Source organism: Hylobates moloch, unplaced genomic scaffold, assembly GCF_009828535.3.
Source record: "Hylobates moloch isolate HMO894 unplaced genomic scaffold, HMol_V3 SCAFFOLD_9, whole genome shotgun sequence".
Classification (NCBI taxonomy): Eukaryota; Metazoa; Chordata; class Mammalia; order Primates; family Hylobatidae; genus Hylobates; species Hylobates moloch.
Window position 1 is genome coordinate 14,976,636 of NW_026652284.1, and position 69,885 is coordinate 15,046,520.

The following is a 69,885-nucleotide window of genomic DNA, read 5'->3' on the forward strand; positions in this document are numbered from 1 at the left end:
CTTGCCCTAGCCCTGCCTAGATGGGGGCTCTGTACTGGCCTCCCCTCCACTGCAGCTCCTTTTGAAGTGCCCCCAGGGCTCCCACCCCGACTCACTCCGAGCCTGGGGGGCCGTCCAGGGGCCACCCCTGGGCCCCACTGAGCCTTTGCTCCCTAGGTAGGCCCCCCTGGGATGCAGGTATCAGGGTCTCCAGAAACTGCCCTTAACCTGAAATAAAAATAACCATAAAGGGTCCTCCCTCCATCCCCCACTCAGGGTAGGGGAGTCGGGAAGCCCCTTAGACTGAATAGCTGCCCTCCCCTCTGGGGGCCCATCTTCCCTCTTCTCAGCTCTCTGGGTCTCTGGGTCCCTCTTTCTCAAACTTTTTATTTTTTGAGACAGGGTCTCATTCTGAATCACAGTTCACTGCAGCCTCGAACCCCCAGGCTCAAGCAATCTTCCCACCTCAGCCTCCAGAGTAGCTGAGCCTACAGGCACGTAATCTTTAAAATTATTTTTGGTAGAGACAGGGTCTTACTCTGTTGCCCAGGCTGGTCTCAAACTCCTGTGCTCCAGCGATCCTCCCGCCTTAGCCTCCCAAAGTGCTGGGATTACAGGCATGAGCCACCGTGTCTGGCGCCCCCTCTCTCAAACATGCTCTCTCTAGGCCTCTCTTGGGCCTCTCCTTGTCTCCCACCTTATCTGCCCCCTTATCCTCCATCATCCTGTCTGTCTGTCTGTCTGTCTGTCTGTCTGCTTCACCCCTACCTCGTCCCCTGCCCGGTCCTTGGCTGCATCTGTCCTCTCTGCCTTGATCTCTTTCCCGCCGTCAGCCTCAGTCTTGGTCTTTCCAGCCCCATCACCCACTGCCCCCCTTCCTGAGTCTGTCTCTCTCCCTCAGTGGCTCCAGTGGTTTGGACAAGCTCAGCTCCCTTCTGCCCAGATGACCTCATTCCCCACCACGTGCACACACACACACACACACACACACACTCACTGTCACACACAAATCCACACAAAAGCATGCACTCCCACAAAGACACAGTGACACATACACTCTATACATGGAAACACACTTACAGGCACACACGCCCAAGGACACCAACACACACTCTCATATGCTCAGACTCGTGCACAGGGGTCCCTGGCTGGGTTTCTCTCTGAATCTGACTTCGCCCTGCCCACGGTTGGCCTCCGTGCAGGCTTGGCCCATCTAGTGAGGTCCCAGGGAGGAGTGAGCAGAGCCACAGCAGGGAGCCCAGGCAGGGCTTGCCGAAATCAAGCTCTCTGCTCAGATACACTCGGCCCGCTCCCTCTTGCCAGCCTCCCTCCCATCTCCCCCTGGGGCTGGGGGTTACGCATGGCTCAGGGTCCCCTCACCCCGCCCCATGTGGACGGGCCATCTCCTCTGCCCCCACAAGCTAGTCTGCCTTCTGCAAAGGCAGCCAACCCTGACCAGAGACCCAGAGACCCAGGTCCAGCCAGCTCAGCCACCATCACTCTGGGAGACCTTGGGCACGTGCCTCAGTTTCTTCCTCTGTCAACAGGAACCTTTACGTCAGTTCTGCAGAATTGCTGGCACAAAGTGGGCACTGGACAGTGACAGGTATGAAGATTCTGTGGACAGCCTCCCACCCTCCTCTAGGCTCTCGGGCCTCCGTAGTCACCCTCTGAGGTTGGCTCCTGCTGGCAGCCTGTCTCCAGGAGAACTTCCCGGCAGACTTGGAGGGTCAGAGGGAAGGGGGAGCCGACCTCCTGCCTTCTAATTTAGATTCCTGGGTTTATGGCAGGAAGCGCAGCAAGGCTAACGCTGTAATTAAGGCGATTCCTGAGGCTGCGGGAGGAGGCAGGGAGAGGAGCCCGCCACAGGGCTGGGCCCCCACTTCTTTCCTCTCTCTGCCAGAAGCCCCAACCTCAGAGCTTCAACACGCTCCTCTGCCTTAGAGCCCAGGCTCTGGAACTCCACTTTGCATCCCAGGAAACCAGAGATGGGCAGCTACATCCCAAGAGTCACACAGCACACGATGGCACGTGCCTGAGCCACCCCTGGGGGCCTCCCTCTGCCATCTGTGGTCCAGCTAGGGGTGCAGAGAGAGCCCAGATACACGGCTTCTTTGTTCCGTCCACCCCGGATCCCAGGTCCCTCTTCCCTGAGTCCCCCTCCCCCTGCATTCCTGAGGTGTCTGGGCAGAGTCCGGCAGGGCTGTGGCAGAAGGGGCAGCTCCGCCACTCAGGGGTCAAGGCCAGGGCAGCAGCCGGGCCTGAGCACCGAGCAGTCTCCAGCCGAGGCCTGGGGCTGTGCTGGGTCTGTAGTGCCCAGGGGGAGACTTGGGGGCTCACTGTCCCCCTCCCCATCCATGGACTAGAGCTTTAATTCTCACTCTGCTCCTCTGGGTGACCCTGGGCCTCTCTTCTTGGAGTCTCAGTGTTCTCATCTACACAAAGGGTGCCACCATCACCGAGGAGGCCAGATCTCCTTCCTGCCCTGGGCTGAGCTGGGGGTGCGGCCCCACCAGAGCACTTGGGTGGCCTTCTCCAGCCTTCCCCGATTCTGGTCTGCACCCAGTCAGGCTCTGTGGCCTTGGGCAATCCCTGCTCTCTGGGCCTCCACACCTTCCTTAGTAAAAATGAGGGGCTTGGACAGAGTCAGGGTCTCCCACTCGAATTTCTCGAGCCAATACTGATCCAAAAAATCAGGGACAGGCTGGGCGCAGTGGCACACACCTGTAATCCCAGCACTTTGGGAGGCCAAGGTGGGCAGATCACTTGAGGTCAGGAGTTCCAGACCAGCCTCGCCAACATGGTGAAACCCCATCTCTACTACAAGTACAAAAATTAGCCAGGCGTGATGGTGCATGTCTGTAATCCCAGCTACTGGGGAGGCTGAGGCAGGAGAATTGCTTGAGGTGGAGGTTGCAGTGAGCTGAGATCACGCCACTGCACTCCAGCCTCGGTAATAGAGCGAGACTCATCTCAAAAAAAAAAAAAAAAAAAGATCTGGCCTAGGCCAGGTGCATTTTCTCATGCCTATAATCCCAGCACTTTGGGAGGCCCGGGCAGGTGGATCACTTGAGGCCAGGAGTTTGAGACCAGCCTGGCCAACATGGTGAAACCCCATCTCTACTAAAAATACAAAAATTAACTGGATGTGGTGGTGCACGCCTATAGTCCCAGCTACTCTGGAGGCTGAGGCATGAGAATCACCTGAATCCAGGAGGTGAAGGTTGCAATGAGCCAAGGTGACAGAGTGAGATTCCATCTCAAGAAAAACAAAAAAAATAGGGCCGGGCGCGGTGGCTCACGCATGTAATCCCAGCACTTTGGGAGGCCAAGGCGGGTGGATCATGAGGTCAAGAGATCGAGACCATCCTGGCCAACTTGGTGAAACCCCGTCTCTACGAAAAATACAAAAATTAGCCAGGCGTCGTGGCAGGTGCCTGTAATCCCAGCTACTCAGCAGGCTGAGGCAGGAGAATCACTGGAATCCGGGAGGTGGAGGTTGCAGTGAGCCAAGATCATGCCACTGTACTCCAGCCTGGCGAAAGAGTGAGACTCTGTCTCAAAAATAATAGTAAAATAATAATAATAATAACCAGGGACAGGCGTAGGTGGGCACTGCCCACATGGTTCTCCATGGGCCCCTCTCAGTTCCCAGCCAGCTGGGGACACCTTTGCCCTAGACTGCTTTGATTGTGAGCAGAGCTTGGGGCTCCAACCCAAGGGCCGGGCTGTTTGGGGGGCCAGGGCTGCATGCCTCCGCATGTGCGTGTATGTAGTGGGGCATGTGAAGGTGGGGGGAACAGTGCTGAGGAGGGTGGTGGTGCTCCCACCCCATAAAGGGCCATGGCTGCCTCTCGGGCTCCGCCTGGGCTCCTCAGAGTGAACACAGGGGTCTGGGTCCTGGTAGCAGATATGGAACAAGGCAGGGGCGGGAGGGGTGCCAGGCATTCCTCCAGTTGGGGAGAAAGGGGGCTTTGTTGCCCGAAACTGAGCCGCCCCCGGTCTCCTTGCATGCCCAGGCACTCAGCCAAAGATAGAGAAGCTCATACCGTACAGGCGGCGGTGCCGAGGCCTCTCCTGAAACTTCAGCCTGCCCCGGCCCGGGCACCCCTGGTCAGTCGCTCCCTCCTCCCAGCCTAGGGCCCAGACAGGTCCATTAAAGGGTGCCGATGCCAGCCTGGGAGGGGGTTTGGCTGGGGACTGGAGTCCAAGGAGAGGCAGAGGTTGGAGTGGTGGTGTCAGGATTAGGGAAATACCTGCACCCCAGCTGAGGGAGGGGTGAGGTGTGAGTAGCATTCTGGGCACTCACACACTCTCAACCGGTCTCCCCCACACCCTGTAAGGGAGGTACTGTCAGGCCCATTTTACAGCTGAGTAAGCAGAGGTTCAGCAAAGGGAGGGCCTGCAAATCAGTCCTCTGACCTCAAAGCTCCAACCTTGGAGACTCAGGGACACCTGGGAGAAGGAGGGGGCTGCCAAGTTGTCCCCAAGCTGTCCCCATGAGAACCTTCCCTCTCTAAGTGCCTGTACAGAGCAGCCAGGCCTGGGGCTGGTGCCAGCCATTACCTTCCAGGGTTGTGAGATTAAACGACCCCCTCACAGACCAGTGTAGCTCTCAGTAGATGTTTAATAAGTGCTCATTGGTGCCCTGGGTGACAAGTCCCTGTCTTTCTCTAGGCCTCTGTCCCCCACCTGTGCCCTGAGGTTGCTTCCCCCAGGCCTGTCTTTCAGGGATTGGGGTCTTCTTATCTTCCAGCAGACTCGTGGCCTCCTTCTCCTGGCCCCCTTCTCCTCCCACTGGGAGGCCCCCCAGGGCTGTCTTCCTCACCCCACAGATTCTGCTTGCAGCCTCCTCTACCTGGGATCTGGCCCTAGATTTGACAGTGGCGCAGGCAGGAGGCAGGGGGCCTGGAGCTCCTTTATCTCTGCGGTCTCCCTTGAGGGGGGTTGGGGGGCAGGAGGGCTGGGGTATGGAGACAGCCACAGGGGTGGCAGCAGGGTCTCCAGTCTGACCTGGAGGCCCAGCTGGTGGGGGTGGGGGGAGGGGGCTCTGGAATGCACAACCTCTTGCCGTCCCCTCCCTCAGACATGGGTAAAACACAAAGCGCCTTCCTTTGTCCCCAGCCCGTGCTTAATAGGATTGGAGGCTGGGGGTGGGGAGCAGGCCTCTGGTGCGGGACACCCTCCTGCGCAGCCACAATGGGGCCCTGTGACATCATGCTGCCCCCTGCTGTGATGTCAGAGGCCGCCACAATGGACCTTCCCAGCCGCCCAGACTGGGGGTGGGACAGATGGCTGGGGCAGGGGTCGTGGGGGGCTGGGCCAGGACACCTGCGTCCTCCTCAGTGGCTCAGCCCGGGCCGGCCGTGGTTCTGAAGAGCAGGCCGGCAGGGCCAGGCAGCACTGGCTGCAATGCCACTAAGGACAGGCAAATCCTTAGTGGCATTGCACTCCAGCCTGGCGAAACAGTGAGACTCTGTCTCAAAAATAATAATAATAACAATAATAATAATAATAATAATAATAAGCAGGGACAGGCGTAGGTGGGCACTGCCCACGTGGCTCTCCATGGGCCCCTCTCGGTTCCCAGCCAGCTGGGGACACCTTTGCCTTAGACTGCTTTGATTGTGAGCACAGTCAAAAGTCATAAGTCGACCAAAAAAGTCATAAATCGACTTTTCTTTGGTGTGAGTCAACACTTAGACCATTTTTTTAAAAGAGGACAGAGCCGTTTTGAAAAAAGTAAAAGTTGAGATATTCTTGCCTTTTATCCTGGCTCACCACCACCACCTGTCAGTTAAGGGGAATTGAGCGGCTTCCTGGTGCCCACCCTTAGGATAAAGTAAAATCCTCAGCACAGCAACAAGGCTCAGACCCTGCCCACCCCTTCAGCCTTGTCCCTACCTGCCACCCGGCCCCCTGCCCTCTGCCTTCAGCCACACTGGCCTTCCTTCAGCTTCTGAGCCTAACAATTGCTGTTCCTTAGCCTTGGAATACCCTTCATTCTTCCCTACCGTTTCTTCCTTCAAATCTCAGCTTAGACACCGCCTCCTCCAGGAAGCCTTTCTGACTCTCCACAGGCTGAGCATGTTGTTCAATTCCTGGGTCCCACAACCCCCATGCCTGTCATATCACAACATTTAGCTTTTGAATATTCTCTCTGGCAGACTAGGAGTTCTGTGACGGTGCAGCCTGGGCTCTCCCAGCCCTTGTTCTCTCCCCAGCACGGAGCAGCATTCATTGAGTCCATTGATTCCTTCATCAAATATGTGGGGGCACCCACCGGGTGGCAGGTCTGGGGATCTAAGGGAAAAACAGGCATGTCCCCATCCTCATGGAGCTGGCCACTGAATGGGAGGCAGGGGTCAGTGATAGAAAAGTATCTCACCACGTGGGGCCACAGAAGCAAGGTCAAAAGCGGCACAGATGAAACATGCCTCTATGTGGTAGAGGTTGGATGCACCTTTAAGATGGGTGATGGGAGGCGGGATGCAGTGGCTCAAGCCTGTAATCCCAGCACTTTGGGAGGCCCAGGCAGGCGGATCACGAGGTCAGGAGTTCGAGACCAGCCCAACCAACATGGTGAAACACCGTCTCTACTAAAAAATACAAAAATTAGCTGGGCGTGGCGGCGCACGCCTGTAATCCCTACTCAGGAGGCTGAGGCAGGAGAATCACTTGAACCCAGGAGGCAGAAGTTGCAGTGAGCCGAGATCGCGCCACTGCACTCTAGCCTGGCGGTAGAGTGAGACTCCCTCGCAAAACAAACAAAAAAATGGGTGATGGGGGCACCCTCTTCCAGGGTGTTACTCATGAGCCGGTAAGATCGTGCTGAGGATGTGGGGAAGAGCCCCAGGCAGCGGATGGCATTTAGCAGATTTCAAGAATCTTGTGTGGAGACTGAGTCAGATGTGATAAAATGGAAAAAATAAAAAACAACAAAAAAAGAAAGAATCTTGTAAAATAAACGGAGGGTCTAGAGAAAAGCATAAGGAGACCGAGGCTCACTCACTGGGAAATTCACTGATAGCTTAGAGCAAAGCCCTGCGGCAAGGGGCTGGGCTCGAATCCTGGCCCTGCCACTTGCTGGCTGTGGAGCTCTGGGCAAACCCTTCACTTCTCTGCGCTTCATGGTAGGGTGACTGGATCAATTATTGTCCAATTAAAGACAGAGGGCAAAAGGGGGAGCTATTACAACCAATTATACCAGGATGACAGGCCAAAGCCAGGACCGTCCTGGACAGACGAGAAATATGGCCCCCAGCCCATGGGGCAGTAGTAGGACTAAGTCACAGAGTTTTTGGGAGGATTAAATGAGTTAATCCTTGGGAAACACTTTGAACAGTGGCAGCACATGCAATGCGCTTAATAATTATTAGCTATTAGCATTTTATTACATACACGCACACACACACACACACACACACACACACACAAGCTCAGAGGAGAGGGCCAGACAGACACACCTGAGTGCCATTCAAGCCCTCTGTGATCCACAGCCGACCACGATAGGAGCCTGGGGGAGGCAGGGTTGATGTGTCCCCATTGCCTGGCAGCAGAATGGGCTCTGCAAAGGTCTCTCTCTCTTTTTTTTTTTTGAAATGGAGTCTCGCTCTTGTCACCCAGGCTGGAGTGCAGTGACATGATCTTGGCTCACTGCAACCTCCACCTCCTGGGTTCAAGTGATTCTCGTACCTCGTACCCCAGCCTCCTGAGTAGCTACAATTACAGGCATGCGCCACCACGCCCAGCTAACTTTTGTATTTTTAGTAGAGGCAGTGTTTCGCCATGTTGGCCACGCTGGTCTCGAACTCCTCACCTCAGGAGATCCACCCACCTCAGCCTCCCAAAGTGCTGGGATTATAGACGTGAGCCACCACACCCGGCCTGCAAAGGTCTCTTGGAAAACGGGTGATTTGATTTGAGCCTGGAAGGGTGGGTGTATTTTCCACAGACAGAAGTAGGGAGGGACGTGTGCGGGAGTGGGCGAGGGCTCATGGGGAACCGCGGGCAGGTCTGGGAGTCTGGACCACATTAGAGTACAGGGGAGGGGTGCAGAGTCTGGGGAAGTGTGTCCTGTGCCCAGATGCTGGGATTGGTTGGCCAGGCCCATGAGGCCTGGTCCTGGGGGAAAGGCCCCTCCGCCCAGCAGGAGACCTGATCATGCAGCCGCCTGCTCTGCCAGCCCAGTGTGGAAACTGCATCCGTCCATCCATCAGGCTGCTGAGACCGTGGGGAATGTGATGAGGCTGCGGAAATGGGGCCCGGGCCCAGCAGGAGAAAGGGGGCCCCCACCCCGGGCAGGGGTGGGATGTGGCTGCAGCTTCCCAGAAACTGGGTCTGGTTCTGCCGACAGAGACTGGCTGACGGTTTGGACTGGAAAGCCAGACCCAGAGGGCTGCAGTGGGGCCTGCTGGCCGGGCTACCCGGGGCTGCCAGGGGCTGCCTGGGGAGGGGGTGCCAGGAGTGGGGAGGAGGCAACTCTGTGGTGGAGGCAGGGGCCCCTCATCTCAGCCAGGACAGACTTCCTGGAGCCGTCCTCACTACAGACGGACAAACTGAGCCCCCATGACACCAAGGGATATGCCCAGGAGTCCACAGCCAAGTCAATAGGAGGCGCCCAACAGAACCTCTGTCTTCCCTTCCCAGTCCAAGGGTCTTCCTGCCGTTTCCTAAAAAGAACCCAAGGTCCCCAAATGTCACTGAGCAGCAGGCAGTGGGATGAGCTGACTCTTGTCTCCTATGCCACTTTGTCACCTCCTAGCTGTGGGAACTTGGTCTGATTACTGTAACCTCGCTGAGCCCCAGGGTCCCCGAAACGGGGATAAATGTATGCCTCTCAGGGTCATGTGACCCTTGCATAAGACAGTGTGGGTCTTGGGCTGGGCATGATCACTGGCATGGCACACTCACTGGCACTGTGGCAAGTTAAAACCGTGTCACCAGGCACCAGCCTTAGATTTCCTAATTAATTAGCAACTCCTCTAGGAACAGGCAATGCTAGAGGAACACCCACCACCTACAATGGTAGGTGTTCAGAAACACTCAACTGCTTCTCTTTACCAGCTTTTGTGGTCCCTCCCGGCCAGCCAGAGGGAGCCCAGGACCATTGCACAGCACTTACCACGTTCCCAAAACCCATATCCGGCTCCACAGGGCCCTTGGATCTCAAAAACCCAGCCCTTGTCCCCCGCAGTTCATTTGTTTGTTGAACAAATGTTTATTGAGGGCCTACTGGGTACCAGACATAGTTCCGGGGAGGGGCGATGCAGGCACGATGCACAGAATGGGCGAAGGCACAGAGGGCCTGAGCTAAGGACTCAAGCACTTCCCGCACACATTCATCTGCCGCCTGTTCTAGCAGCATCTTTGGTGCCCCAGGCCCCATCCCAGGCCCCCTGGGCTGCAGCTGGAGCTGAGGGGGTGTGAATGGGGAGGCGAGCAGAGAGCTTGCCAGTCCCTCCAGAATTTGCTAATTAATTAGGAAATCTCGGGCTGGTGCCTGGCGACACGGTTTTAACTTGCCATGCAGACTGGGAGCGGCAGAGAAAGCAGGCACCTCCCTGCCCAATGCCTCCGTCACCACTGCCTTCACCTCCTTTGGGGCTTTGCTGGATGCATCAAAGGCTCACCAAGGTCCCTACGGCTCAGAACCCAGAAAGGGCTGCAGGCCCACTTCTCAGCAGAGAAGACTAAAATCAGAGATGAAGGTTCTGCTCGGGGTGGGAATGAGGGCAGGGCTGCTGTCCTACGGCTGCTCCTGACACAACAGCCAGGGGTTAGGGTGGCATAGCAGGTGGAGGAAGCTTGTCTTGGTCAAATGGGGCCCAGATGTTGGAGGGGAGACTCAAGCCCCACCCACAGAGGTCTGGAGTCAGAGCCAGGCACTTCTGGGACACTTCTTCCCCTGCCTGGTGGACTCTCACTTGACCTCCACCTCAGCTTGGATGGCTCCTCCTCCAGGCAGCCTGCCTGGACTTTCTAGGCTGGGTCAGGTGCCCCTCCCCCGTCCCCGCCCCAACCTCTGGCTCCTGTAACACCCAGCTCTGCCCCTTCTTAGCCTGAGTCCTACTCTATTACCGTTGCTGCCCCCACTAGACTAACAGTCCCATGAGGGCAGACAGGACCCTTATCCATCTTTGTGGACCTTGTGCCCAGCCTGGCATAGAGCAGGAAATGGCCACTGAGAGAAAGGACAGAGCGGCAAACCATCTGGATACCTGGGCTGTGGGATGTGGTGGCATTTGGAGACCATGGGCAGGTTATGGTGCCTCAGTTTCCCCAGAACCAGTGCTTCTGAGACCTTATCTAGGGAAGTGTCCATGATGGCAGAGAGGGGAGAGGGCGGCTCTGGCCAGTTATGTGACCTCCCTCCCCTCGGTGTTCAAATCTGTAAAATGGGATATTAATAGCATCTACCTTGAAGGACCGTTGGAAGAATGAAATAAGCAAACACAGGCTAAGTGCTTAGAACAGTGGGTAGAAAAAAGCCTTGTGTAAGTGTTTGCTGATACCTGATCTTCAATTCAAGCTCAATGTTGGTTGGTTTGTTTTTTCTCTGATGATATTAACTTTGATCACTTGGTTACGGTGGTGTTTGCCAGGTTTCTCCACTGTAAAGTTACTTTTTGTTTTCTTTCTTATTTGTTTTAACCCTTTCTGTACCTCCCTAGTGTCTTTCTTTGGAAGGGCATCCAGTCCGCAGTCCAGGCAGTGGGGAAGTAAGCTTTACCCACTAGGGGGAAAAGAATCCACCCCTTTGAAATTCATCTGTAAGGAAGATTTGTCTAGTCTCCCTCCACTTCTTTATTTATTCAAGCTTTTTTTTTTTTTAATTTTTTGAGATGAGGTCTCACTCTGTCACCCAGGCTGAAGTGCAATGGCACAATCTCGGCTCACTGCAAACTCTACCTCCCAGGCTCAGGCGATCCTCCCGTTTCAGCCTCCTGAGTAGCTGGGACCATAGGCGCGTGCCACCATGCCTGGTAAATTTTTTGTATTTTTGATAGAGACAGGGTTTCGCCATCTTGGCCAGGCTGATCTCAAACTCCTGAGCTCAAGCGATCCACCCACCTCGGCCTCTCAAAGTTCTGGGATTACAGGTGTGAGCCACTGCACCCAGCCTTTAATCATTTATTTATGTCAGTATGGACTTGTGAATATTTATTTTTGACTTCAGATTTAATCTAATACCTCATCGTTTTGTTGCTCAGATTGTTCTAGGTTTAGCCCTTGGGAGTTCCTTAGGGCTGGCTCCTGTGTCTCTCTGGCACAGCCCCACCTGTTTATTTTTGAGCACTTCTTTACTCTCTGATGCTCCAAGACGCTTCCAGCTCATCTTGTATTTTCTCTGCTTCAGCCCCAGAATCAGCCATTTCTCTAAGAAGCCCTGGTCCCTTTCATTGGAGAATGGTTTTTAGGAAGCAAGATCTGCGAGCTGGGTGTTCTTATTGCTACGGGGGTCTTCCTGCATCTAGGCCCTCTAGGAGACAGATCTGGATTTGCTTTAATTTAAAAATAAAGTTTCCCCTCCTGCCAATTGCAGGGTCCATTGGAGACTGCAGACAGCTGCTCACTGGGTTTTGAGCATCGGACCTGTCTGTGGCCCACAGGTTCATGCGTTCTCACATGCCCTTGGAAGGGTCTTATGTCCAGGACTTCAAGGGAGAGAGCACACGAGGCCACCTCCCCCCATACTGAGCCACTTCCTGCGTTCATTCCTGCTCATCAGCAGGGCCATGGCTGAGTTGCTTTGGGAATGGGACTCGGGCCTGGTCTTGACGTGCCCTCATAGCCCAGATTGCTGTGGGTTTGCAAGCTGCAGGCTTATTCCCTGTGGGCCAACAGCTTTGTCAGTGGTAGCGACAGTAGCCATAGCCCAGCCACAGAGCTAAAGTGGCCACCTGGGTCAGGCCAGGCCAGGGTCAGGCACCAGGAAGGCCTGACTCAGCCGTCATACCTAGCACACTCAGGTGGCCCAACACTAATGGGAGGAAGGCCCAGCCAGGTGCTCCCTGCACTCCCATAGCTCACCCAACCCCAGCCGCACCTGACACAGGTAGTCAGGTGTCTCATGGATGCCCAGTGGGCCAGGACCCAGAGGGAGGCAGCTCTCCTGCAGCAGCAGGGGTCAGGGCAGAGCGTGCCAGTTTTGAGACCCCAGGGCAGGCCGAACACCCTCCCGACTTTGCCAGCGCCTCTCCTGTATCTCCCCAAAGCTCCAGGCTGAGTCAGGAGCTCTGGGTTCCAGACCTGCCTCTACCAGTGACAACAATCATGCCACTCCCTGCTTGAAACCTTCAATGACTCCTTATTGCCCTCAACTTGAAATCCCCACTCCTGGGTCTGCTTTACAAGGCCCTAGAGACCTCTCCAGCACCTCACGTCATGCCTTAATAACACCAAATTGCTTGTGGTTCCCTTGCACAACCATGTGGTTTCACGCTCCCGCGCCTCACTCTGTATCTCCCTCCCTTGGCTTCGCTGGTTAACTCCTAGTAGTCCCTGAGGTCTCAGCTCTGGGACCACCTCCTCCAGGAAGTCTTCCTCCTGGGCCTCAGATCATCTCTGCTCCCTGGTTACGTTCCTGGTGACCTGTGTTTGACACCTTCCTAACCCCCACTATGAACGACCTCTGACATGCAGGGCAGCAACCTGGTAGAGTGGAGAAGGCTCAGGTTTGAAATTAGAACTCTGGTGCTGGGCGCGGTGGCTCATGCCTGTAATCCCAGCACTTTGGTAGGCAGAGGTGGGCAGATCACAAGGTCAAGAGATCGAGACCATCTTGGCCAACATGGTGAAACCCCATCTCTACTAAAAATACAAAAATTAGCTGGGTGTGATGGTGTGCGCCTATAGTCCCAGCTACTCGGGAGGCTGAGACAGGAGAATCGCTTGAACCCGGGAGGCAGAGGTTGCAGTGAGCCAAGATCGCGCCACTGCACTCCAGCCTGGCGACAGAGTGAGACTCCGTCTCAAAAAAAAGAAAAAAAGAAATTAGAACTCTGGCTTTTCTTGAGACTGCTGTGTGACTTTGGGCAAGTCGCTGCATGTCTCTGAGCCTCCATCTCCTCATCTATGAGAAAAGCATCCCACTGAGATTTCTGACCTTGCTTTCAATTCTGGCCTCTGCCCCTAACTTGCTGTGTGGCCTTGAGCAAACCCAGTTGCTCGGCTCCAGCTTGGTTTTCCTTCTCTGTAAAATGGGGCCGCCCACAAAACTCATAACAAAGTGTTGAGGTTCCGACAAGCTGAAACCTGTGAAAAGCTTGTGTAAACCTCAGAGCCCTACATGGATGGTTGAAGGATCCATTTCGACAGCTCCGGGGAGCCGTGGGAGGGAAGCTGACGGCGGCTCTTGCTGTTCTCCTACCTCCCAGCCCTCCAGAAGGCTCTGAGCAGCCTGGAGATCAAAGATGATTGGGGCCTGCTGGCATGGAGGCCGGGCTTGGCAGAACCTGCTTGCCGGCCCCCTGCCCACCTCCCACCCACCCCTGCTCCCAGGGTTAAGTGACGTGTCTGCCTTGTACGCGAATCTCTGTTTAAACACTTGGGGTTTGGGAGGAACCCTCAGCCCCTCAACTCCCACCCAGGAAGCTCTGGGACCCCACTGCTTTTCCCAAGACTGAAAGCCAAGATCGGTTTGAATCATCTGCAACTTTATTCCAGAGCAGAAATAAGTCATTTTCTAACAATAAATATAAAAAAAATAAATTAAGATTCAAAAAAAATTTCCAACAAAACAAAATCCTTAACACTGACAGAACAGAAACTGCTGTCCAAAGCGATGAGAGATGGGGCCGACTGGGGCATGGGCAGGACACTCCTGCAGCACCGGCCCCTGGGTCCCCAGCTCAGGAATGTTTGACACCCTCTGTCCCCAGCCCTGGCGGGGACCCCTGCCACACACACACATTCTCTCCACAAAGTACAAAATATATATTTAAAAACCTCAACACAACCAAGCATCTTGCAAAGGCCCAGGAAAGCAAGGGTTTGGCCAGTCAGGGATGAGGACGGGGCCCGAGGGTCTAAAGAAGGCACTAGAGGGACGAGGACCACTTTGGGTCTCGCCCAGTCAAGTTCACAGTCTGCCCTCTTAGTGTGAGGAAATGGGGCTTGAGGTACCCTGTTCACTTGGCGCTGGGCCAAGCCCCCCATCTCCTGAGATGGCCTCATGTGGGAGAAGACGAAGGGGAGGTCGGCTTGGGAATATCCTATATGTCTGTCCGAAGGCCGTGGCGGGGCTCCTGCTCCAGGGATGCTGGGACATGGCGGTGCCTGCTAAGTGCTCGGCTGTGTGTGTCTCGCAGGGAAAGAGGGCCCGGCCCAGCATCCGTGGTCATCTCCTCAGTTCAGGCCAGGGTGTCATCCGAGACCCCTCAGCAGAAGTTGCAGGAGGAGGAAAGAACTAGGAATAAATAAGGTCCCCAGTGGCCCAGCATGGCACAGCAGGGAGGCCATTCTGTTTCTTCAAGTATTCTTGGCCGATGGGGCTCCAGGCCCTGTCGAGGCTCAGATGGGGATCCCCACAGTGTTCACCTGGTCCTTGAGTCCCAGCAGGCTGTAGGCGATGCGCTTCTGGTGTCCGGGCAGCCGCACCCCAATCCTCTTGATGTCACTGTGGGCCCAGAGGGAGAGAGGGAGAGTTAGGGGCTGGAGCAGGGGAGGGGGCCGGGCTGGGCGGGGACAGGACTCGGTGGGCGGCTGGGGAGGGGAGTGGAAGGAGGCAGAGGAGGAGGGTGGAGAGGGTGCCTTGGGGACCTGTAGGGCAAGAGAGCTCTGGTTAGGTAGGCCTGGGAGAAGGAGCCACAGCCTAGAAGCTTGCCAAGGTGGCCCACCATCAACAAAGTTAGGAAAAGGACAGAAGCCTCAACTCTGTACGATGCTTTAAAAAAATAAAAATAAATCAAATCTTCTGAATTATCTGTGAGGCAGGTGCTCTTTTTCATCCCCATTTTGCAGATTAGAGAACTGAGGTCAGAGAGGTGAAGTGTCTTGCCCGAGGTCACACAGCTAGGAGGTGGAAGAGCTGGGAATCAAACCAGCTATTAACAAATGCCTCCCCTCCCCTCACCCCTAGTCTGTCCCCAGTGCCCCCAGCTCAGGCCTCCTTCCCAGGAACTCTCTAGGGATGTCGCTCAAAGCCTCTCTGCCCAAGGTCTCTTCCCATCTGCTGCCTCATTTCTCCCTCACTCCTTCCAAGTTCCCACTGCTGATCATGAAGGAAGGACTCGGGAAATACTTGAAGGGTTAAACTCTGCCAGTCTTCAAGGGTGAGGCTTGCAGGTCACCAGATCCAGTGACTAGGAAGATGTCTTCCCTTGGGGAAACCTCAGTTTCCTCCCGTGTAAAATGGGAGCTACTGTCCATCTGGAGGGCGAGAGACCTCAAAACCAGCAGTCGCCGGGGAAGGCAGCATCAGTACCAGATGGACAGATGTGCCCAGGAGCCCATAGCCCTGCTTTCCCACCCCCACAGGGTACACACTCTCCTGGGGCCCCCTTCCATGTCCCTCCGTCCCCTCATGAAATCACTTATGCTCCCAGGAACCTGTGAGGAGGGCATTTATTACTCACTTTGGGAGTTTTCTCCTCCACTGTCCTCACCCACTTGCCCAAACCCATGAAAACACCCAAGTTTTTACGGGCTATCTTTTGGCTGTAAAGGGAGCTAATTATATGATGCAAGATCCTAGTTGCAGTTCTGCAGACACGACTTTCCCACAGGCTCCGGGAGCCCCGGCACAGGCGCAGAGCAGGGAAGGGCAGACCCAGGTGAGTGGGGGGGACTCCAGGACCTCCCGCAGAGGCTGGTGCTCCCGCAGCAGCAGGAAGGCTGGGACATTTGGGACATTTGGGAGAACTTCCTATGCTACCCGCACAGGACGTTTCTAACCTATACAGTTGGAGGTGCTGAAAAAACAGCAGTTTCCCACACACTTGAAGTTCTCGAATTGTGGTCCCTGGAAAAGCGCTCAGAACACGGGGAAGAAGACAGGACTCCTGGCCTGACACCCGATTCACTCGCCTTGCAGTTCCGCAGGTGGGGCAAGGAGTCTGCATTTGGTTGAATCCCAGAAGAAACCTGACATCCGGTTTAAGAAGCAGTGGGTTGTAAGCTCCAGGAGGACAAGTGCTGAGACCTCGCCATCTGGGCCCATCACCCCCACAGCCCCTGCTCCCGCCCCCACCCCTGCCCAGGGTCCAGGATAGGCCTGGCACATAGTAGGTCCCTAGGGAGTGTCTGCTGCATGAATGAATGAGCGAATAAGTGCTTTAGCGGAGACTGGGCCGTTGCTGGGCCACCTCTGGTCCCTCTTGCAAATGGCAGTGGTTAATCTCACAGGATGGGAGCACAGTTTGCTTGTGAGGCCCTGCGTAGAAAACTCCAAGGCCATATACTCGGTGAGCTCCTACTGTGTTCTGGCCCTGGGTGCAGGGAGACGGGAGTAAGAAATGGCTCCTGGAACCTCACGTATCAGATCATTCATTCATTCAGCAAGCATTCCTTCAGTGCCAAGCCTATGCCAAGGGCACTGGAGACCCTAAGATCTACAGCCTGTGCCCTCGATCCCCACACAGGATGCAAATGCTGTAGTCCCAGCTCTGGACAGTGCCTGGGGTTGGGCTATTTTTCTCGGGTGCAACATCCACCCCTTTCATCAGCTGCTCACAAAACATCTGGGACCACTAGTCTAGCTAGAAACCCAACTGACTCCAAAATAGCACAAATGGAGAAGAGACAGTGGCTGTGGGACCCCAGGGGAACAGGCAGGTGGTCCCCTGGGAGGGAGTCAAAGAGGCAGGAGGCTGAGAAGGGGAGGAGGTGGGACACTGAAGCCTAAATCCTGATCCCATTGGGAAAGGCACGCATTCCCCTGCTCCAAGCCTCCCATTGGGACCCATGGTGTGTGTAGACCCAGGCTTCAGGTTTTAAAAAGTCCTTTGAGATCCGCATTTATTTGGAAAGAGGCAGAAGGGAAGGAGGAGGCATGCAGGCCCCAGCTCTGAGCACCAGTGGCTGGTGGGAGGAGCGGGTGGTGGAGGGCGGGGGGCGCCGAATGACTTCCTGCCTTTATCCAGGCCCTTTCACAACAACGCGCACTGGAGTGCACACACACACACACACATACACACAGCCTCCATCCATCCAAGACTGCTCCGTCCCTGCTCGTGGGAAAGGAATTGGCGAGGAGCACCCCGGGCTATTTAGGGAAGCTTCTAAGAACATGTGTTTCCTATAAGCACTTCTTCATGCCCTCAGCTCTGGTCATCAGAAGAGAGGCTGTGTTGTCCTTGGTGGGAGCCCCTGGAGGGGCAAAGGGTCTGGTGGATGTTCCCAGGGAAAAGGAGAAAAGGAGGGGGCATTTGCACAGCGCTAGGGGAGGACAGCAAGGGAGTGGAGGAAAAGAGGAGAGCAATGAGGATTTAGCACCTACTGTATACCAGTCGTGTCATCTGCACTACACCCATGCAATCCCATCAAACTTGATCAAGGTCACTCGCTAGGAAGCGGTAGATGCGGTACTTGAACCCAGGCATGTGTGCAGAGCCCAAGCCTGTAGCCCTGCTGCGCTGGCCGGCAGCAAAAGACATCCTGTGATCCATCTCCCCTCCCTACATCTCCCCGCCTCCCCTCTGGTCGGCTCTGTTCCTGCCTGCTTCCCATCACCGACTGTCCCCTGAGGGGGGCTATGGCCTTGGCCAGCAGGTTGGAAGCCCAGCTGAGCAGTTTCCAAAGGCCCTAGAGAATGTTCATGAACAGGCTCAAATCCCAGAACTTCTGTGACCTAGAACCATGGGAGGCCCAGGTCATCCCCTCCATACGGTTCCCAAAACCTCCCAGCCTCCCGGTCTGTTCCCGCCATGACCTTGGACCATGCACAAGCTGGGTTGTTGAAACCAGCACTATTTTTAGAGGCACAAAAGGCTAAGAGGATAGTGTCTTCCCCCTCCTGGGACGGAAGGAGGTGTCTGTGCCAAGGCCATGCCGGGAAAGGTCTCAATGCTGGAGCTGGGAAGGAGAGAAGAGCTCCCAAGGGGCAGCTCGACAAAGGGGCAAACCCAGGGCCAGCAGGGAGTAAGTGGCACTTCTCGCCAGGTGGGACTGCAGGCTGAGAGCCAACCAAGTGGAGAGAGGTGCCAGGGGTAGGCCAGGGGTTCTCTCTCCTGGGCAGCAGCCAGTGTATCTTGGAGAAGACTGCTCCAAACTGGCTGTGTGACCTCAGGCAAGCCAGTAATGTCTCAGCCTGTTTCTCCACCAATGACCTCTCCGATCCCTGTGCTCTGGGACCCCGACTGACTGGGCCTGGAATCCTGCTCTCCCCGTCATGGCTATGGGACCCTCGGCAGGTCACTGCACTTCTCTGCATCTGTTTCTCACCTGCACCTGTTTCTCACCTGTTAACAGGACTCACCCCGCTGGGTTCTCATTCAAAGTGCTGAAGCAGAGATGGCACATGGCCCTCAGGAAACAGTAGCTACTGTTATGATTACGGTTACTATTATTTCCCCACTCTGGTAAAGGATATAGGAAGAGGAGAGAGCTGAGAGTGGGCGCCCAGAGCTGCCAGCTGCTGGCGGAGTTCTGCCCTTCTCTTCCAAGGAGCCTCTTCCCAGAAGAGAAAGAACAAAGAGAGGAGCATTGAGGGGCAGGGAAGAGGGTTGCGGGGGCATGGAGGCAGCCTCCGGAGTGGGAGGCGGGAGGTGAGGGGGGACGGGAAGGGGCCTGACTCACTCGTTGGTCATCTGCACCACCTTCTCGATGGCAGTGTAGCCGGCCGCCATGAAGTGCTCTGTATACTGCTGCATCTTGATGGACTCCAGCCACTCGGACACCGTGCGGAAGGGCACCCCCTCCGAGCCGCTCGTGCTGGGGAGCCGGATAGACACCCTGCAACAGGAAGCACTGCAGGTGAGGGGCTGCAGCACCCAGTCCACCCTGGGCCCCGCACCTGCTCCTCCCTAACCTGGACGATTGACTCGGCTGCCCCGTGCCTCCGTTTCCTTATCTGGGCAACAGGGAAGCCCAGTCAAGTAGGGTTCAATGAGACCTCCTGGCATGTTGGGAGCACTCAGCATCTGTGACTACTGCTGCCCCTCCACTCCTACTAACAGGACCACCACCAATAACTACCACATCATAAAAAGCTACAAGCAGAGATTCCGGATCCTGAGGTCACAATCCCAGCCTGACCACTTCCAGCCATGTAAGATATTCAATCGCCCTGTGTCTCAGTTTCCTCTTCTACAAAATGAGGACCACTGGAGGACTCATCTCGTAGGTTGTTTAAATGGATGAAAACATATTAAGTGCTCACGCAGTGCCCTGCACACAGACACATAAGCTGGTTGCTTCTATGAGGATTTCCTGGGCCATCGTGTTCAGTGTAAGTCAAGTCCACACATAACTTCTTAGCCCCCAGCAGCCCCCAACTTCCCCTGGGTGCCCACTCTACCGAAGTGGCTCAGGAGTCTGCAGAAGGAAAATTGGGGTCATCATGGGCAGAGGGCATAGAACTCACCGGGGGTCGAAGTCAGCCAGGGTCTTGAGGGAGTCAGGGGCACGAATGAGCTTGTCCAGGATGCTGACGATGTCAGCGAACTTGGGGCGGCGGGCACGCTCCTGCTGCCAACACTGCATCATGAGCTGGTAGATGGCGGAGGGGCAGTCCATGGGCGTGGGGAGCCGGAAGCCGTCATTGATGGCTTTCATCACCTGGTGGGGCATGAAGGTCAGGGGCGCTGTTGCAGAAAGCCACTGAAACCCACTGCAGCCTCCAGCCTATGGAGGTGGGCAGGGGAGGGAAGGGAAACAGGAATATCCCAGAAACAGACGGGAAGGGCCTTTCTTGAGCTGCCACCCAACCTTCAGAGCTGCCCAAAGGGCAAATGCCTAAGGGGCTGTGTCCAGAGTTCACTGGAAGGGACTTTTTTTTTTTTTGACTGAGACAGGGTCTCAGTCTGTCACCCAGGCTAGAGTGCAGTGGCGCTATCACACCTCACGGCAGCCTCAACCTCCTGTGCTCAAGTGATCCTCCCACCTCCGCCTCCTGAGTAGCTGAGATTACAGGCACGTGCCACCACGCTTGGCTAATTTTTTAATTTTTTGTAGAGACAGGGTTTCGTCATGTTATCCAGGCTAGTCTCGAACTCCTGAGCTCAAGTGATACTCCTGCCTCAGCCTCCCAAAGTGCTAGGATTACAGGCATGTGCCATTGCTCCCAGCTAGAAGGGACCCTGCTCCCTCATAGGGCACCAGGCAGCAGCCACACTGTGTGCCCTCAGCCCAGCCTCCCTCCCATCTCTCTTCCCCTCCTTCTCTTCATCTGGCTGCCTTACAGTGCCCTTGGTCTTGGCAGAGATGTGACCTCTTCTGAGAAGCCTCCCAGGCCACCAGGCTGAGTGAGGCACCAAGCACACATACACACACACATGCATGCATGCACATGTGCACACATACGGATGCACACACATGCATGGACACACGGATACACAAGTACACCCCACTCCTTGTTTCACCTCTGCACTCTCTGAATCAGCTCCTGGAACCTAGCACAAGGCCTGGCACGCAGTAGATCCTCAAGAAATATTTACGGGACTGGGTGCGGTGGCTTATCCCTGTAATCCCAGCACTTTGGGAGGCTGAGGCGGGTGGATCACCTGAAGCGAGGCGCTAGAGACCAGCCTGGCCAACATAGTGAAACCCCGTCTCCACTAAAAATACAAAAAATAGCTGGGTATGGTGGCGCATGCCTGTAATCCCAGCTACTCAGGAGGCTGAGGCAGGAGAATTGCTTGAACCTGGGAGGTGGAGGTTGCAGTGAGCCGAGATCATGCCATTGCACTCCAGCCTAGGCAACAAGAGCAAAACTCCGTCTCCAAAAAAAAAAATAAACATTTATGGAGCAAACCTAAGTAGGTTCATCTAAACTGTCCTCTGCCCAGCCCCTGCGGTTTGAGATGAGTAAAGGGCTTGAGTTCAGGTCTGGGCAGGCCTGGGGAGGGCAACGGCACCCACCTCGTGGTTGGACAGCTCCCAGTAGGGCCGCTCGCCGTAGGTCATCACCTCCCACATGACAATGCCAAAGCTCCACACGTCGCTGGCAGAGGTGAACTTGCGGTAGGAAATGGCCTCCGGGGCGGTCCAGCGGATGGGGATCTTACCGCCCTGCAGGGAACCCAGGCCCAGTCACCACTGTGCCCTCTGGCTGGCCCCAGGACCATTGCAGCCAGGCCCCACGACCCCTCCCTGGACTCCTACAGGTGTTCTGCCTCCTGAAGCCCATGCCCAGGTGTGCAGGCGAGAAGACACCAGGCAGGGCGAAGGCCGCTTCTCCCTTGAGGTCCCCTTCCCCGACTCACACTGGTGGTGTAGGTGGCCTCAGGGTCGTCCTCCAGCACGCGGGACAGGCCAAAGTCAGACACTTTGCAGACCAGGTTGCTGTTGACGAGGATGTTGCGGGCAGCCAGGTCACGGTGCACATAGTTCATGTTGGCCAGGTACTTCATGCCAGCTGCGATGCCCCGCAGCATGCCCACCAGCTGCAGCACGCTGAACTCGCCATCCTTCTCCTGCCGGAGCACGGGCGCTCAGCTGCGGGCCAGCCCTGAACCCGCCAGGCCAGCCCCAGGCTCAATGGCCAGGCATCCCCGCCCCCTACAACCCACATCCTTACCCTAAGGAACTTGTCCAGGGCCCCATTCTCCATGTACTCAGTGATGATCATCATGGGCTTGTCTGTAGTGGGGTGGGCACAGGTGAGAGGTAAGTGGGCCCAGGCATGTGGGAGAGGTGGGCACAGATATGGGGGAAGGTGGGCACAGGTGTGGGGAGAGGTGGGAACAGGTGTGGGGAAGGGTGGGTACAGGTATGGGGAGAGGAGGGAACAAGTGTGGGGAAAGATGGGCACAGGGGGAGGAGTGGGCACAGGTATGGGGAGAGGTGGGTTCAGGTGTTGGGGAGGAGGGCACAGGTATCGAGGACAGGTGGGCACAGGTGTAGAGGAGGTGGGTACAAGCATAGGGAGAGGTGGGCACAGGTGTAGAGGAGGTGGGTACAAGCATGGGGAGAGGTGGGCACAGGTGTAAGCACGTGGGTACAGGTATCGGGAAGAGGTGGGCACAGGTGTAGAGGAGGTGGGTACAAGTATGGGGAGAGGTGGCACAGGTGTAAAGGAGGTGGGTACAGGTATCGGGGAGAGGTGGGCACAGGTGTAAAGGAGGTAGGTGCAGGTATGGGGAAGGTGGGCACAGGTGTAGAGGAGGTGGGTGCAGGTATGGGGGGAAGGCGGGCACAGATATAGGGGAGGTGGGCACAGTCACAGAGCCCCTGCTAGGTGGCCCCTCTCCTCCCAATGTGGGCAGGCCCCAAGCCTCACATTTGGAGACGACGCCCTCCAGGCGGATGATGTTGTGGTGGCTGAATTGGCCCATGATGCCAGCCTCGCCGAGGAAGTCCACTCGCTGCTTCTCTGTGTAGCCAGCCTTCAGAGTCTTGATGGCCACCGGCACCTCCTTCTTCCCCGAGGATGTCTTCAGCGTGCCCTTGTACACCTCCCCAAACTCTCCTGTGGGCAGACAGGGTCAGGGGAGCGCCCCAGTCAGCCCCGGCACGAGGGCTCCCACCCTGTGTCACCACCGCTGCCTCCTCAGGGCCCCTCGGCAGGGGGCCGACCTCACCTGCTCCGATCACCTTCTGCCGAGTGACACAGGACGGATGGATCTCGGTAGTGAACTTCAACACAGCCTGGTTGGGGTCCTCATATGTGTGGGGGTCCACGTATGTCTTCAGGGGCTTCAGTTGTTCTGGAAGGAGAAGGGGTGCGGTCACAGGCAGCTCAGGAGGGGCCCCGTGGGGGGTGCCCTGGAGTCAGAGGAGAAGGGCACATGATCTTCAGAGACTTGGACCAGGCTGTGGGGGATGGACCCCTCAGAGCTGCCACGGAAGCCTGCGGCCCCACCCCAGTGCCCTGGGAACACCCTGGTTGCCCCCACCTCCCCCACAGAGCTGGGGACGGTGCGGGCAGGGCTGGGCCTGGAGCAGGGGCTGCATCTCACCTGACTTGGAGAAGTAAACGTCCTCCGGGGACTGGCGGGCACGCAGTTTCTTCCTCCTGAAAGAGCCCCACGGGGAACCAAATGCAGGGAGGTCAGTGAGGTCTGCTCCGGCCAGGGAAGCCTCCTGAACCTACTTTGGTCCTAGGAGGACCTGGGGTGCTCAGAACGCGGCCCAGTCCCCGCTGTCGCTGCCCAAGCTCCACTCTCAAGGCTGAGGGTGCGGAGAAGGTGGGTGGAGGAACGGGGAGGAAGTGAGCGAGCCAGGACTCCCTCTCCGGGATCTAGGCCCCAGAATGGCCCCTTAAGCAGTGGTGACGAAGGCATTCCCATTAGAGCTACTCGGGGATTCCTGCCTGCGTGTCCAGAGGAAGTGTGGACGCATCATTAATAACAAGAGCAGAGGTAATGACCCCCGTGTCCCGGCCCCACCGCGTGCCAGGCACTTCGCTACGCACTCGAGCTCATATATCCTTGCACCATCCGGAGGCAGGGATTAAACTACACTAGCATCCGGTGGGCCCCATCGTTCAGATGAGGAAACAGAGGTTCCTGCCCCATTTTCCCACCCAAGTCCCTGTGGAGCCAGGGTATGGGCTCTGACGAACCTGCGGTGGATAAAGAAACCAACTCCTGCCAGCACCAGAAGCAGGACCACACCGACAGCCACGCCGCCAATCACCGCCAAGTTGCCAGATCCCTCCGGGGCTGGTGGAAGAAATCAGCTGATGACAAGGGAGTTCCCCCACAAATCACAGCAACACCCAAGCTGCACCCAAGACACCTGGGCCCCTACTGTGTGCTGGGTGCTTGCACTTGGGAAGGCTTCAGACAGTACTTAGTCCCATTTCACAGACGATCAAGCAGAGGCCTTCCCGAAGGTCTCACAGGAGGTATTGCAGGTATGTGGGGCTCAAAGCTCTGGCTCTTTCTGCGATGTGGATTTGAACTTCCTCACATCACTGTCGTGAATCCACATCCCGGCTCCTCCACCCCTCAGCCCTCCATGCTTCCCCCTCCCCAGGCTTGGGGGCAGTCCTCAAAGGGCTGTCCCAGGCCCCCGCTGACCGAGAAAGGGGCATTTCTAAGTTCTTTGATTCACTTCCTTTCCCAAGATGTCTCAATTGCTTGGTTCTGGGCCCTGGCCAGGTCCATGCCCAGGGTCCCCCAACTCACACAGTGTCTGGAATTCGTGCACCTTGCTGCCGGCCCCCTGGCCCTCCTGCGTCAGTGCCTGCACCTGGACCAGGTAGGTGGTGTCCGGAGCCAGGTCATCCAGAGTCACGGAGAAACCCTCAGTGCGGCGCACATTGTAGCTGTTGGAGTCTCCCTGTGGGTGGGTGGGTGGGCGGCGGAGGAGTAGGTGGTGAGGGCAGGGCCGGGGCCTCGGCTCAGCCCTCTGGAGACCACCCCGAGCTAGCGAGGTGGCTTGCCTTTGTTAGCAAACTTGAGGCTCTTCTTACAGAGGAGGAAACTGAGGCTCGGAATTAAGTGATTCACTCAAGGTCAGAACCACTAAATGCATGAGCCAGGACTCAAACCGAGCTGTGTGGGGTCCCAAAATTCTGCCCCTGTCCTCACCCTGACTGCCTCTTCCAAGGACACCATGTCTTCTCTCCTACAAATCTCTGCTGTGCTGCCTTGGGAGATGTACCCCCCTAGCAGACTCCAGGCCTGTTTCTCCATCTGCAGAAGGGTGCTTCTTCAGATGCCTGGGTGGTTTGGTGAGCATCTATGTGACCAGCCTGTCCGCTGCTCTCGGCCCAGCTACAGCCAGCCCCGCCCCTCTGGGAGTTACCTTCTTGCGGTAGGTGACCTCGTACTTCCACACGCGGCTCTGCTGCGGCAGGGGGATGCTCCAGGAGACGCTAAGCGAGGTGGTGCTGCGGCCCTCCAGCCTCACCTTGGGGGGCTCTGGGCAGGACAGGCAGTGGGGGAAGCGGGTAAGAAGCTGCCTACGAGCAGGCAGGGTTTGGGGGGGACAAGTGGACGTGAAGCCAGATCCTCCACAGCCCAGATTCTTTCATTTTTTTGAGATAGGATCTCACTCTGTCACCTAGGCTCGAGTGCAGTGGCATGATCTCGGCTCACTACAGCTTCGAACTCCTGTGCTCAAGTGATCCTCCTGCCTCAGCTTCCTGAATAGCTGGAGCTACAGACACGTGCTACTGTACCTGGCTAATTTTTGTATTTTTTGTAGAGATGGGGTCTCGCTATGTTGCCCATGCTGGTCTCAAATGCCTGAGCTCAAGCAATCCTCCTGCCTCAACCTCCCAAAATGCTGGGATTATGGGCGTAGTCACCATGCCCAGCTCCCAGGCTCTTTAGATCCCAACCTAGGATCCTAAACTTCCAGCTCCAGAGCACAGGGCCAGAGCCCCAGGCCTCCACCCTGGCCCCATCACAGGGGCTGGCACATCAGAGGTGCCCCATATTTACGAGTGCATAAATAATAATAATAATAATAATAATAAAAGGCCAGGTGCGGTGGCTCACGCCTGTAATCCCAGCACTTTGGGAGGCCGAGGCGGGAGGATCACCTGAAGTTGGGAGTTAGAGACCAGCCTGACTAACATGGAGAAACCCCATCTCTACTAAAAATACAAAATTAGCTGGGCGTGGTGGCGCATGCCTGTAATCCCAGCTACTCGGGAGGCTGAGGCAGGAGAATCGCTTGAATCCGGGATGCAGAGGTTGCGGTGAGCCAAGATTGTGCCACTGCACTCCAGCCTGGGCAACAAGAGCAAAACTCCATCTCAAAAAAAAAAAAAAGAAGAAGAAGAAAGAAGAAGAAAAGAAGAAAAAGGAGGAGAAGGAGAAGGAGAAGGAAGAAGGAAGAAGGAAGGACTAACTTTTGCTGAATGGTTTTTTATTTTTTTCTTTTGAGACGGAGTTTTGCTCTTGTTGCCCAGGCTGGAGTGCAATGGCACGATCTCAGCTCACCACAACCTCCGCCTCCCGGGTTCAAGCGATTCTCCTATCTCAGCCTCCCGAGTAGCTGGGATTACAGGCATGCGCCACCATACCCAGCTAATTTTTTGTATTTTTAGTAGAGATGGGGTTTCTCCATGTTGGTCAGGCTGGTCTCGAACTCTTGACCTCAGGTGATCTGCCCGCCTCAGCCTCCCAAAGTGCTGGGATTACAGGCATAAGCCACCGCGCCCAGTCTCAATTCTCAATTATTATCCCACTTTACAGGTGAGAACATTGAGGCCTAGAGAGGTTAAGTAACCTGCCCACAGTCACAGAGCTCAGAAGCGGATCTAGAGCAGGAGTGTCCAATCTTTCAGCTTCTGTGGGCCATAATGGAAGAATTGTCTTGGGCCACACATAAAATACACCAACACTAACAATAGGTGATGAGCCAAAAAAAAAAAAAAAATCGCAGGCCAGGCGCAGTGGCTCACACCTTAATCCCTTAATCTCAGCACTTTGGGAGGCCAAGGCGGGCGGATCACGAGGTCAGGAGATCGAGACCAGCCTCGCCAACATAGTGAAACCCCCGTCTCTACTAAAAATACAAAAAATTAGCTGTGTGTGGTGGCACGTGCCTGTAATCCCAGCTATTCCAGAGGCTGAGGCAGGAGAAATTGCTTGAACTCGGAAGGCAGAGGTTGCAGTGAACCGAGATCGAGCCACTGCACTCCAGCCTGGGCAACAGAGCGAGCCTGTCTCAAAAAAAAAGGGAAAAAAAATTGCAAAAATAATATCATAATGTTTTAAGAAAATTTACGAATTTGTGTTGGGCCGCATTCAATGTCAGCTGGGGCCGCATGTGGCCCACGGGTTGGACAAGCTTGCTCTAGACACTGTGCCTTTAACCACTTGCTCTGCTGCCTCTCTCTAAACACACCTGGGCCCCGGGTGGCCGTCCTCCTTAAGCCCCACCTGGACAGGCCCCATAGGGCACAGCTGCCACCCCTGGACCTCACCTGTCTGGTTGATGCTGACACTGGCAGTACGGAAGCTGCGGCTGGTCACCAGGCCTGAGACGCCGTTGCGGGCCTCCACGGTGAAGGTGTAGTTCATGTGGGGCTCCAGGTCGCTGACTGTCACACTGGTGCGGGTCAGTCCATGCGGAGGCTCCGAGTAGCGCACACTGGCCTCACACGGCCCGCACTCCCCAGACTCGGGCCAGCACTGTTCGCAGGTGACGCTGTAGACAATGTCCTCGCGGCCCCCGCTGTCCTGAGGGGGCGTCCAGCGCAGCTCCACCTTGGCACCCATGCCCACGGCCGTGAGGTAGTGTGGGGCGGAGGGGGGTCCTGCACAGACAGGAGGAGTCAGTGCTGTGCTGGACCCAGGCTGACACGTCACCCTCAGTCACACCACCCTGACCCACTGCAAGACTCACGTGTGCAAGGCATCGACACTGGGTCCTGAGGTGCCCGGAAGAAGCCTTCCTCACACTCGCAGGAGGTGGCACCCTCAGGGGATGGCAGCGTGTGCTCAGGGCACTCCAAGCAGGGGCTCTCAGATGCCTCAAACTTAAAGAATCCAGGCGAGCAGGCTGGTGGGCACAGGACAGACACAGCACAAGGACATCAGTTCAATCTGCTTCTACCCCACGTGACTGTCTCATTCCCTCACCAGGGACCCCTGCCCTGCAAGCAGGTCAATAAATCTCTATGGACCTGTTTTCTCGTCGGCAAAATGTCTTGTGATGGAAAAATGCATGGCAAGAGCCTAGCATGTACCGGGCACCCAGGAAGTGCTTCACACACATGCTGCAAACCTTTGCTTCACTCCCCACTGGCTCCTGCAAGAAGCACCACGCCCCTGAGTCTGGCATTCAAGGCCATACATCGCCTTTCAGCCAACCAAGAATCCCATCACAGCCTAGCTCAGCACTTGACCAAGCACGCTGCCCACCGGCCTCATCCCCTTTCCTCTGCGCAGACTAGTCTCTCAGGTCCCCACCTGGGTAGCTGAGAGCTGCCCAGGGCAATGACTGCCTCTTCTTGACCATGTGTGTTTGTTGACTGTCACCACCACCCTGACTCACTGGCCAGCCTCATCAGTGCAGGATGCCATTCCTGCAGGTGTTCCCTCCAGCCCAGGACCTGCCCACCTTTCCATCCGGGGCTGACCAGGAAGCAGGAAAGGCTAAGCCCCCTGGCATTTTCTCTGGCTCTGCTTCCAGGACCGAGTCATATCCGCCACTCACAAGGACAGCCAGGAAGTGACTCTTCCTCCCCCAGTGGCCAGTCCTGTCCTGGCCCAACAGGCTGGGGGCTCAGGCACCTGACTCCGGGGGCTTCTTCCTCCCACTGCCCTATCCTGTCTCATCCCGCCCCTGCCCTAAGCCCCTTCCTGGCCCTACAGGCAGGAAGCTGCCCAGACACAGGGCTCACGGTGCAGGGCTGTCCAGGGCTTAGGCAGCTGCTGAAGTGGCCAGGGTGGGTAGAGGTCACCCTAGAGAGCTCCCCCAACAACCCTACAATTATAATCCTTCAGATTGTTCTGATGAGAGGGTCCTGAGACACCTCCAACCTCAGCACCATGTTCACCACACACACAATGATCCTCTGCTCTGTGCCTGGCCCACCCCCAGTGCTGGGTATGCACCAAGATGAAAACAAACCCCTGATCTCAGGGAGCCGAAGCACCTGACGAGGTCTGCAAGACAGAGGGAGGAAGCGAGCTAAGAGCTAAGGGGGTGGAGAAGGGGAAACAACCTTGGCCAGGAGTCTGAGAAGTCACAGAGGGGACATTTTGGCTGGGGTTCAGAGGCTGCATAGGAGTTCAGCAGGGGAGTGATAGATGTTGGGAGAGAGAGTTAGGAGTGAGAAAGTGCATGACTAATACAGAAGGTATGAGTGGGTTTGTGGGCACAAATGTGGGGAGCAGCAAGCAATAAAACAGTTGAGAAAGGCCTTCAGTGCCAGGCCAAGAAGCTAGGACTTTATCCTGGAGGCAATGGAAAGCCGCTGGAGGTCTGATGTGGGGAAGTCAGATCCCTGCCGTCAGGAAAAATCTGTGCCTGGAGGCAGCTTTTGTCCAAGACCCTGGGGACAGCCTGGCCCCTAATGATCTAAGGACAGCCCCCTCCAGGGAAGCCAATTTCAAGTGCCCTGGCCCAAACAGGCCTGCTAACTCTCGGGGACAGAATCTGGAGCGAAGACTCTCTTCGTCCAGTCCCCTGTGTGAGCTGAGGTGGAGAGGGGGACCAGGAGTCAGGGGAACAGGACTCAAAGGACACCCTGCTCTGTAAGGTGCCAGGTAGTGACTTCCTACTAATGACTCTGCTCTCAGAGCCAGCTGCATCCCTGTCCCCTCCCCACCCTGGCCCAGGGACCACACAAACAGCCGCTCTCACCCCCTTGGCCCATCCTGCTTCTGCAGACCCTCAGCATTGGCCCTGCGAGAGCTCAGGCACACAGGGCAGGGAAGGGGGCTTGTCCCGGGTCATGCAGCAGGACGGAGGAGGCCCAGGACCCGACTCCTGCTCTGCACAGAGCCTGGAGTCCCAATGACAGTACCTACTGTGCGCAGGGCTCGGGTTGAGCACTTTACACTCATTTAGTCCTCACAATAGACCTGCTACATACAGGCACTATTAGCGCTCGTTCCACTTTGGAGGTGAGGAGAGACAAAAAAAACTTGCTCAAGGTCACCAAGCTCCCAAGACAGGAAACCGGAACTCAAGATGCCTTTTTTTAGCCTCTCTCCTCTCCCACTCCTTTTTTCATTATTTGTTTGTTTGTTTTTGAGATGGAGTCTCGCTGTTGCCCAGGCTGGAGTGCAGTGGTGGGATCTCAGCTCACTGCAACCTCCGCCTCCCGGGTTCAAACAATTCTCCTGCCTCAGCCTCCTGAGTAGCTGGAACTACAGGCATCTGCCATCACACCTGGCTAACTTTTGTATTTTTAGTAGAGATGCAGGCTGGTCTCAAACTCCTGGCCTCAAGTGATCCACCCGTCTCGGCCTCCCAAAGTGCTGGGATTACAGGCGTGAGCCACTGCATCCGGCCTATTTTATTTTCTAGAGACGGGGTCTGTCTTTGTTGCCCAGGCTGGTCTCTTGACCTCCTGGCCTCAAGTGATCCTCCCACCTCGACTTCCCACAATGCTGGGATTACAGGCGTGAGCCACTGCACCAGGCCTCCTTTCCCACTTCTGTTCTTAGGAACACTTCAATTTGGAGCAAAGATAAATCAACATTCTGAAACAAGCCTGAAGAGAGAGGAGATAAGGACTGACCCACTTCAAAAGCCAGAAACTCCTGACGAATTTCAGAGCAGCTGTGGGTCTATGTGTTGTGGAGAGGGGGGAGGGTATTCCCCACCACAGATCTTCTCAAACTGGGCAGTTTTGTGTCTGTGAGCAGAAAAGTGTAGACTCCAGCCCAGGGGGTTGGTTGGGGTGGCTGAAGTGGTCTCCTTCAAGCCCCAAATGTCTTCAAGTCTCCTATTGCGTTTGGAAACCCATGAGTATATTGCATCCCTCCCCATAACATATCTGCATGATACAAAAATAGCTCTCTCCTCCACCAGATCTTTGAGCAAAACTGCGACTCCAGAAAGCTGGGCCATGTTTATCCTGGGGTTTCAATTCCCCTAAATGCCCTGACTTGTCTGCCGAGGAGACTTCACCTGGCTAAGTGCTGGCTCCAGGTGGTCCAGGGCCAGCAGCCTTGGGAAGCTCAGGGGCGTTCCCAGCCCAGGCTCTCAGGCCAGGCAGGGGCCATAAACCCCCACAGCCCAGGCTCGGACCCACTGAAGGCTTTAGCCACCTGCAAACCCTCACATGCCCCGACTCCCCACCGTGTGGCTGCTCCTATGCCAAGAGGAGGAAGTGGGGGAAGAGATGGGCTCTTTGGCCCCAGCGCCCGGGGGTGGCCCGCCTGCTGCCGCCAGGAAAGAGGGAATTTGGAGAGATTTCCGCTGCGGATGTGCCAGATAATACAGCAGAGAGGCAGCGTCAACAGGGCATGTGCCTGCCTGACGAGATGTGCTTCCCCTCCTCCAACCACAGAGCTACCAGGGGCTGTCTCCAGGGCCCCGCCAGAGTTTCCAAGTGCTCAGGGGTCCCAGAGTTCATGAGTAGGACACCAGCAAGCCCCTGTGTTCTTCCTGACTTTATCTAGTTGGATTTCCTGGCATTCTGGGCGGGCAAGTGAGGACAGGGGTCACACACACTCAAACACACCGACATACACCAAATACCTGCTGTTCCTTAGCCAACCAGCAAACTCCTATGCATCCTTTAATACCCAACTTAAGCTCCTCTACACAGCCCTCCCAGACTGCCCAATTCCTGGCCCCCTTGGCCCCCATTAGGGCATCTATTAATCTTATGTTTACCAAATAGAAATGGGCACTTCATACGTGTCTGGCACAATGCTGGGTGCTAGGATACGATGGTGAGACAGATAAACACCGTTTCAGCTCCAGGGGAATTCAAAACTTGGCTTTTATGCTCCATTTGAAATTATTCCTCCATGTATCAGGAGCTTCCGTGAGACTGGCAGCTCTTGAGGAGCAGGAATGGAGACCAATTTATCTGTGTCCCATGGCCCAGCGGTGCTCAGTTAATGTTTGCTGAATGGATGGACAGACGGATGGATGGATGGATGGATGGATGGATGGATGGATGGATGGATGGATGGGTGGGGAGGATGGACAGATGAATGGACAAGTGGATGGGTGGATTGGTGGGTGGACAGGTGGATAAGTGGATGGATGGATGCGGGATGGATAGGTGGGTGGCTAGGTGGAGGGGTGGATAGATGGATGGATGAGGGGGAGGATGGACAGATGAATAGACAAGTGGATGGGTGGGTTGGTGGGTGGAAGGGTGGATGAGTAGATGGATAGATGAGGGATGGATGGGGGTGAGTGGGTGGGTGGAGGGATGAATGGATGGATGGATGGATGGATGGATGGATGGACAGATGAATGGACAGGTGGGTGGTTGGGTGGAGGGGTGGACGGATGGATGGGTAGGGGGGGTATGAGTGGATGGACTGATGGACAGATGAATGGACAAGTGGATGGGTGGTTTGGTGGGTTGGCGGGTAGATAAGTGAATGGATGGATGATGGATGGATGGATGGATGGATGGACAGATGGATGAATGAATGGATGGATGGATGTAGGGGTGGATGGGTGGAGGGGTGGATGGATGGATGAGTGGATGGGTGGACAGGTGGATGGAAGTGTGAGTGGGAGAGAGAATGGGTGGCAAACCTACCATGTGCACGTGAAATATGCACTCCAGGGCCAGAGAAGTGAGCAGTGTTTCAGTGCCCAGAGAGACACTGTGGAGAAGGTCCACCAGGATGCCTACCTGCCTTACACAAGAGCCTAACTTTGGCACACCTGTGGCACACCTGTGGAGAGCTGTTCTGGGCCCGGTTGTCTGGCCGGCCTGGGCCACTCCGAGCAGGGGAACTGGGGCACAGTGGCTGCACCTCCGGCTATACCCTGGTTTTTCCAGTTCCTGATGCCCGCCTCTCAGGTGGCAGCATGAAGTGACTCAGGGACAGACGCCCTTATCATGACGCTCCCCGATGGAGCCCCTCCTCCTAAGGCACAGCCACCTCCCAGGCTGGCAATGGCGAGGTTGTGAGGTCAAGAGGTCATGGTGGCAATTCACCTAGGGCCAGTCACCGCCCAAGCCAGGCCCAGCAGGTGACCGCAGGAACCACCTTGGCCCAGGGATGTGGAGCTTGGACTTTGTCTCTGGGCCCTGACAGATGGCAAATGGCGACCTATGGGTCAGTAGACCCAGAAATGAGGGAGCTGACCTCAGGCCCTGGTGGCTTCTTGCTCCCAGCAGGCCCTGTCGTCCCTGCAGAAGGGGGACTGCCCCCAGGGCCTGACGGCTGCCAGCACCCTGTCCCTTTCACACACACCCTAGGGAGCTATCTGCAGGCACATTCCTCCACCATTGATAAGCACCGCTCCCCACCTCAGCCCCCGCCTACCGCTCCCGTCCTGCCTCCAGCCTTTCATCTTCTGTTTGCTTTCCCTCGCCTCCTTCCTTCCGTTCTGGGGACCCACTTACCTCCAGGAGGGGAGAGGGAGGGAGGGAAAAGCTGGTGCCCGCTCAGCGGAGATGCCGGCACCTAGCTTTGCCCCCAGTGTGAGCTGAGGGTGGGGCAGACAGGGCACAGAGGTGAGAGCCACCATGGGGGGCTGGGGGTGCTGCCACCGTGGTCCCACCCCTGTAGGCCAGAAGAAACACCACAGAAATAAGGCCTGGTGGGACTTCCCAGCAGGGGACAAAGCCTGCGAGCCACAGCCAGCAGCTCCCAGAGTCTTCCACCTGGGGGACCAACTGTGACCTGATGAAACAGGAATCCTGCCAGCAGCCCCTGCCATGGCCCGAGACCACCCTGTCTAAAGACCACCTTAACCACAGCCATACCCTGGCCAGGGGACTCCTCCCTGTCAGCTATGGACCTTAGGCCACTGGGGCTGCAAGCAGTGGGATCCCTCCTCACCACACTTGAGTCACACAGTCAACAGCTTCCCGGGTGTTCAGACTGAGCCCCAGTGGGAAACCACAGGAGGGAAGCGTGGATCACCAGGTTGACAGTGTCCTTCAGGGCCACAGGTCCAGCCCACTCATTTTACAGATGGGGGTGGGACCCCGAGGGGACCTGCTAAGGTCATACAGCCTGTGAGTGGAAGGACACACACCAGGGCAACTGCCTTCCTGTGCCAGGCCCCCGTTCTTTTGGTCACTGTTCACTGCTTCCTCTCCGGACCTCAGTTTCCTCATCTGTAAAATGGGGATCAAGTCCTCATCCTCTCTGGGTTGTGTGTGAAGATGGAAGAAAGCCCTGCTTATGAGATGTCCAGCATGGTGCCTGGAATGGGGTGTCCCTATGAACTGGGGGATCGTGAAACTACAGTAGGGAGGGGACTCCCCAAGGGGCTGGGCCCCCTGAGGGAGCAAGAGCCTCTCAGGAGGGAATCTCCAACCCCCCACAACCCCAGCTGGGGTGAGCTCACCTGCTGGCCAGGTGAGCAGGTGGCCAGCAGCCTTGGCCAGCGGTCCGCAGGGCTGAGGCGCCAGCAGGGGCCTCGCCAGCTGCTGAAGCCAGCACAGGAAGCGGAGACATGGAGACAAAGCAGCCCCTGGGGGACAGCGGTCAGCCTGAGCAACTCCACTGTCCCCACAGGCAGGGCCGGGGGCGGGGCGGGGGAACCAAGGGAAGCTGGCTCATTCCTGACACAGTTCATGGGAGCGCTCCGGGCAGCGTGCCCACCTGCCGCACACAGCACCTGGGAGGTGCCTGCCTTCCTCTGCCCACTTAACTCTTTCCTGAGCTCCAGGCTTCCTGGGGAAAGAACCCTGAGGAGAAACGGACAAACTGGGAATAACCTAGACAAGGTGCCAGGTGACCTCAGGGTGCCCCACCTCTCTCTGGGTCTGGTTTGTCACCAGCAGGAGCCCCAGTGAAATAATCTGGGTCTCCAGGCCTGGGAAGGGTCCGGCAGGGAGGGCAGACCCTGTGCCTCCCTCTGGTTCTCCCTCAATGTACCCAGCAGTGCCCTCTCCAGGACCCCTGCCTCCAACAGAGCCCCCAAGCCCCTGCAACAGACCCTGCCATCCCCAGGGCTGGCCAGAGAGCCTACCCCAGGGCCAGGAGCTGAGTCAGGGATTCCAAAGGAACTGGTCACTTCCCGCCCCATTTCCTGACCCATCTTGCAGCCTGGGCGCTGCTGCACCGCCTGGATTCAGATCCTGATGCAGCCACATCCTAGCTGTGTGACTTCAGACAAGCCTCTTTAGCTCTCTGAACCTCAGTTTCCCGGTCTATCAAACGGGATTGATCACAGTCCCTGCCACGCAGAAAGGCAGTGTGGATTCCGCTCGCATGTCTGATAAAGCACTTGCTTGGCTCAGCGCCTGTCCCTCGGACGGCACCTGTCTACGGTAGTGACTGTCATCACTTCCAGCAGCAGCATGGCCAGGGGCTGCTGAGAAAAGTCTAGAGGTATAAAGAGGAGCCAGCCGGGCGTTGCTGGCATCTCACACACCGGCACCCAGCCACACCGAAAGGAATTTTGGTGGGGGGATCCCGAGGAGGAACAATCCAGCAATAGGTGACTAGTGATTGACAGGGTCCCACCAACTAAGTCGGAAATTTCGCTCTTGGAAACTTGTCCTCCTGCTGGGCTGATCTTCCCAACAAACAGGGGGCTGCTCGGCTCTCTGCAAACAAAATCTGCCAGAACCCTGACCCCCCACCTCTAGAGGAGGGAAGGCTGCCCCCTGTCCTGGAGAGACACCCCCACCCCAACCGTCCACTTATCTCTGCGGGGCCTGCCTCACCAGCCTGTGGAAAGTTTTCAGCTGCCCCTCACCCCCACCCCCGCATTCTTGTGCGAGGATGTCATGTGGGAGGAGCCTGCTCGCCCCACTGGGTTGCCTCGTCCCCGGCTGGCCCCCTCAACCCGCAGTCATTGTCTGAAACTGGGAGTATGCATTCGAGGTCACCTAAAGCAGGGGCCGCCTGGGGAAGGGGGGCTCACTCAGCAGAGGGGAGCTGGGAAGACAAGGGGGCGATGGGATGGGCCGGAGCAGAGCCTACACCACAGGCTTATGGCCAGAAAGGCTCATAGGGAACTTCTCATCGGGGGGTTTACAGACCGTGTTAAGTAAGGTTCTGAGGACTTGCTTTGGGAGGCAAGTAGGGCCCATCACAAAGGGCTTCAGGGTCCTCCAACCCCTCAACCCCCTCCAGGGGCTGCAGGATCCATGGCTAGAAAACAAGCATAAAGTCTGCTGGTGCTGGTGAACTTTCTCATTTTACTCAAAGGAAACCCAAGGCCAGAGATGAGGGGGGAATTAGCCAAGGTGTGTGCAACGCAGCCACTAAACCTCCAATTCCTTAACGTCCCGCTTATCTCAGCAAAGAAGCTGCCAGAGAGAGGGGATGAGCCAGCCCTCCAAAGGTCCGCCTGCATTCCACAAATGCTCTGCTTCATAGCCATTTCCAGAAAAAGTCACCCACTGAAAATCCACATTGCTGTGGAGATTTCCGCGGTCACAGGCCCTGGCCACACCACACCACTGCTTCCTCCATGTGAACTCACTAATGCCCAAGCCTCATTCCCCAAGGAGAGTCTGATTGAATTGGCCCTTTTCTGGGTCCAGTGTGTCATCTATAGAGGCCCCAATGGAAAATCAATAGAGGCACCAATGGGAAATTTGTGGCCCTAGGGACATTCAGACAAGAAAGGCAGACCCTTGGCCCCCCTCCAACCTCTCCCTCAACAAAAGCATTTCCCAAAAGCTCCGCTGGTGATCCTGATATGCAGCCAGGGGATGTGCACCCCGGGTCCAACTCAGTCGCTTCTATGTACAAAAGAGGAGTTTGAGGCCCAGGGAGTTGAAGTACCTTGCCTAAGGCCACATAGTGAGTTGATAACAGACATGGAACTCGCTCCTGGTACTCCACCAAGGGACCACAGTGCCGCCGCACTGGAGCTACTCAGTATACATTTGTGGGATGAATAAAAAATAACAGCCACATTTAAAAGTACTTACGTGGCAGGCACTGACCTAAGCACTTTATATTAAGTCATTTTATTATCACAGCCACCCTACGAGATAGACGCTATGATCCTCTCCATTTTACAGATGAGGAAACCCAGGCACAGAGAGGCCAAGGAAATGGCCTAAAGCCACACAGCTAAAAATGTAGACCTGGGATTTGAACACAGGCATTCTTGTTCTAGAGTTATCAATCATAAACTCCACATTCTACTGTTTCTCAATTCATTCATTCTTTTTTTTTTTTTCAGAGATGAGTCTCACTCTGTCACCCCAGGCTGGAGTACAGTGGTGCGATCTCAGCACACTGCATCCTCCACCTCCCGGGTTCAAGCAATCGATTCTCGTGCTTCAGCCTCCCAAGTAGCTTGGATTACAGGTGCATGCCACCACACCCAGCTAATTTTTGTGTTTTTAGTAGAGACGGGGTTTCATTATGTTGCCCAGGCTGGTCTCAAACTCCTGGGCTCAAGTGATCCACCCACCTCAGCCTCCCAGAGTGCTGGGATTACAGGCATGAGCCACCGCACCCAGCCACAATTCATTCATTCTTAATGAATGAGTTAATCCAGCCTTAATAAGCAAACTGATGTCTGGGAAGGATCTATAATTTCCACTAACAGAACTAATATGTGTCAAAGCAGGGATGAGCTTACCAAGATTCCATGATTCCAAAGCTAAAGACCAGAACCTGGGATGCAGCCTGTCACTCCAGAACCCCTTCCCTGCCACCCAGAACCGTCACTCACCCTGGCAGGCATCCTCCACCTTCTCGTAGCCTGCCTGGCACAGGCACTGCCCAATGGGCACCAGCCACTCGCCGTCCACTGCGCAGTGCATACGGGGCTCTTCACCCCCCGGTGGCACCACGGCATGGTCCACACAGGTGCCGGCCACAGTGGCCAGGGAGGGTGCATCAGAGCCGGCGATGGTCTCAGGGAAGTGGGCCAGGCCCTGCAGCAGCTCGGGGCACTTCTTGTAGTAGACACGGACGGACAGCAGCGCCACACAGGCACCGATATCCTGGAAGGCCAGGTAGAAGCCTTTGCGGGTGAGCGGCCCCACGGAGCGCTCCTCCACGTTCAGCTTCACGTGACGTGCCTCGAAGTCGCTGCTGACAGTGATCTCATCGGGCGCAATGGTGTCAATCTTGGTGAACAGGCGCTTCTGGAAGTTGGTGCCGTAGTCCAGGTCCGACTCGGCATAGTAGAGGTTGAAAGTCTCCTTGCAGGAGCTGGCGCCACCAGGGAAGCTGTTGCAGTCACGTACAGTAAACTTGAGCTCAATGAAGATACGCTCAGCCTCTCCTCGGTACACCCAATTGGTGCGGAGCCAGTTGTCCTGGTCGCCAGACATCACGTTGCACACGGAGTACATGTAGATCGGCATGTCATTCATGATGTTCTGCATCAGGTCCCACTGTGGAGGGAAGATACAGGTTAGTGTGGGCAGGTGCCTGGGGAAACTGAGGCCCAGGTGGCAGAGTGGGGCACTGGGAAGATGGTTTCTGGTTCGTGCTCTCCCGGTTCTATGGTGAAGGAAATAGGCCTGGGGCAGGTGGGGGATGCATCCTAAGTGGCTGAGCTGGAATCTGGCCCCTGGTCTTTCTGGCACATGTCTGGAAGCCAAACCTCTCTATTAGATTGTGAGCCTGCAGGTGGAGTCCGGGGCTCCATGTGACCTCAGGTGGGTTATGCTCTCTAAGCAGCAATTTCCTCATCTGTACAATGGGAGCAAGACCCCCTACCTTGCAGAATCGCTGTGAGGATAAAGGACAGAATGTCTACACTGGCCAAACACAGTGCTTGGCACAAGGTAATAGGCATACGGGCAGCCAGTATGATTATTGTTACTGTTGGTATTATTTACGATGCACCCATGTGTGTTGACTAACGCAGGAGTGGCGTTAAGTCACAAACAACGGGTGATCCTCTCCGTCATTTAGAATTTGGCTTTGGAGCAGATCAACATGTTCCTCCTTCCCTGGATCACGACTCAGCCTTCTCCAGAAAGAATTCCCAGGTTAGGCTACAGCTGGGCCAAGTGCCCCCCGCCACCCAACTCCCAAAGTTGCCATGTTCCCCTTACCCTGTACCCCTTGCCATTTACCAAAGTGCACTTGGCACAGCACATGGGGACACCTACACCTGGGCTCCCACACGAGATTCTGAGCTCCTCAGCCAGGGTCGGCATCTAATTCACCTGTGTCCCTACAGCCTGCCTGAGACAGAGTTGGTGCTCAGGGAAGCATTTGTTGAATGAATAAACAAAAGAATGAATGAAAGCACAGGGGAGGAGGAGAGAGGCCTGGGCTATACTGTGTGGCATTGGCCAAGGCCCTACATGCCCTTGGGCCTCAGTTTCCCACTCTGTATAATGACTGGGTTGTATTAGGTGACCCGTGTTCCCTCCCAGCTAGACTTCCAGGATCCTAGAAACCTGCTCAGGGCTACACCCCAGCCAAGCCTGCCCAGAGCTAGGGTGACCAGGGACAAGAACTCGATTCATGCAGATCTGGCCAGCTCTGGGAACTATTCCAAGTAGCCCCTGGGAGACAGCCCCTTTTCTCAGCTCAGGGTCCCAGGACAAACTCAGCAAGGGCCCATTGTATAGAATGGGAAACAGAGGCCCCGAAAGCCACATCTTCCCCAGGATCACACAGCAGACACACACAGCCAGGGGAAGAACCCCCAGCCCCTGCCCCCATTCCTGGTCACATCAGGACGGCACAGAGGGAAAGACCTGGTTGAGAACGAGGCAGAGAAATCCAGCCCCCCACAGGAAGGGGAAGCAACAGCTGGAGGTGGGAAAGGGGCGGGCAGGAAGGAACTTGATCAGGTTTTCCTGTTCCCTGTCCCTTCTTCACCCCTCACCTCCTGGGCTGAGACCTCAAGACAGGTGGCATCTTTAACCTCTTCCCTCCCAAGAAGTGGATGGGTGGTGCCAGAGATCCCTCTGACTGTCAGCCCTTCTGGAACATGGAAGGCCCAGCTCCGCTAGGGCCTTCTCTGTCTCCCCAGTTCCCCCCACCGCTCAGGCTTACACCCACACCCCCGTACCTTCCCACACCCATCCAGCCCTGGCCTGGGCCGGCTGACTCTGAGCCTGGTGTGAGAAGCTGGACCCTGAGCCCGAGACCTGGCCGAGCTACTGAATTGAAGCCAGGCCCCATGCTCCCTGGGCCTCAGTTTCTCCATCTCTACAGGGGACCAGCAGCCCCACTCTCACACCCTTCCCCACCCCGAAGGCTTACGTACCCCTTTGCCATACGGGTGTGTGAGCCAGCCGAGCTCCCCTCCAGCTGCAGCAAAGTCCAGCAGTACCACTGAAAGGGAGAAGGGAGAGGGGGTGAGCCTGGGGGTGTCTTCAGGAGTCAGACCATGGCAGGAAAGGTGAGGATCCCTCCAGGAACCCCAACTCTCAGACAGAGAGAGAACGACCCCACCGCACAGGGTCACCATATCCAAGAAAACCATCCTTTGACTCATGAAGGAAACAGGCCCAGAAAAATGATGGAACCCAGCTGAAGGTACACAGCAGGCTGGGGTCAGGACTGGGCCTCTTGTCTCCCAGGCCAGGATTCCAGCCATGCTGCCCCCCTCCGTTAGTCCCCAGTTGGGCAGAGCAGGCCAGGGAGCTCAGCCCAGCAGGAGAACAGCAGCTGGGCAGAGAGCTGGGCTGAGCAGGGTATTAAGTGACACCACACCGCCCCCTCTGCTTCCTTGAACAAGGCTCTTCGGCAGCACTTCACGTGCATGTGGGCCTTGGGGACACTGGTGTCTGCTTCTGCCACATTCCCCCCAGCAGGAAACACACCAACCCCACTCAGGTCATGTAGCACACACATATGCACCTATATGTACACGTGCATCTTGCGGTACTCCAAGAAGAGAGTGCTGTTAACAGGTGGGAACAGCTCCAGGGTGGAGGAGGGAAGGGGGTATCTGGAAACCGATCTTCTCACCACAAAAGCCACAGAGCAGGCAGGATAAAGCCCTGAACCCATAGGGCCCCTAAGAGGGGCCCAAAGATACACAGAGCTGGCAAGGTCCCCTCCCTGGGAAAGTCACTCCCACCACCCCTGCCCCTCACATCCTGACCACTGCCCTGCCAGGGGTGCCAGAGGTTCCTGGGGGATCAGGAATAAAAGCCCTTGTAGGGGACATTCTAGGCCCAGAGACCAGGTGTCAGGACCATCCTGTTCCCAGAGAGGCAACTGGAGCCTGGCGGAGGGATACACTCCCGGGGTCTTCCCTAGAACTAGTCCTGCCCTTGGGCACCTCCCACTGATCCACCCCAGGTTCTCTGCCAGGCTCAGAGGCCATAGCCAAAACCTAAGACCCTAGGTACTGCCCCCACTCCATTTCCAAGTAAAGTCCAGGTAGCTGCCAATAAGTGCTACCCTCCCTAGAGGGTAAGGAGATTGGAGAAACTGAGGCATAGAATCTATGCAAGATGGATTAAGAGGTAAAGCCCTAAGGTGGGGGTAAAGAAACCAAGTCAATGTTTCCTTCGGGCCCTGGAGCATGAGGAATCTGCCTCAGAAGCCCCATTCCTCAAGGCCAGGACCGGAGAAGGACTCAAATGGTGGACAGAGCTCCAGGCAGGCTGGGAGCAGGGATGACCTGGTTCGGGGAGATGGGAGCTGGGCTCTGAGGGTGGTCTTGGAAACCCCCTCCTGAAGTGACATGGCCCTCCTACCTGGGCTGAAGGCCCCCAGGCTGGGGCGTGAAATGCTGCCACCCCCACTACTGACCAGGGCCAAACCTCTCTAGGAAGGGTCAGGCAGCCCAGACAGGCAAGAGGAAATCCGATGTGACACCGGCCCCATGGCAGAGGCTGTGGGGATAGGGGAGGGTGGCTGGGGGCAGCGGGGTGGGCAGGGGCAGGGATTTGTTCAGACATGCCCAGGGCTGGGGCTTTGAAACTCACTAACCCCACTAGCAAATGGAATGTTCCAGCTACACAGGAAGGAATCTGGAGGCTCCTGATTTCAGCTGGGTAGGTAGAAGGACAAAGGTTCCTCACGGTCCTGCAGCCCGCCCCCCCCCCCCTCAGATTGACAGGAGGCTGAGGTCTGTGCCCAAGTGAGAGGGCTCACCGCTACCAGGCTTCTGAAGGGTTAACCTGGCATGGACGGCCCTCCCTTTCCAGCCTAGGCCTGGCTCTAGAAGTAACACAGGGCTCAATCGGAGAAGAAAAGAAGCCCTCACACAGGAAGGAGCCACCCCTGCAGGGGTTTCCAATCCCGGCCCCCTCCCAGGGAAATTCCCTCAAACCAACCACCAGGAACAGGAGGCACCCAGCGCTGGGTCCCTATGCCCTGACGCGGGCGCGGCTCTTTCCCCAGGTTCTTCCAGGGACAGAGGCTCCCGCTTCCCTGGAAGGGGTGGGAGCTTGGGAGCCCCTCAGCTGACCCAGACGGCTTCCTGGAGAGGCTTAGGCTAAGCAGGGCTTATCCCTGAGCTCTCTATCCCCTTACCTTCCCATATCTGGGGAAAAAAAAAAAAAAGCAAAAAACACCTCCTTCTTTGCCATGCGTTCCATTGTAGGTGCCATCTTTGTGGGTCCACATTGCTCCACAGCTTCTTCCACAAATGCAGGACTGCCACCCACTCCCGGTCTCCGGTCCTTCTCCGCAGCCTCCAAGGCTGTGGTTCCCTCCCCGCTTCCCCCATTCCTCTCTAACCAAGACTAGCTAATCCCTAAAGGAAGCAGGGAGGTGGGGACTCTGGGGAAAACATGAAAGAAAAGGGGAAGGGGACAGAGGCCCCGGTAGAACCAGAAACCAAGGACTTCCTGGCACTCTCCAGCCCTCTTCCCATCAGCAGCACCCCAGCTCAGCACCCCCTGCCACCCGTCCAGGACCCTGCCCAGCTATGTCCACTTCCCAGGAAAATCTACCAAGACACCAACCCCAAGGCAGGCAGGGCCTTGGCTCTGGCAGCCGAGAAGCGGGATGCTCAGGTCTGGTCCTCTGTCCAGAGGGCGCTGGTTGGCAAGGGCTCGGGCCTCCCTCAGTTTCCCCATTTGTAAAAAAGAGGGCAGATTCAGTGGCTGTTGATGACCTAACAGGAGCCACGTGGGCAACCAAGTACAGCCTAGGGGTGAGGGGGCAAGAAAGAAGTCTGAAGCAGCCTGGAGGTAGGTGAAAAAGGCACCTGTGTCCTCCTGCCTACCCCCTAAGCCACCCCTAGGCAGACCCACCACATACAACCTGATTCCCAGGAACTGAAACCAGCAGCTGCCAGCTAGGCCATCATGCCCACCCCCACCTAGGCACACTTCTCTAGGGAGTCTTTCACGGGGACTCAGAGTCGAAGCAAAAATGTACCCCCACCCTAGTGCAATACACAAGCCTTTCCCCCTGCATCCCATGGGGTGTGGGGGTGGGGTTTAATCACACGGGCTGGGGAGAGGTGGACGCAGGGGACAAGAACAAGGCAGCTCCAGGCTTCCAGGCCAGCTTGGGGGCTGCAGCAGCAAAGCACCGGCCTAATCCTCCAGCCCCCATGGGCAGCCGAGGAGAAAGGCCTATAGTGATTCCAGCTGTCTCTCCCCTTCTCTCCAACCACAGTCCCCCAGGAAGGGGGAGGACCAAACGTTCGTGGGGCGGATATTGAGGGTGGCAGAAATCCCTGCCATGAGCTCCTCCTGCAACCAGAGGTCTTGGTTGAGACCCAGGCCCTGTCACTCCAGAGACTGAGACAGGATGCCACCCCCAACACCTGCCACTGCCCAACGGCTCCAGATCTGGCCTCTTCCTCCCAACACAGAACAGCAAAACCTCCAAACCCAGTTTGGGAGGCAGAAAAAGAAGGAAACGGGTGGCGGGGGGCGGGGGGGCGGGGGGGCGGTGGCTCATGCCTGTAATCCCAGCACTTTGGGAGGCCGCGGCGGGTGGATCACCTGAGGTCAGGAGTTCAGGATCAGCCTGGCCAACATGGTGAAACCTCGTCTCTACTAAAAAATACAAAAATTAGCCGGGCCTGGTGGCGGGCGCCTGTAATCCCAGCTACTCGGGAGGCTGAGACAGGAGAATAGCTTGAACCCAGGAGGCGGAGGTTGCAGTGAGCCGAGATTGCGCCATTGCACTCCAGTCTGGGCGACAAGTGCGAAACTCTGTCTCAAAAAAAAAAAAAGAAGGAAACTTCTCACCGGCCCAAGGTTTCCTCCCGGCTTCCCCCTTGTGGAGGCTGCGGAAACCTCGCTCTGCCCAGGCAGGAGGGGAAGCCTTGCCCTCAGTGTTGGAAACTGAAGCTGGCCTGGGCTGGGTGGACAGGAAGGCCCTCGGCCAGGGCAGGAGCCCCCATCCTCGCCGCGACCCTAGCAGAGGGACAACACCCCCACCACACACCCGCCGCGCCATGAGCAAAGTCTGCGGCCCCTCACTCGGCGCGGCTCCGGGAACACTGGGGCGGGGGTGGGTGATTCAGTCCCCCACCCCCGGGTGTCCTGACTCCCTGGTGGCCCTGGGCTGACAGCTCCACACCTTGGGAGGCCGCACCCCCACCTGCCGCATTTCCTCGTTCTGAGTCACACTTGCTCAGAACGCTTGACTTTGGGACTTCCTGTCCGCACTCTAACCTGCCCCGGGAGCCTGGGAGTGCGGCTTGGGAAGGAGGGAAAGGAGTGTGTGAGCAGGGATTGGCCCGAACCTACCTCCACGCTCTCCCCCGGGACTGGAGGTGAAGGGGGGCGTGGAGGAAATCTCAGGGAACAGGGGCTTCACCAGGGGGCTCCCGCCCGCCCGAGCCCCTTCCCCAAAATGCGAGGCCTGCACAGTATGCCTTCTCCGCAAAACCCCGGAAGCGGGTTAGTGAATTCAGGTCACTAAGAAGCTGAGCCCGCGGAAAGCCGCCCAAACACCCCCTTCTCTAGGGGACTCCCCACGCCCCCCGCCGGGACGCGTTTCCGAAGCCGCCGCCTGGACTGCAACCGCGTGGCCTGCGCCGCGTCCTCTTCTCCGCAGCCTCCGAGGCCCGTGCGACCAAGCTGAAACCCCTTATTCTCCGGAGCCCCTATGACCCCGGATGGGGGCCAGGGCTCGCCTCGATCGCAGCCCGTGCGCCCTCCGGACTCCAGCTCGCCGGGACTGGGCGGCACCAGGTCGGTTTCCAAAGTTGCGCGCGTCAAGGAGCGCCGGGCTCTGGGGGGCACTGGGGCCCGGGGGCCAGGGGTCCAGACGCCGCGCGCACTCACCTTCCTTGCCCTGCGCCGCCGCGGCCGCGGCCAGCGCACAGCCCCACAGCAGGGCGAAGCAGGCGCGGGCTGCCTGGAGCTCCATGCCGCGCTTCTCGCTCTCAGTCCGATCCCCCGAGCCCGGCTCCCGCACACCCGCACGCCTGCACGCCGGCCTCGGTGTCCGCTCCCGCCCGCCGGCCCGCGCGCAACTTCTGCCCCTCCTGCCCCGAGTCCTTAATGGAAGTTGGGTGAGAACCGACTCCTGTTCATTCATGCCCTGCCTGACGTCAACGCCACGCCCTCAGGAATGTCTTTAAAGGGGCCGGGCTGGCACCCGGAGGAGAGGGAGGGGAAGTCCGGAGGGGTTTGGAGGAGGACCTTGGGGCCCTCTGGACTCGCGGGCTCCCCGCAGGCCTTCCAGAGTTTCAGCGTCTGAAAGCGCCAGCGCCCCTACGGGTTAGTCCCCAGGGATCTCTGAGCCTGGTATCCTCGGTGCAAACGTTTAATGGTTTTGCGCTGAGCCATACCCATTCTGCCCTTCACCTCTGAGACTGAGCTCAATGCAACTGAGCTTAACGCTGGCCTGAAGGCCTGACCTGAAATGGATTGGGGGTCCAATAAGCAGTTGCCTCCTAAGCAGCAGGCCTGGGAGAGTGGCCCAGAAATAGACCTGGATGCCCTCCTTCCTAAAACCCTTGAAGAGTATACCAAGCTGCTGATGGTCAAAAAGAGTATCTCTGTTCAGAAGCCTCTAAGCCTACTATGATCTGAGAGTGGGTTCATTTCCTCTGGGAATGGATCAGACATGCACTATCTTATTTATTAATAATTCTCATCTGGGAGGCAGGGGTCATCATCCCCATGTTACAGAAGAGGAAACTGAGGCTCCAAGAGCAGAAACAACATGCCCAAAGGGTGTAGAGCTCACGGGTAGTAGAAGCAGGATTTGAATCCTGGTGGTCTCTGCTTGAACCACTGCTTCTTTTGGGGGAAGGGGGCAAGAGGCTGCTGTGCAGAGCACCCCTAGCCCCCGACCCTGGCATGGCAGGATGGGTTGATAGGTTTTGACACTTTGGAGGACACCTGCCTACCACCTGCCCCTTGATAAGGCCTCTTCACAAAACTTCCTCAGACATGAGCTCATCTCCCTTCCTGACAGAAGCGGCTAGCGTGAGTGAAACAAACGGGAAATTTGCTCTGGCCCGCCTGCCCAGCCACCCACGGCTGCCTGTTGGCCAATCACCATTTGACCAGTCCAAGAAGAGCAACTGTGGCAGGCCTGATTTCCTGGGAGGCCCCAGACTCCCTTTGCCTACCTCTTCCTCTCTGACCCCATCCTCGCTTCGATGCCCGGGACCTGCTACCCAGGTACTTGGGTCCTCTCTGCCGGATGTGGACATCGTGGCCTCTCGCCTTGGTGCCTACTCTTGGGAAACGGGTCCAGACATCTCTCCTGCAGGAGGAGAGGAAGGGTTAATTACAGGCGTTGGGGTTAATTAAAGCCTCTGACCAAGAGGATGGGAGGAGAGCCTTGGTCCTCTGAGAGCCTGTGAGTGTGCAAGTGCCTGTGAGAATAAGTGCATGTGTATGAGGGTGTGAGATTTTGTTGAATGTGCATGCGTGTGTGTAGACATGAGAGTGTTGATGTATGTATGACTGTGTGTGAGTGTGTGTATGGACATAAGTGTTGTATGTGACTGGGCACGGTGGCTCACGCCTGTAATCTCAGCACTTTGGGAGGCCGAGGCAGGCAGATCATTTGAGGTCAGGAGCTCCAGACATGCCTGGCCAGCATGGTGAAACCCCGTCTCTACTAAAAATACAAAAAAATTAGCTGGGCGTGGTGCCACTCACCTGTAATCCCATCTACTAAGGAGGCTAAGGCAGGAGAATCACTTGAACCCCAGAGGCAGAGATTGCAGTGAGCCGAGATTGCACCACTGCACTCCAGCCTGGGCCAGCAAGACTCTGTCTCAAAAAAAAAAAAAGTGTTGGTATATGTGTGTATGAGTGTGTGTGCATGGGCATGAGAGGATTTGGGTATGAGTGTGTGTCTGTGTGTGTTTGAATGTGTGGATTGTGTGGATGTGTCTAGATGTGTGTATGAGTGTGCATGTGGGTGTGAGAGATTTGTGTATGAGTGCATGTGAGTGTGGATTTGTGTATGCATGTATTTGTGAGTGTGTCATACTTCACAGTAGTTGTGGAGTCAGCCTGTGAGGTTTTTTTTGTTTTGTTTTGTTTTGTTTTTTTTTTGAGACGGAGTCTTTCTCTGTCCCCCAGGCTGGAGTGCAGTGGCGCGATCTCGGCTCACCGCAACCTCCACCTCCTGGGTTCACGCCATTCTCCTGCCTCAGCCTCCCGAGTAGCTGGGAATACAGGCGCCCGCCAACACGCCCGGCTAATTTTTTGTGTTTTTAGTAGAGACGGGGTTTCACCGTGTTAGCCAGGATGGTCTCGATCTCCTGACCTTGTGATCCGCCCGCCTCGGCCTCCCAAAGTGCTGGGATTACAAGCGTGAGCCACCGCGCCCGGCCTAAGCCCGTGAGTTTCTGAACAAGTTATTTCACTTTTCTGAGCCTCAGTTTGCTCACTGGGAAGATGTAAAGCCTATTTTGGAGAGTTACTATAAAGATCAAATAAAGTCATTGCATGTAAACCACATGGGCCAGGACTACAGAGAGCACACATGAAATCTCAGCTGTTACTGGGTTACACGCGGTTCAGCAACAGGAAGCCACATCCGTGGAGAGCAGGGCATGTGTTGTGCCCAGGGCTCTGTGGACAGGCACATGGGGTGTGTGGATGAGTGTGAGCATGTGTGTAGTACGTGGTTTGGGTAAGTGTTTTGCATGTTGGATTGGAGCCTCTGGGCTAGGGACACTGGTGTGTGTAAGACTCCATGTGAGTTGTGTGGAAGCCATTTTTTGTACATGTGTGTTACATGCCACTTGCAGGCTCCATCTGTCAGATGTGTCACTAGAGGACACACTGCAGGAGGACAGGGATGTTTGTAGAAAACAGACAGTTCCTGGGCCAGGCACGGTGGCTCACACCTGTAATCCCAGCACTTTGGGAGGCCGAGGCGGATAGATCACTTGAGGTCAGGAGTTTGAGACCAAGCTTGTCATCATGGTGAAACCCCATCTCTACTAAAAATACAAAAATTAGCTGGGCGTGGTGGCGCACGCCTGTAATCCCAGCTACTCGAGGTGGAGGCAGGAAAGTTGCTTGAACCCAGGAGGTGGAGGTTGCAGTGAGCCGAGACTGCGGCACTGCACTCCAGCCTGGGTGACAGAGTGAGAGTCAAAAACAAAAAAAGAAAACAGACAGTGCCTGATACACACAAGATATTCAGCAAGCCTCCGCTGAATGAATGAACTAATGAGTGAATGACCGTGTTGCGAGTTCTGTGTTGCATGAAAGTCTCTGTGTGTAGTGTTGGTTGGTCCTTCCGGTGGCAAGTGTGGGTTTCCATGTGTGGCCTCAAAAGATTGGATCCAAGCACACGCACATGGCAGGGGTGCAGGCAGGCCCTGATGTCTGTGGGGCGTGTGCCCAGCAGTATGTGCACAAGTTGGGGGCTGAGAGCATAGGGCAGGGTGTCACTCATCTGCAGCATGTGACATGAGCAGAGGCCTATGGAAAGGAGTGGTATGTCAGGTGGTGGCAAGAGGGTGTTCCACCTGGCTTTTCCCTGGCTTTTAGTCACCCATCTAATGACACACCCTTCCCTCTTTTCCTGTCCGACTCAGTCTTTCCCGCTCTAGGTGACTGGGTGCTAAGGAGGAAAGTTCTTCAGCGAGTCTTATAAAGCGGCACCAAAACGTGGTATTTATAGTGACATAATCAGCCCTAATGGAGATGGAATTACCCCATAAAGGCCCCAAGGAGCCCTCAGGGCCTCAGCGCCACTGCAGCAGACAAGGCTCCTGTACAGGCAGGTGGAGCCCGAGTGAGTGTGTATTTGCGTGTGACTGCCTCTCCTGCCAATCCCTGCCTCCAGCCCACCAGCCTGCTTAGGGGCCCACCTTTGCTAGGACTTAGCTGGGGCTGGGGACTGGGGGCAAGAAGATGACAAAGGTGAATGCTGAAACCATGGCCTCACTTACCCCACCTTTGATCTGTGCCTGCCTTTGGCCAAGAGCATCAGAAAAAAATAATGCGGCCTGGGCAATACAGTGAGACCCCATCTCTACAAAAGAGAAAAGAAAAAAAATTAGCTGGGCATGGTGGTGAGCACCCGTGGTCTCAGCTACTCGGGCAGCTGAGGCAGGAGGATTGATTGAGCCCAGGAGGTCAAGGCTGCAATGAGCCGTGATTGCACCACTGCACTCCAGCCTAGGCAATCAAGTGAAACCCTGTCTCAAAACAAAAATTTTTTAAAAAAGAAAAGAAAAGAAAAAAATTGTAGCCAATACTTATAAAGCACTACTATCTGCCGGGCCCAGTTCTAGTCACTTATCTATACTGATCCACTTAGTTCTCATGACACCTTCAATGAGGTGGGCACTGCTCCTGTCCACATTTTGCAGAAGAGCAAATTTGGAAGTAAAATTTGGAGCTGGGATTCTGGCCCAGACAGGCTAGATCCAGCGCACACTCTCATGGGTACCCGTCTCAACCATTGCCTCTGAATTCTACTGAACCCAGAGAGCAGTCTCCTGTCCTTGAATGTGCCAACTCTCTGCAGCTGGGATCTTTAAGGTCAGTCTAATTACTACCTCTTGGGTGAAACCCCCAGGGATCAGGCCCGCCCTAGAGCCCCAGGGGACTCCATACTACATGCCTACCAGGACTCTGGTCTCAGCCAACTAAACTCTTTTTTGTTTTTCAAAGCCTCTGAGCTGTCTTCTCAACTAGACTGTAAATCCCTCAGAGGCAGGGTATGAATCCAACAACAGCTAGAACAGTTCCCCACGCATTCTGCTCAATAGATGCTAATTTTTTTTTTTTTTTTTTTTTTTTGAGACAGAGTCTTGCTCTGTCGCTGAGGCTGGAGTGCAGTGGCGCAATCTCAGCTCATTGCAAACTCCACCTCCCGGTTCAAGCGATTCTCCTGCCTCAGCCTCCTGAGTAGCTGGGATTACAGGTGCACGCCACCACGCCCAGCTAATTTTTGTATTTTTAGTAGAGACAGGGTTTCACCATGTTGGTCAGGCTGGTCTCGAACTCCTGATCTCGTGATCTGCCCTTCTTGGCGTCCTAAAGTGCTAGGATTACAGGCGTAGGCCACTGTGCCTGGCTTTAGATGCTCACATTTGATGGTGACATTCTAAATTAGTTTCCTCCATTCATTTCCCTTTTTTTAGATGGAGTCTTGTTCTGTCGCCGAGGCTGGAATGCAGTGGCGCAATCTCGGTTGCTCACTGCAACCTCCACCTCCCGGGTTCAAGGGATTCTCCTACCTCAGCCTCCCTAGTTGCTGGGATTACAGGCACACACCACCATGCCCAGTTAATTTTTGTATTTTTTAGTGGAGGTGGGGTTTCACTATGTTGGCCAGGCTGGTCTCGAACCTCTGACCTCAAGTGATCCTCCCGCCTCGACTTCCCAAAGTGCTGGGATTACAGGCATGAGCCAGCACGCCCAGCCCCCTCCATTCATTTCTTTTTTTTATTATTTATTTATTTATTTATTTTTTAGACAGAGTCTCCTTCTGTTGCCAGGCTAGAGTGCAGTGGCTCGATCTCGGCTCACTGCAACCTCCACCTCCTGGGTTAAAGCGATTCTCCTGCCTCAGCCTCCCGAGTAGCTGGGACTACAGGCACGCGCCACCACGCCCAGATTTTTGTATTTTTAGTAGAGATGGGGTTTCAGCATGTTGGCCAGGATAGTCTCGATCACCCTCCCAAAGTGCTAGGATTACAGGCATGAGCCACCACAACCAGTCCCCTCCATTCATTTCAATCCACATTTCTTGAAGGCCTGCTCTATGCCAGGCCACTTCACCTCTGTGAACTCATTTAATCCTCTCTAGCCCTGGAAGGAAAAGCTAATATTGCCTCCATTTTTTGCAGAAACAACATGAGGCTCAGAGAGAAGAAATAACTAAAACTACACAGCTGGTACATGGCAGAGCTGGAACTAAAAAGTTAAGTGTGTCTCCCCCAGAGCCAAGTAGACCTGCTCTTTTTTGAACACATCCTGGGCTTTCATGCCTTTGTCCCAGCTGTGCTCTCTCCCCAGATGCCCCTTCCATCTGGGCAGCTCCTACTAGACCTGCCTTGGCATACATAACACAGGAGAACAGATTGCCAAAGGGTAGGAGAGTGCCTGGTCTATAGTGTGCGCCCAACACAGATTTGGTGAATGAATGAACAGTGGGTCCAGTAGACCTGGATTCTGCCATGTAACCCACTGTGTGGCCTTGGTGGAGCCATGTGGGTGCAATAATCCTGGTTTCCACCCTTCAGGGCTGCTGCTGGGACTCAGTGAGATCATCATGTATCTAATGCCCTTTGCTCAGTGCTGGGCACACAGTGAATGTGCATTGAATCTTAGCTATTGCTACCTTTACAATCAATCAAAAGTCACTTCTGAACAGCCTAGGCTCCCCCAGGCCAAATAAATAATTCCTCCCAGGACAAACCCCAGCTCTCACTCCCTCTTCTTTCGGCAGGGGGCTCCCTGAAGGACAGAGGCCCGGTTTGATTCCATCTTGCCATCCCCCATGGTGCCGGGCATACAGTGGTGCCCAGTAAACATGTGTGTTGCACAAACATGCGGTAACTAGGGCCCCATCTTTTTCAAAAGAACACACTCCCCAGTTGCAGCCGCAAAGAGAGACTGTTCAGCTTTTCAGGTGAGGTTTTGGGGTGAAACTCGTCTGAATAAAAGTTTTGCTGAACACAGCCTCACCCCCAACAAGGAGGCAATTTGAGGTGGGGGTGGGGAAACTTAGATGTGGGCTCCCGGGTTTTAAAGGGGGTAGCGCGGGAGGAAGCCCCCCAATAATTGCGGGGCTTCCCCCACCCCCAGAGCTGGATTAGAGGCTGCGCCGCTTCCTTTGGGGATCGCTCGCGCTTCCTGGGAGCCTTTGATGTGGGTTCTTGGTAAATCCTGCCCGCGGGGCCTGGATGCGGGGGGAGCCTCCGGGCAGGGCGGGGCCTCAGCCTGGGCCGGCATTGGGGAGGCGGCCACCCGGTAGCTGGGGCGGGTTCCGCCCACCTGCCGCCTGTATTTACAGCCCCCTTCCAACATCCCCGACTCCCTGAGGGCGCCCCTCATTCTACTTGGTCTTGCCTTCCCCATTCGGCCACATCCTCCTCTGTCCCAACTCAGCTTCGACCCCCAACGCCTTTCCCTGACCATTGGAACCACAGGCTTTTCTCTGGCCTCTGAGTGCCAGTCTTCGACTAGGTGTTTTTTAAAAAATCAAAAAGCATCTCATCCTACGGGATGTGTGTGAAAAAATCAAAATAAAATAAAGAAAAAGCGGGCCGGGCGCGGGAGCTCACGCCTGTAATCCCAGCACTTTGGGAGGCCTAGGCGGACGGATCACCTGCGGTCAGGAGTTCGAGACCAGCTTGACCAAAATAGAGAAACCTCGTCTCTACTGAAAATACGAAATTAGCCGGGCATGGTGGCGCATGTCTGTAATCCCAGCTACTCTGGAGGCTGAGGCAGGGGAATCGCTTAAACCTGGGAGGCGGAGGTTGCAGTGAGCCGAGATCGCGTCATTGCACTCTAGCCTGGGCAATAACAAGAGCGAAGCTCCATCTCAAAAAAAAAAAAAAAAAAAAGAGCCCATCACTCCTCCATTGCAGCCCCAAAGGCTGTCAGCTGACTGGAAGGTGCTTCATCACGACCTTTGGGATAAGTAAATTTGAAGTACAGAAATAGCCAGATGGGCGCGGTGGCTCATGCCTGTAATCCCAGCACTTTGGGAGGCTGAGGTGGGCAGATCACCTGAAGTTAGGAGCTCGAGACCAGCCTGGCCAACATGGCGAAACCCCGTCTATACTAAAAATAATTAGCCAGGCGAGGTGGCGTGCACCTGTAATCCCAGCTACTCAGGAGGCTGAGGCAGGAGAATAGCTTGAACCCAGGAGGCAGAGGTTGCAGTGAGCTGAGATCACGCCATTGCATTCCAGTGAGCCAAGATCGCACCATTGCACTCCAGCCTGGGCAACAAGAGCAAAACTCCATCTCAAAAAAAAATTTTTTTTTTTTTAAATAGGCCAGGCCTGCCTCAGTGCTCTTAAACGTACTGTCCCCTCTGCCTGGATCACTTTGTGCCCCTGCCCCCAAATTTTCAGGGCTGGCTCCCTCGTCTCCTTCAGGTCTCTGTTTGAAGTTCAGCTCATGTCTGCCACATGTCCTAACCACCGTATTTAAAATAGCAGCCTCAGGCTGGGTGTGGTGGCTCACGCCTGTAATCCCAGCACTTTGGGAGGCTGAAGCGGGCAGATCACCTGAGGTTGGGAGTTCGAGACCAGCCTGACCAACATGGAGAAACCACATCTCTACTAAAAATACAAAATTAGCCGGACGTGGTGGCGCATGCCTGTAATCCCAGCGACTCTGTCTCAAAATAAAATAAATAAAAGAAAATAAAGTAATAAAAGAAAATAAAATATAAAATAAAATAAAATAGCAGCCTCTCACCCCACTCCACCCCTGGACTCCCTGTCCCCCTTCCTTGCTGTATTTTTCTCCATAGCAATTACCACCACCAGCTGCCACACTCCAGAGATTACCGTTCATTTGTCTATTGTCTATCTCCCCCTGCACCCACCACCCCCATTCGTGTGTGAGCTCCAGGAGAAGGGCCGGGGTTGCTGCTGCTCTGTGAGTCGTGAACCGTCCCCACCCCCCAGTCTGTCCTACAAATTTGTTAAATGAATGAGCAAATAAACGTGGTGGCCTCCCAGCTGACCAGTGATGAAAGCTTACACTGCGTGATCTAGGCTAGTCACTGCTGTCTTTCCCTCCCTCTCCTCATCAGTGCATTGAGAGATGACAGTAGCTCAGCCTCTTAGAGCAGTATGACGATGGCACAAGTTACTATATGCCAAGCACAGAGCATGACATCATGCCCACAGGCCCAGGATACAATCCAGAGACAATGACAAATGGGGGATTCCCTCTCCTGCAGAAGGTGGGGTGACTGGTGCCCAGGGTCCCCAAGGAAGTGCCCTTACCTGACTCCCAGGATCCTCCTCTGTGACCCTGGGGCCTTCCAACCTGCCAGGTATTTTTCCTATATTATCTTATTTTATCCTCCCAATAGCATCTGTGAGCAGCACACTCCCCATTTGACAGACAAGGAAAAACTGAGGCTTACACAGGTGAAGTGACCTGCTCGACGTTGCACAAGAAGTGGCAAAGTCAGGCTCTGAATCCAAGGCGTTGGGCTCTAAAGGCCTTGATGCTACTCAGCTAACCACGTGGCCTCTGGACATCACTGCCATCTTTTCTCTACCCTCCTCTCCTCCTTGCACTGTGTTCTGAGGGTCAGCCTGACAACCCGTGTCCCCTGGGCAGATGTGCAGAGGAAGATCAAGCTGTTGTTGGCCAGGGGCCGAAGGCAAATTTCTGGCTTCCCACGGCCACCACTTACTGGGAGTTTCGGATGAGGTGCTTCACTGCCCTGAGCTCTTCTTCCGGGTCAAGTGGGGATAAAAATAAAACAATACCCACCTTGTGGGAAGACATGGGAGCCTGAAAAACCTGGCAACGTGCCTGGCACATGGCAAGTACTCCGTAAATGTCAGCTAGGATTATTTTTATCATTGACACCATATTTGGGGGCCCCAGGCTGGCAGAGTACCTGCCAGGTGCCACCCCCTTCCTGAGTCCTGACAGTTTGGCTGCAGGCCTGGGTGGAGGCTTGGAAGGAAGAAGGGAGGGAAGGAGGAAGGGAGGAAGGGGTCAGGGAAGCCCCTCTGTTTGTTTTCTGTCTCTGAGAACCTCCCAGTCTGACTCTAGCCCCTTCCCCTCCCTGCAGGCGCTAACACACAAGGCCCCCATTCACCAGAAATCTGTCCCAGGCCCCCTGGCTGCCACACTCCCTGGATAAACCCACCAGGACCCCCTCAGCCCCTGAGGGAAGAGGAGAGAGCTTACACTCCTCCAGGCCCCTATTTCCACGCCCATCACCAGGCCTGGGCCCTCACAAGGCTACACACACACCAGGAAGTGCCAGGAACACAGCCATGCCAGAGCACTCACAGATGCCTGTGCGTGCGCGCGCGCGCACACACACACACACACACACACACCTGTCCATGCAAACTCGCATACACTTTCCTAATGGCCAGGTCTCAGGGGCTCTGTAGGGACCACCTCAGGACAGGACATGGTCTTCCCTCCCCCATTCCCATTCCCCTTCCTGCCCTGTTTCCTTCTGTCTGTCCATCCATCTTCATCAACCAGTCCCAACAGGCCCCTGCTCACTCCCTCCCTGTTCCCCCTCCATCTGTCTGCCCATCCGTCCATCCACACATGGGTCCATCTGTCTGTCGTCTGCCTGTAGCTAGCCCTGCAGTGAGCAGTCTATCCCTACCCAGCCCTGTCCATCACTTCTGCCACAACACCCCTGCAAGACCCTGTCCCTGTCCTCAGTAGGGTCTCTCATCATTTCTCTAGAACCCACCCATCTATCCCCCAACCCCTTCAGCTGTGTCCTTCATCTGTCAATCTGTCCGTCCTTCCTTCCTTTCCACCTTGGCCCAGCCCCTCTCAGCCCCCTCTGCATCCCATCCATCACTTCCCAGACAGCCCTCCCTAGCCAGGTAGTCACCTCCTAGCAGCTCCATCTGTCTGTCTACCAACCCATCCATCCATCCGTCTGCCAGCCCATCCATCATGCCACAGGCCACTTGTCCATTCTTGCCACCGTTCACATGTTCCCTAGTTGGGCCCCTGTGGTATCCCCCAGCCAGCACAGTGTAGGTGGGGGGCGTGTGTTCATGTCAGTAGATATGCCTGTGGCCGCCAGAATGCCTTGTGCTGAGCAGAGGGCCAGGGACCTGGATGAGGAGCTGGGGAGGGGTTGAGGATAGGGAGACTGGGAACCTTTTTGTGGGGGGCACAGCAGCTTCCCTGTGTATTCTCCCTGTGGTCTGTTGCACTGTAAGCATCAATGGCCTGCTCAAAAATACGACTGGAAAACTCTCCCACCTCCATTCTTTGTTTTTTGGCGGGGGAGGGGGGGTGGTGGGAGTGGGGTTGGAGTCTCTCTCTGTCGCCCAAGCTGGAGTGCAGTGGGGTGATCTCAGCCCACTGCAACCTCCACCTCCCAAGTTCAAGCAATTCTCCTGCCTCAGCTTCCCAAGTTGCTGGGATTACAGGCCTGTGCCACCATCCCTGGCTAATTTTTTTTTTTTTTTTCTTTTCTGGGATGGAGTCTTGCTCTGTCACCCAGGCTGGAGTGCAATGGCCGGATCTTGGCTCACTGCAACCTCCACCTCCCGGGTTCAAGTGATTCTCCTGCGTCAGCCTCCCGAGTAGCTGGTATTACAGGCACGCGCCACCACGCCCGGTTAATTTTTGCATTTTTAGCAGAGATGGGGTTTCACCATATTGGCCAGGCTGCTCTTGAACTCCTGACCTCAGGTGATCCACCTGCCTTGGCCTCCCAAAATGCTGCGATTACAGGCGTGAGCCACTGTGCCTGGCCTCCATTCTTACTTCCTGATTCCTTAAGAGAGGCCTGACTAATGCCCAGCATGGTTGGGGACCCAGGCCCCCCCAGCCGTGGAAGTCCCTTGCCTGGGGTCGTCCAGTCTCCCCCCTCGAAGGGCTCTCACTCCCCACCACCACTCCCTCTCCTCTTCCTGCTGGTGAGAGACGAGAGACCAGCAGAAAGAGAATTGGAGAGACGGAGACACAGAGGCAGATGGAGAATGCTGGGCGCCCCGAAAGCCCAGGAAGGAGACCGGGCCACGTGGAGGAGAGGGAGGTGGGAGGAGGCAGGAGAGAGCAAGGCTGCCCAGGACAATGGAGCGGGACCGTAGGAGACGCGGGGAGGGCCGCGGGCCGCGGGTGCGGTGGGCGGCACGGGGTGGAACTCCGGGTCCCGCAGGGCGGGCGGGGAGTGGGTTGGGGGGTGCCCCACCTGCCCTGGGAGCGGGTCCGGGGGAAGCCAGGGTCTCGGGGTGCGAAGTACTGTGTGGAAGCTAGAGCAAGAAGCGAGAGGAAGCGGGGCGGGGCGGCCTCTGTCCCAGCCTCACCCCCATCCCCCCAAGTCTCGCACCCCGGTCCGCCCCAGCTTCCGGCTCCGCAGGTGCTGCCTTTGAGGGCCGCCGCTCGCAGTTTACCGCGGAGCCAGAGCCCCTTCCCCGCGGCGAGGAGCTGCCTCTGTGTCTCGTAAAAGGGGTCTGGGCCTGGGGGACGGCGGCCTCCGTCGCCATGGAAACGAGGGTGGGAGGCGGCGGCCCGGGGAGCCCCATGCACTTTGCATACCATTGCAGGTTCCTCCCCTTGGGCCCCTCCAGCCTCGCTGTGCCCGCCTCTCTCTCCGCCCCTCCTCCCCCAACCCATCACCCTTGCCTTTATTTGCTTTAAATTTATTTTAAAATTTATTTATTTATTTATTTATTTATTTTTGAGACGGAGTCTCGCTCTGTCGCCCAGGCTGGAGTGCAGTGGCGCCATCTCGGCTCACTGCAAGCTCCGCCTGCCGGGTTCACGCCATTCTCCTGCCTCAGCCTCCCGAGTAGCTGGGACTACAGGCGCCCGCCACCACGCCCGGCTGATTTTTTGTATTTTTAGTAGAGACGGGGTTTCACCATGTTAGCCAGGATGGTCTCGATCTCCTGACCTCGTGATCCGCCCGCCTCAGCCTCCCAAAGTGCTGGGATTACAGGCGTGAGCCACCGCGCCCGGCCATATTTTTTCCAAAAGGATCTCGCTCTGTCACCCAGGCCTGAGTGCAGTGATGCGATCATGACTCTCTGCAGCCTTCCATCTCCCCGGGCTCAGGTGATCCTCCCACCTCAGTTTCCCAATAGCTGGGACCACAGACGTGCACCACCACGCCTGGCTAATTTTGTGTGTGTGTGTATGTGTGTGTTTGTGTGTGTGTGTGGTGATGTCTCGCTCCGTCACCCAGGCTGGAGTGCAGTGGCCAGATCTTGGCTCACTGCAACCTCCGCCTCCCGGATTCAAGCAATTCTCCTGCCTTAGCTTCCTGAGTAGCTGGGATTACAGGTGTGTGCCAACACACCCGGCTAACTTTTTTTGTATTTTTAGTAGAGATGGGGTTTCACCATATTGACCAGGCTGATCTCAAACTCCTGACCTCGTGATCCGCCTGCCTCAGCCTCCCAAAGTGCTGAGATTACAGGCGTGAGCCACAGTGACCGGCAATGCCCGGCAACTTTTTTTTTTTTTTTTTTGTAGAGACAGCGTCTTGCCATGTTGCCCAGGCTGGTGTTAAACTCCTGGACTCAAGCAATCTGCCCACCTCCGCCTCCCAAAGTGTTAGGAGTACAGGCATGAGCCACTGCACTCGGCCACCCCTGACTTTAAGAGTCACCTCCTCCAGGAAGCTTTCAGCACCACCACCATGCCCGGTGGCACCACTGGCACTTCATAACAATAATAATTCATCATCACTCTCATCGTAGCTAGGCTTGGCTGAGCTTTGTCTCTGTGCTTCCTTCACCCCCATCTTCTTCTGTCCTCATACCAACCCTATATGCAGAGACCACTTTTGTCAATATTTACAAATGAGAAAACTAAAGCTAGTAGGGGGTCTTCTCAAGATCTCACACCTGGAAAATTCCCTCCTCATTCTAGTCTCAGTGTTCCCATTTGTAAAAAGGGAAGCTCGCACCAGGCGCTTGCCGAGTGACCATGCAAGGGTGGGAATGAGACCGTAGGTTTGTCTGAGTGGAGGCTGAGTGTGGCATTCTGACTCTGAAGGCCTGTAGTCAGGGTATGCATGCTCTAGTTCACCTCAGCCCTGCTGTGTTACATCCCCTACTCTGCCCCCCAGTGCGTCCCCACCCTTGGGACCCTAAGTGAATCTCTCCAGACCAAGCTCCTAGTGACTCAAGAGACATCCCTAAGGGGCCTTCCAGCTCTGCCATTCTGAAGTCTTAGCTTATTGAGAGGGTGACTTCTTGTGCCGTCTCCCTCCTCTGACCGGATGCTCCTGGGGGCGAGGGGCTGTGCCTCTCCTGTCAGACTGGACACTGCTAAGGGTTAGGACACCACTGTCACTCCCCCAGGTCTGTGGTCACTAGAAATGCCCAAATCCAGGCTGAAGGCTGACCATGTCTCTCCAAGCACAAGCACACCCCAAGGTGCCCCAGTCCCTTGCCCTGATCCTGAGATCTACAGGACTGGGTTCTTGGTGGGGAAACCTCCAGCTCTGCCATAAAAAGAGAGCCTCATCCCAGACCTTCAGACCCCTTCCAGCACTGGCTCAGGAGAGGAGAAAGGGGCCCAGAGACAACTTACAGGGCAGCAACACCACAATCATCATCCCTTCTACTTAGTGATCTTGGCTATGTGCCCAAAACTTTTTTTTTTTTTTTTTGAGACAGTGTCATTCTGTCGCCCAGGCTGGAGTGCAGTGGCATGATCTCAGCTCACTGCAACCTCTGTCTCCTGGGTTCAAGTGATTCTCCTGCCTCAGCCTCCTGAGTAGCTGAGATTACGGGCATGAGCCACCACGCCCAGCTGATTTTTGTATTTTTAGTAGAGATGGGTTTTCGCCATTTTGGCCAGGCTGGTCTCTAACTCCTGACCCCAAATGATCTGCCCACCTTGGCCTCCCAAAGTGCTGGGATTTCAAGCATGAGCCACTACCCCAGGCCATGTGCCCAAAACCTCGTGAACGTGAACAACAGTGCAGGGAGGTGGTTATTTCATGCCCATTATGTGGAGAGGGAAACTGAGGCTTAAAGAAGGAAAGTCACTTGACTAAGATTACCCCCTGGCAAGTGGCAACCCTCTTCTTTGACCTGCACCCTCCTGCCTTGCTGTGTCTCCCAACATATTTCACGCTGACTTGAAACTGATTGTTGACAAGTTTCCAGTATTAGGCAAGCATCTTCAGGGAAGGGATGGAGCAGGCCTTGGTTTGCTTTTGCTTTGTTTTTGATCGAGGACCAGTACTCAGCTCAGGCCCTGGGACATAACAAGTTTGTGGAAGACACCTGATAATTATCTGTTTTCTCCCACACTCCAGAGAGGTCCTGCCTTCCCAAGTCAATCCAAGCAGCATTTAGTGAGCACTTACTATTTCCTAGGCACTTTATTCGCAACACACTTGATATAGGTCGTCTCACGGAATCCACCCCTACCCGCTGCCTCATGATCTCCCAAAGACTATTCATCTCCACATTTTACAAATGAAGAAACTGAGACTCAGGGGCAGAGTTGGGATTTGAAGCCAGATCTACGTGGCTCTCACATGCTCATACTCCCCCTGTTAACCTGGCATTTCCCCGGGAGAGAGGGCAAGGAAGGGGCACTGAGCCTGTAGATGTTGGGGGCTGCCCCAGAGATAGAATGCTGCTGGTGGAGGGAGTAGGAGAGCTCCCTTTGGGGTCTGCGGTCTTTGCCTCAATCCTCCACGCTTTTTTTTTTCCTTTGGAGACAGAGTCTCACTCTGTTGCCCAGGTTAGAGTGCAGTGGCATCATCACAGCTCACTGCAGCCTTGAACTCCTGGGTTCAAGTGAACCTCCCACCTCAGTCTCCCAAGCAGTTTGGACCATAGATGTGCACCACCACACCCAGCTCATCTTAAAAATGTTTTTGTGGAGACAGGGTCTCCCTGTATTGCCCAGGCTGGTCTCGAAATCCTGGGCTCAAACAATCCTTCTGCCTCGGCATCTCTAAGTGGTGGGATGACAGGCATGAGCCACCATCCCCAGCCCCTCTAACTTCTTAGAGGTGTGTGTGCACTTGGGTGAAGGCGTGCAAGCCAGGACATGTGTGCACATTGCATGCGAGTTCCCAGGTGAATGTTCAGGGTCATATATGTGTCCATGTCTGACAGTGTGTATGTCCTGAGCAATGGAACCGGATAAGGGACGGAGGCTCTGGCATACACAGGCGTCACGTGTCCAGGCAAGCCTATGTTATTATCCTCCTTTTACAGATGAAGAAACTGAAGCATGGGGAAGTGAAGGGATTCGGTGAAAATCATGCAACTAGTGAGTCTGCCCATGGGAGTGTGTGTGTGCAGGTGCGTGTGTGTGGTGGGTAGGGTGGAGTGAAGGGGGGGCTGCCTGCAGCTCCAACCCTATAATAGACCCTCCCTGTCTCGCCAGCAACGGGCGGTAATAACTGTTTTGCCCAGCAGAACTGCCTCATGCCATAGCCTGAGAATGTGCCTCGGGGCCCGTCTGCAGAGACCACCCCCCAGTCAAGGCAGCCGGGCCAGACCTCGCCCAAGCCTGACCCTAGACTGATCCCTGGGAGGAGTGGGGATCTCTGGGCTCTGCCCTGCCCTGCCTTCCTCACCTCCAAGTTGGCCTCAGCAGGCCCAGCAGGTGAAGGGCCCGGGCCCTGGGCAGCCCTGCAAGTCAGTGCTAAGTCTACCCGCCTCTGCCTTCAGATCACAAACTCCCCGAGGGTAAGAGGTGGTGATTCCTCTAGCAGATTGGAGGGCTCTTCCAGAAATGGAGTATATGTCCCCTCCTCAGAGGGCAGAGGCTGCGGCTTCCCCATGAGAGTGGAGGCTTCAGCAGGGCAGAGGCCAGGCCTTTGCTATCAGACTAGGAGCTCCCTGAGGGCAGAGGCTGTGGGATATTCCCGGGGCAGAGATGACCTTCCCCCATCAGACTGGGACCTCAACTGAGTCCAGCAGCTCTAGGGTGAATGTCTCCGAGGGAGGGGCATCAGCACAACAGACACCGCCTCTCTCAGCCCCGAGTCCCCAGATCCATGTCATCTATTGGAGTCTCCCCCACTCTAAGCCTGCGAGGGCAGCCACGGCTGGGAGCAGCTGGTCCTGAGACCTGGGCGGAGGCTGGACAGTGGGGCACAAGCGCTTGGCTGGCCAGGAGTCCAATCACTGCCCCCTCTCACCCCACCCCACCCCATTCAGACCTGTCTCCCACGGACTCTGACCACCCCTTGGTTCTCTTATCAAAAACCGCCAAAACCCGCCATCGAAACTCCCGGTCTCCTGACCCCCGCGCCCCACCCGGCTCCACCCGTCTTCCCACCCTGGCATCCAGTGCCCCAAACCTGCCAATTCCGTTCCTGTGAAGACCCAGAAGGGAGCAGAGCTGGCACCAGGAGGCCAACAGCCCAGGTCCCCTCGGTCCCCAGCCCCTCCTGGCCCTGGGCCCTCCACCCTACTGTTTCTCCTGGGGTGTGCCTTTCTTTGCCTTCTGCCTCGGCATCTCTAAGTGGCAGGGGATGCAGTGGAGTGAGGGCGGCAGGCCAGGGGCATGGCCCGTAATGAAAAAGGAACCTGGCTGGGCACGGTGGCTCACCCCTGTAATCTCAGAACTTTAGGAGGCCAAGGCGGGCAGATCATGAGGTCAGGAGATCGAGAGCAGCCTGGCCAACATGGTGAAACCCCATCTCTACTAAAAACACAAAAATTAGCTGGGCGTGGTGGTGGGCACCTGTAATCCAAGCTACTCGGGAGGCTGAGGCAGGAGAATTGCTGGAACCCGGGAGGTTGGAGGTTGCAGTGAGCCGAGATCGCGCCATTGCACTCCAGCCTGGGCAACAACAGCAAGACTCCATCTCAAAAAAAAAAAAAAGAAAAAAGAAAAAGGAATCTGAGCATGGAGGCACACTCCACCTTCAGACTGCGGGGAGATCAATGTCTGGCCCAGAGTGGGTGAGGCCAGCTGAGGTCACTTGAAGGGTATCATCCCTGAGAAGGAGTTCGTGGGGCCTCTTCCTCTCGGCCAACCCCGGCAGAGCTTGGAAACTGAGGCCCAGAGCGGGAGTCCAGGCTCACAGAGCCGGCCTGGCACAGGAGGGGTCGGGGAGTTGCATCCCCACCATTCCCACCTGGGGCATACAGCGCCTTTCTGAGCGTCACAGGCCTGTCTGTGTCCTTCTTTTGCGGAAGAACTAACCGCACCTCAGGTTCCCCTTATGAAAGACAGAGGCTGAGGAGGGTGAGTCAGTTTTATTATATGAGATAAGGCGGCCGGACAAAGCAGCGACAGAGGGCCTGGCACACAGACAGTGCTCAGCGAAGCAGTCGCCTTCCTTCAGGTCTGAAATCCTCACTCTGCTCCCCAGCTTCTCTGGGGGATCTCCCTTCCCCTCCCTGGACCCCTGGGCCTGACTTCCCCCACTACTCCCAGCCTTTGTCCCACTTCTGCCCCAGGCTCCCCTCCCTCCTCCATGGGAAGTGGAGCTTCCTCCTCTGGTCCTGCCACCACCTTCCTGGTGAGGGTCGGGCTCTGCTGGGAGTGCCAGAGCTGCCCAGCCTGCTGACTCAGCGCCTGGGGATAGGGCGTGCTTTAGCAACGGCCCAGGCCTCGGGCAAACAGAGCCACGGCAACCACACCCCTGCCACAGGAATGCAGCAACATTCCTGGGGGGTGCCGTGGCACCGTGCCTGTGACTGGGGGGCAGGTGGGGGCCAGGTAGGCACCTGCCTCTGTCACCTTGCCACAGGTAGAAGGGAGCCAGGAGTCAGGGCCCAGCGTCCTGAGGGCAGGGGGATGGAGTGAGGTCGTGAGGCTTTGAAATCTGTACCAGCCATGTGACTTGAACAAGGCCTCTCTGAGCCTCAGTTTCCTCACCTGTAAGGTGAGGGGAGAAGAGCAGTAGCCTTCTGGGGGACTTATGGGGAGGACTGAATGAGAGTGCGCCTGTCTGGGGCTCAGCATCAGCCTGCCTCACCGTGAGGATTCCGTGAAGCAGACCCTCACCCCTATAATAGAATCGGGGGTCTTCTGGCTCTGGGCCCTAGAGTGGGGCTGAAGCCCAGAGAGGCAGTTGCACCTCCCCTAGGCCACACAGCAGGTATAGGCCCCAGGGGCTGAGTGCCCATCATGGCTGCCCTCCTCTCCATCCACCCAGAGCCTCACTAGCCAGACCCGCACTCCCCCATTCCCTGGGCAAGTCTGCACCCCAGGTCGGTGAGGACTCCCAGATCCTACTGCCACCAGCCAGGGACAGACCTGGTGCAGGAGGCTCCACAGTTCTCCTGCTCGGGGCTCTGTCTCGCCGCTTCCTGGAGCTCCGTCCAAGTGGGGAACCCTGCCCGTCCTCTGCCCCTCAAGCCAACCAGGCATTTAGGGGGGGTTGGGGGGGGTGGCCAGGACCTGCATCCTTCCAGCCCTGGCCCTCAGCACCCCCATCAGGCAGTCAGGGGAGGCGGGGAGGCGCTTCCCCCAGGGAATCCTCCCTCCTTCTGTGTCGGCCCGGCCAGGTTCTCCTCTCTCTGTCTGCCTTTGTCTTTTTCTCTCTGTCTCTTCATCCCAGGAAGAGGCCACAGGACAGGGGTGTCCCAAGCACAGAAGAAACTTGTCTGATGAAAACAGGCCTTGACTGGGAGCAGGGCCATCTGGATTTGCACCCTGATTCTGTCTGACTTGCTGTGTGACCTTGGGCGAGTCCCCTCCCCTCTCTGGTCTTTCCCATTATCATCTACCCAGCACATAGTAGGTTCTCAGAAAAGGGGAGTCCCATATGCGTGCCCCCAGCACTCAGCCCTTCACTGCCTCCTTTAATCCCCACAGATCTGCCAGCTTTTGATACTCCTGTGGGTGGCTGAGCCGGGGTTCTGAATAGGAAGCTGAGGGCTCATGGGCTGCGGGGAAGCAGGCAGGGGCTGAGCCTGCCAGGCCTGCCCGAGGGAGGGGGCTGTGGGCCCCTCGCCATTCACTGCTAAGCCTGGATCCGGGCGCCTTTGTGCCAAGAACAAAACCCGGGGGATCAGCTGTTCTCAGGCCTGCCTCTCTCAGCTCCGGAAGGGACGGAAGCCTGGGCCTGAGGGGTGGGCCGCACTCCCTCCATGGATCCTGGGGTGCCGGGGCTGGCCCCATACCTCAGAAGCTCCCCACTATTCCCGGGTGTGGAGCTATGGTGGGCGAGCAAACCTGGGTTCAGATCCCACATTCTACTCATCATGAGACTTGGGCAAGAGTTTTAAGCCCTCGGAGCCTCAGTTTCATGATCTGTAAAGTGGACGTTAGAGTCGCTCGGGATGCGGGATGCTTGAATGAGATGATGCACTCAGCACGTGGCAGGACCTGGGGCCCTGTGTGCTCTGCAATTGCAGCTGCTATTAGACCAGCTTCCTTCTTGCCTGGGTATGTGGGGCTTAGGCCAGAACAAATCTTGGGACTGAGTGTGAAATATATGTGAGGGAGTGGGAGGGGGTGGGATGGGGCTCGGTGCGGGCCTGGCAGGTGTGCTGGGAGGCAAGGCCTATGACTCCTATGGGCCTGCTCTTCCTCCCATCCCACCCTCCACAGTCCCCACCTCAGGGGCCCTGGACCTGCGGCAGCAGGGGCCGGGATGTGTCTCTCCAGAGCAGGAATGGAGGGGCCTCCGCAGCTGGTGGGGTTGGTGGTGCGGGGGTGGATGCCAGCCCCCTGCTGATTAGGTCTCAAATTAAAGCCCAGCTTGCGCCTGTCCCTGCTCAGGCAGGCTGTCCTCCTGGCCACAGTTCCCTGCCTGGCCCTCTGCTTCGGGCCTCGTGGTGGCTGGTTGCTCCCAGCCTAGAATTGCCAAAAGGCTCCCGTAGTGGGTAAGAGACTCGGGGGACCTAGGAGAGAGGCTTCAGGGGCCCTGCCTGCGTGGGGGTCTCTCCTGTGACCCTCAGACCTGAGCCAGTGTCTGGGGACAAGCCGCCGTGTCGGAGGCTGTGGAGAGCAAAGCCCAGGCGGTGATGACTTGAGTTTCCAGGCCGGGCGCCAGGAGGCCCGCGGTCACACTCCGCCTGGGGCCTGGGCTCCGGCCAACCGTCAGCAGCAGAGATTGTTGGGTTGGTTTTATTTTAAACAAAAAAGAACTTTGAGTGGAAACATGTGTTTCTTTTTTCTCCCCCTTCCCTCTCTCCCTATCTCTCTCCATCTCATCATGGAATATTTTTCTTTTTTGTACCTCCCTTTCTCTGTTTTTCTCTCTGTCTTCCTCTATTTCTGTCTGCCTCTGTCTCTCTCTCTCTTGTTCTTTCTTTGTTTTCCTATGCTTGATTTCTCTGTCTCTTTCTTTTTTTTTTTTTTTTTTTGAGACGGAGTCTCGCTCTGTCCCCCAGGCTGGAGTGCAGTGGCGCCATCTCGGCTCACTGCAAGCTCCGCCTCCCAGGTTCACGCCATTCTCCTGCCTCAGCCTCCCCAGTAGCTGGGACTACAGGCACCCGCCAACACGCCCGGCTAAGTTTTTGTATTTTTAGTAGAGACGGGGTTTCACCGTGTTAGCCAGGATGGTCTCGATCTCCTGACCTCGTGATCCGCCCGCCTCGGCCTCCCAAAGTGCTGGGATTACAGGCTTGAGCCACCGCGCCCGGCCTCTGTCTCTTTCTCTATTTCTTTTTCCGCAGCTTTCAGGAGTCAGGAGAGGTACCAGACTGCCTCCCTCGGGGTGTGGCCTGGGCCCCTGCCATAAAATCCCCAGGCGTGCCACGGCCCTATGTCGGGGGTCTGCCGCTCCAGGGGAGGGAGGGGGTGTCTAGCAGCAGAGGCTCCGGGACCCGAATGCTCCATCCTCCGCCGTCCTCCTCCTCCAAGCTCCCACTGCCCCTGCATCTGCCCTTCCTGTGTCTGTTTTCTCTACTAAGCATCTAGAAAATAATTCTGCAGCTTGAGACAAGTTTTAAAACACTGGTCTGGCCCCAACCACCCATCTACAGCCAGAGACTGGCGCCAAGGAGGGGGCCATGGCCTGCTCAACACCGCACAGAAGGTTAGGGGCAAAGCCAGGCCGACCCAGGTCCCCCACTCCCAAGTGACATTACTGACACCCCCAAACCCACAGTCACCGCACTTCTCAGGTCCCTTCGTCTTTCAGAGGGGTGGTCTGCTTCCTAGGAGGTGATGTGCCCTCCCCTAAGGTGGTCACCCAGCACAAGGGTCCCCCTGGAAAATGTCCTGCCTTGGCTGGTCACCCCTCCCCCAGGACAAACTTTTGGGCCCCCACCTTTCAGCCCCTTCTGCCAGGCAGTAGAGAAGAGAGAAGAGCGACTGGCGGGCACAGTGGCTCATGCCTGTAATCCCAGCACTTCGGGAGGCCGAGGCGGGCAGATCACAAGGTCAGGAGATACAGAAGAGAGACTGGCCACCCACGCACTGGGCCCAGGTCCTAACTCGACCTCTGAGTCCTTGTGTGACTGTGAATATGACTTTTCCCCTGGCTGGCCTCAGTTTCCCCATCTTTGTAACAGAAGCCTTGCCTTTGCCGAGGAGCCCCTTTCTGCTCTAATATGTTATGGTGTTCTCCTCTCCTTCCATGGAGAGGAATTCTGGAACATCAGACCAGGAGTGCCATCTCCTCTCCCAAAGTGAGAAGGACTGTCCTCAGTGTGGCCTCAATAGGTCAACTCCCCTTCACTTCAGGTTCCTTGTCCCCTGTGTGCAAGGGCCCCAGATGCCACCACCAAGGGGAGAGGTGCCACCATGACCTGGTGCACCATTGTCAAAGGTGCACTTTCTTGGGTGTCCGGGGTCATGCCAGGATTCATGCAGGGATAGGAGGGCCACCTGGGTGGCAGGGGCCCATTCCACCCCTGTCTCCCACAGCCCCAGGAGTAAAGTCAGCGTAAGTGTGCGGGATTAGTGAGGTGGGGACAGGGGAGCCTGTCTTTCCAGATTTGGGCAAACTCTGTCACTAGCGCCTGGCTACTCCAACCTCCCCACTGCTTGGCTTCTGCAAGTGGCCCAAAGAGAAGAGCAGGGAGCCACATGGTCACCTCTGCTGGTAGGGAAAGAAAGACATGCTCCCAGGAGCCTATGAAGGGTGAGGCACCAGCCCTATTTCTGCCATCCCCTGACGCACCTCCAAGGGCTGCAAAATGTGACCTTCCCCTGTCCTCACCAGTCCCCGAAGATCCTCCCACCTCTAGTTTGGAACATGGAAATGACTCCTTATAAGAGCCTTGAAGGTAGCAACCATTACCACCCACTTTACAGATGGGGAAAATGAGGCACAGAAAGAGGAAGCATTTGCCTGAGTTTATACTGAGTGTTGTGCCCAGTTGGCTCTTGAGGGCTCAGGGAGAGTAGATTGTTCCATTTGCATGCATTTTGCAAGCCAAATGTCACTGGTTGCTTGAAGTCAACTGTAGTGGGAGTATTTACACCACAGCAATCAGCAGTGACACTCTTCTTTTTCCTTTTTTTTTTTTTTTTTTTGAGACAGAGTCTCACTCTGTCGCCCAGGCTGGAGTGCAGTGGTTCAATCTCGGCTCACTGCAACCTCAGCCTCCCGGGTTCAAGCAATTCTTGTGCCTCAGCCTCCCAACTACCTGGGATTACAGGTGCCCGCCACCATGCCCGACTAATTTTTTTTATTTTTAGTAGAGACGGGGTTTCACCATGTTGGCCAGTCTGGTCTCGAACTCCTGACCTCAAGTGATCCACCTGCCTTAGCCTCCCAAAGTGCTGGGATTACAGGCGTGAGCCACCACACCTGGCCTTCTTTTTACCCTTTTCATTTTTTTTCTCTTTTCCTTTCAGAGAGCAGGTTGTTAAACATTTACCAGCTCACCACTGGCTGGAGGCCACAGCATTTATAGCGTCTCAGAAGGGTCTGGAGCTTAGAAAGTTTAAGAGCTTAGCAAGACTCCTCCCGTGTCTCGGGACCTGTGACGGATCTGAGCCTGTCTGACACCAAAGCCAAAAAAATGCCTTCCTTCCCTCACAAGGCCAAGAGTTAGCGTCTCTTTCTACCCCATCATGACAACTTCCTGTCCAGGGCAAGAAACTGTCCTGATTGTCCCTTGGGGGCAGGGATTAAAGGTACTACAGGTTCAGAGCCCCTGGCTAGCGTGCCCTGCCCTCTGACCATGTATGATCAATTCCATAAATATTTACCAAGCGCCTCACTTAACCTCCCTGAGCCTGTTTCTTCAAAGCAGCAAAATGGGGCCCTTCAGCCTGACTACTTTCATTCATCCATCCACTCATTCCTTCAGTTAGTGACTGCCCTGTGCCGGGTGGTGTTTTTGAAGGATACTGGAGTCGGGATGCCTGCTTTGAGTCCTGGCTCTGGCACTGGCTTCCTCGGTACCATGGGCCTCAGCGTTCCCATCTGTACAATGGCACCCACATAAGGGTTCCTTCCAACTCCTTTCCCCATCTCAGGGGGTTGTTGAGGGATATCGGGGCTGGGGAACCTTGGTCATCAGAGTAACTAGGCTAGCTGACACACAAAGGACCAGCAACAGTTCACGCCCTGGAGACAGAACACGCCCACGTGATTCACACCGGCAGCGGACTCTGTTTCTGTTGCCTTGAATGAGGTGCGCTCTAGTCTTGCAGAGTTTAGAAAACAAGAAGGTGTGGAATGTTCAGGGAAGACTTCCTGATGAGGTAATAATAATACAGGAACAGCTACTATTTGATGAGCACTTGCTGTGTGCCAGGGCTTGTGCTAAACACATGCTTCATCTTATTTAATCCTTGCAAAGAATTTGCCAGGTGGGAACACATATGCTACCCGTTTTGTAAATGAAGAACCTGAAGCTCAGAAGCCCAGAGAGTGGAAATGATTTGACCAAGGTTATTTATTTATTTATTTATTTATTTATTTATTTATTTATTTATTTTTTGAGACAGAGTCTCACTCTTGTTGCCCAGGCTGGGGTGCAGTGGTGCAATCTTGGCTCACTGCAACCTCCACCTCCTGGGTTCAAGTGATTCTCCTGCCTCAGTCTCCTGAGTAGCTGGGATTACAGGCGCCCGCCACCACGCCTGGCTAATTTTTGTACTTTTTTTTAGTAGAGACAAGGTTTCAACATGTTGGCCTGGCTGGTCTCAAACTCGTGACCTCAGGTGATCCGCCCTCCTCGGCCTCCCAAAGTGCTGTGATTACAGGCGTAAGCCACCGCGCCCGGCCAAGGTTATTTATTTATTCAGAAAACATTGATTGATGGGGAGCTTTTGTTGAGTAGGGTTTCAGTTTGGGATGATGAAAAAGTTCTGCAGATGGACGGTGGTGATGGTTGCACAACAATGTGAATGCACTTAATGCCACCGACCTGTACACTTCCAAACGCTTAACATGGTTGATTTTATGTTACATATACGTTACCACCATA

At 55.9% G+C, this 69,885-nt stretch overlaps 1 protein-coding gene across 2 annotated transcripts; it reads right to left on the reverse strand.

Moving 5' to 3' along the window:
* Nucleotides 1-13,616: 13,616 nt before the first annotated feature.
* Nucleotides 13,617-44,913, reverse strand: EPHA2 (EPH receptor A2). 2 transcript variants are annotated; one of them, XM_032759041.2, is made up of 17 exons: nt 44,753-44,913; nt 39,808-39,875; nt 37,300-37,969; nt 27,391-27,546; nt 26,969-27,301; nt 24,835-24,950; nt 24,213-24,366; nt 23,645-23,744; nt 23,040-23,095; nt 22,662-22,787; nt 22,361-22,549; nt 21,659-21,720; nt 21,345-21,554; nt 21,001-21,150; nt 19,505-19,698; nt 18,718-18,873; nt 13,770-14,599 (listed from the first exon to the last, which is right to left on the reverse strand). In XM_032759041.2, the coding sequence occupies exons 1-17, from the start codon at nt 44,835-44,837 to the stop codon at nt 14,494-14,496; spliced, it is 2,931 nt and encodes a 976-aa protein (XP_032614932.1). In that variant the 5' UTR covers nt 44,838-44,913; the 3' UTR covers nt 13,770-14,493. The 2 variants fall into 2 exon arrangements, with proteins under 2 accessions (XP_058300532.1, XP_032614932.1); XM_058444549.1 differs by lacking the exons at nt 39,808-39,875; nt 44,753-44,913 and having other exon boundaries at nt 13,617-14,599.
* Between the last annotated feature and the right edge of the window lie 24,972 nt (nt 44,914-69,885).

Coding starts and splice junctions, on each gene's coding strand:
- EPHA2 (XM_032759041.2), bottom strand. CDS start 44,837: ATGGAGCTCCAGGCAGCCCGCGCCTGCTTCGCCCTGCTGTGGGGCTGT. Junction 22,788..23,039: donor CGTTTACTTCTCCAAGTCAG/GTGAGATGCAGC, acceptor TTCTCCTTCCAG/AACAACTGAAGCCCCTGAAG. Junction 21,721..22,360: donor GGAGGGCGTCGTCTCCAAAT/GTGAGGCTTGGG, acceptor ACCCCACTACAG/ACAAGCCCATGATGATCATC.